General features: G+C 46.9%; 2 protein-coding genes across 2 annotated transcripts; one reads left to right on the forward strand and one right to left on the reverse strand.

Annotated features, from left to right (window-relative positions):
- Positions 1–1,557: 1,557 nt before the first annotated feature.
- Positions 1,558–2,022, forward strand: LOC116883665 (ubiquinol-cytochrome-c reductase complex assembly factor 2-like). Its single transcript, XM_032884861.1, has one exon. The coding sequence runs from the start codon at positions 1,566–1,568 to the stop codon at positions 1,974–1,976; it is 411 nt and encodes a 136-aa protein (XP_032740752.1). The 5' UTR covers positions 1,558–1,565; the 3' UTR covers positions 1,977–2,022.
- Positions 2,023–20,943: 18,921 nt separating this feature from the next.
- Sptlc1 (serine palmitoyltransferase long chain base subunit 1) lies at positions 20,944–59,932 on the reverse strand. The gene is made up of 15 exons (XM_032884491.1): positions 59,852–59,932; positions 56,813–56,920; positions 56,152–56,246; positions 50,738–50,831; positions 50,233–50,305; positions 41,538–41,670; positions 38,447–38,576; positions 35,572–35,661; positions 32,073–32,180; positions 31,048–31,143; positions 30,406–30,502; positions 29,031–29,085; positions 26,209–26,326; positions 23,638–23,711; positions 20,944–22,122 (listed from the first exon to the last, which is right to left on the reverse strand). The coding sequence occupies exons 1-15, from the start codon at positions 59,906–59,908 to the stop codon at positions 22,029–22,031; spliced, it is 1,422 nt and encodes a 473-aa protein (XP_032740382.1). The 5' UTR covers positions 59,909–59,932; the 3' UTR covers positions 20,944–22,028.
- Between the last annotated feature and the right edge of the window lie 11,810 nt (positions 59,933–71,742).

Here is a 71,742-nt window from a genome sequence, read left to right on the forward strand (position 1 = left end):
TGATATTTAATTAATATTTTTATTTAATGTGCATTGGTGTTTTACCCACATGTATGTCTGTGTGAAGGTGTCAGGACCCTGGGAACTGGAGTTACAGATGTGAGCCGATGTGTGGGTGCTGGGAATTGAACCCAGGTCCTCGGATGAGTCATCTCCAGTCCTCGAGGAGACTGTTTTAGGAAGAGCTGTGAAGATAAATTCTCTACAGGACTGGGCTCCAGTTGCCCACCCTGGAGCCTAGCCAGGCTCTCTAGGTGAGCCTCCCTTCTGGTTCCCCCCAAAGGAGTTTCCCAGTTTGATTTTCTACAAAATTCTTATTCTTGATTCTGCTTATGAGGAAGCTCAAGCCAAGGCATAGACCTTTCTTTGACTGTTTCCCTACCTTCAATGGAGTTTTGTGGGGTTTAAATGAGATGCGATTTATTTGACAGTTTGAGACATCCCCCTATGGATATGAACTCTCTATAAAATACCCATTGGTGACTTTAAGGTAAATCTGGGAGTGCAGAGGATTCTGCTCGGTCCCCTTGTCCCACATGGATGAGAATGTTCACAAGTTCCTGTCCCGACTCCCTCCCTTGACAGTTTTCGCAGCGTTCTTTACAAATAGGAAAGCCCTGTGCAAACTCTCCAGCTGTCTCTGAAATACTAATATGCCTGGAATTTTATTTCTACGTGGTCGTCGAGAGTGGTGGTTTGAATAGGTTTGGCCCCCATAGACTAGTGTGTTAGAATGCTTGGCCCACAGGGAGTAGCATTATTAGGAGGTGTGGCCTTGTTGAAGCAGGCGTGGCCTTAGGGTGGGCGTGTCCTATTGGTGTAGGCGTGGCCTTGTTGAAGGAACACTACCACTGTGTAGGCTTTGAGGTCTCATATATGTGATCAAGTTATACTTAGTATGAAACACAGCGGTCTCCTCCTGGCTGCTTTTGGATCAAGATGCAGAACTCTCGGTCCTTCCCGCACCATGTCTGCATGATGCCATACTTCCGCCATGATGATAATTAAACCGAACTTCTAAAACTGTAAGCTGGCCCCAATTAAATGTTTTCCTTTATAAGAGTTGCCTTGGTTGTGATGTCTCTTCACAGCAATCAAAACCCAAGCTCAGACATTGAGAAGCAGCCCTAAGAGATTATTTCTGAAGAAATATTTCATGAGAGAACGTTTTGCAGTCAGAAAACAGTACGTACACGAGGCTGGACCTTGTGGATGTACACAAGGCTAGACCTTGTGGATGGGCTAGCTTTACACCCTCTTGTTTGACTGCAGTTGGGGATGGATGGATGGAAAGACGCTGTGTGAATCTCTCCACCACCGGAAGAGGGAGGTCCCTAGCCATAGATGTGTAGGTGTCAGGGAAGCCTACAGTGGCAGCGGATTATTCTCCACTGGATACATTTTCGTTCACTGGATACATTTTTTTTTTTATTGAATAATCTGTTCGGTGTCATTTGTTCTCAGGGAGAAGACTGAACAAGATGCTAGAGGTATTATCTGTGTGGCAGGAAGGCCACCCCAGTAGAAGCAAGGTAAAAAAGGTGGAGTCCAAAGCAGGGCCCAAGATGGCCGCTCTCCGCTACCGGCGTTTCCTTAAGCTCTGTGAGGAATGGCCAGTGGACGAGACCAAACGGGGCCGGGACTTGGGCGCTTACCTGCGGCAGCGGGTAGCACAGGCCTTTTGGGAGGGAGAGAACACCCAGATTGCAGAACCCGAGGCCTGTGATCAGATGTACGAGAGCTTAGCACGACTGCATTCAAACTACTACAAGCACAAGTACCCTCGCCCCAGAGACACCAGCCTCAGTGGCCTGTCCGTGGAAGAGTACAAACAGATCCTGTCCACAGACACTTTGGAGGAGTTTCAAGAGATGAATAAGAGTGTGTGGAGGAAACTGCAGGAGAAGTTTGAGCCCACAAGGCCCGAGGAGAAGCACAGAGCCTGGACTCGGGTGCTGTCCCGCCCACGGACCTGACCGCGCAGTCTTCTGATGCCTGTCAATAAACTGCCCAGTTTCCCCACCAAAAAAAAAAAAAAAAAAAAAAAAAAAGGTGGAGTCCAAAGGTTCGGAACCTGGGTAGCTGACGACAAAGCCAAGACCTAAGAAGACACTTCTTAACATTTAGAACCGTACACTCTGACAATCACTTCAGGACACAAGATCTGCCACAGCAGCCCCGTCACGGCCGAGTGTGGATAACAGCGCCCACAGCCTGGCTTAAGATAATCAAGTCCAGACGCTGTTGCCCCAAAAGAGGTCGGCATCATTCACCACCGTGACCCAGATCGTATTTCAAAAGTGTCAAATCAAAGCTGCCCCACCAAAGCCCCGTTTGTAATGACTCCCTTATGCACCACCGCGTCTCAAACGCAGAAGTGGGGTGTCCTTCGGGGAGTAGGATTCAGACTCAGGAAAACAAAGCCTCGCTGGTGTGGTCCTTTGTGCAACCCACACCGAGGAGTTGGTAGTGCACCGTGAGGTTATTTACGACCTCATTTAAACATTTTTATTTAAAAAAAAAAGTTCAAGTGTGAGAGCCATCATAATATTTATTGAGCAAAGGGGAGGAGAGTTGAAAGAAATTTAGTAGGAATCTGGGTGTCTCAGTATACTAAAACCCCAATGAAGCTCTGTCACTCCAGTGCCATTAAGAACGAGAGTTAAAGGTCCCATCGTGTCTGCATGGTAGATCCTAGCGTCTTTCTCTAGGGACAGTCCAGTTAGGGGACTAATCTATCTGGCTGAGGACATCAGGTTCGTGAGTAGCAAGGAATTGTCTTCAGGATGTAGCTGCTCATTTACAGAGATCTCCTTCCATGACTACTGAACCCCACCCCATATGCTGTACCTAATAAGGTTCTGTCACAGGTCTCTAGACTTAGCAGGCCTGCAGACATCAGCACAACCAACGTGGTACCACGCAGGCCCAGCAGGTAAGCAGCAACACCTGCTAAAATGAGAGCCAAGACTTAGTCCATCAAAGCCCATGGCTCTGGGAAAGCACCTAAATGCACTGGACCTTGCTTTTTGGCTCCTGTGGTTCTGCTTCAGGCTCACTGCTCATGCTAACTGAGGTGTGTCAACTCAGGACGCAGTTTTTGTGCCTGAAAGCTCACCTGGAGAAAGGTTCGGACTACACTTGGGTCTGGAACATTCATTGCAGTCGATGGCTGACCAGTAAGGACTTTGTATTGGCTTGAACTCGTGTCTGAGCAGTCTCCTCTGGAGGACAGACTACAGCATTTCTGGGTGGTGGCCCCAGTAGGTGTCACGTCATCAGAGGGCAGAGCCCCACCCCCTCCTTTTCTGTATGAACGCCCATGTGCCTATATTTTCTTCATTCCTCACAACCCATAGACAGGGTTCTAGGACCCAAGCCAGGCAGGGTATAGTACCCGAAGGCGGGCCGGCTTGCTATTCCACACTTTTCCCTCTGACCAAGGAACTCACCTCACAGCCAAATAAATGAGGCTGGAACCATAGACGGTGTTGCTTGCTGGCTCCTGCCTGGGTAGCTTTCTTAGGTAACTCAGAATAATCTACCTAAAGGAAGGACTCTTCCCGCAGTGGGCTGCCCCGTCCCATCACTTAAGGACTAAGTCTGCCTCCTGCTAGACATGGCCCAAAGGCCAGTTTCATCTGGGCAATAACTCAACTGAGATTCTCTTCTCAGACAATTCTTGTGGCAAGTCCATATTTAAAAGTAACCAGCCCACCGAGCATCTGGGATACCGAGGCAGGAGGATCACAGTTCAGGGTCTCCCTGGCAGAACAAAAAGAAACAAATGGATGGTCTGGATAGCATTCTCTAGGCAATCATTTAAGACTGAGCCCTGAAGAAGGCTGGACAATGAGAGGGCCTAGAACACCACGTGAGACAAGGTTGCAATGTCTGGGTCCTCCTTTGCTCTTCCAGAGGACCCCAGACTGGATGACAGAGAGGTATGAAACCCCTGACAGACATAGGGGAAGAGAAGGCAACGAGTCACCTAGGAAACTCCACAACAGGGTGCCCTCCTTTATCTTCAAATGCCCGACCTCCTCTCCAGAACTGGGTAACTGACCATCGGATCAGTCATCTCTTGGACAGCATAAAACAAACCCACTGTTGCCTGGCTTAGCGTCTAATTGCCTCAGGGGATATAGGCCCAAGGTTTCATTTCCTCCCATCTGCCATGGCAGAAGGTGGCCTTGCTATAGCAGCTGGGACCGAGATGCAACTTCAGTCTGTCCAGAGAGCGACAGCAGAGACTGAGGGAGGGCCCTCGAAATGCCAGAGGAAGTGGTAGAGTGAGCAACACCCCAGGGGCCGGAAACACAACCGTATCAGAAGCCTGGTGCACAGATGCAGGCCAGAAGTCAGCCTACACTCTAGAGAGAGAATTCTAGAGGAGTCTCCGCTAAGACAGGAGACTGAAATCCCACCAAGAGTCCCAGAGTGGAAAAGCCAGGGTGTCCAGGAGACAATACCACTGGTCCTCTCAAAACTCAGAGAATCCAAACCTAAATGAGAAAACAAAACAAACAAAAAAACCAGAACAACCCACACGTGCAAGTACCGAGGAGAAATGTGTTGACATTATTTCACATGGCTTTAAAGGGTCACCGTAAGAATGCTTCGACAGACTCCCTTGAGACAAATGAAAACCAGCCTCGGCCAAGGCCTTAGCGAAGAAACAGATGCTGTAAAAATATGGAAACTGTTGGACTGAGAAACACAGCTGAAACAAAAAACCTGTTGGACAGGACAGACTCAGCGCTAAAGCAGAGACCGCAGGAGACAGAAGCCAAGAATGTAAAGACCTCAGTGGGATGTATTCGAAAACTGGAGAAAAACACAATGAAAATAAATAGAAAAGCAGGATCCCCGGCAGCCTGGGAGAGCACTCATCTGCACAGGGAGGTTATCTGACAGTCGTATCCTTAGAGTTCCAGAGGAAAATGGGAAGAAGGTGGGGCTCAAATGTCCCCAAATGTCGTCTGTCAATCTCCCGGACTTGGCCAGAGACATAAAACCTAGTCCTGAGAGTAAGTTAAGTCATAGGTTAAACCGAAACAAATCAAACCAAATACAGAGTAATTCAACTGAAAACCTAACGGTATAAAAAATAATCTTAAAACAGCCAGAGAGTGTAGAGGGCCGCAATAACATTCGCCACCGCTAGATGGCCCTGGCTTCCACTGCACCCCACGTGGAAGGCCAGGATAGCCTCCGCCATTACAAGATGGCGCCAGCCTTCGCCGCGCCAGCAGACTTCCTTTCAGGAAGTTAACTGTGTGCGCATGTGCAAGAGTGCCTTCGTGCCAGGTCTTTGCCCACTCCGGGGCGTGCCTATGAGATCATGGGTAAGCAACCAATCAGGCGTGACACGCCACATTAGGGGTGTATATAAGCAGCGCCATTCTGGGGCTCGCTCTCTCCTCTTCAAGATGTAATAAACGCTTTGCTGCAGAAGGATCCTGGTGTCCGGCGTGTTCTTGCTGGCGAGGCGATGGCGTGACATTTGGTGCCAAACCGGGACAAATGCCACACCATCGCCAAGGCGCCCGAGGAGAGCCTCCGCTCATGGAGAGGGTCCAGAACTGCAGGTCGAGAGGTAAGCTCTGAGAGGCATGTTTGGTCTTGATACAGCATGTCAGAAACAGGGGGGGATGAAAGATTAAAGAGCTCAAAGAGAAAAGGTGCACATAAGAAAAAAGGCCCTTCCAAGGACTTTAGATCCGAGGAAGCGAGAGATAGGGGAAAGGACGCCCCGGGAGAGGAACGGGGAAAGGAGGAGAAAGCCCCGAAAAGGAAAAGCCTTTATCCGGTAAAGGAGTTAGAGGCTTTGGGGCTTGATAGTTCAGAAACAGACAAGCTTAGCCCCTCTGAGGAAGAGGATTTAGAAGATGAGGCAGCTCGCTATGAAGAAGAAAGATATGGGCCTAGGTGGAGAGCCACTGTGAAGAAACCGAAAGTTATGGATCCTTCGTGGACAAGGCTGGTAATTTTGTTTATTTTTTTCTTTGTGTGGGAAGCCATTACAGCCGTTAGGACAGGTCAGAGGTCCTTACAGAACAACAAGAAAGTATGTCGGAGGGAGAAAAGGTCTCTAAAGAAAAAAAATGAAAAGAAAAGGAGATAAAAGGAACACAGTATTTTGGGAGAAAAAATTTTGTCTTTGTGCTGGTAAAAGGTGTGATCAGGCTCTATAAGATTTGCAGAGTCATACTGATCAGACTTGATAGAGGCAGACCGCCTGAAAATTTATTCAGGAGAATCAAACAAAAGGACATCTCAATGCCCATGCACAGCTTGATGGAGTTAATGTAATTGGGTTGTGAGTAAAAATATTCAGGGCTGTGTTTCACTTCCATACCATTGGCGAATGTCAGTCATTCTGCTCAGATAATATATCTCAGTATCTTACAGGAATTGGGTTTCAACACGTTGGTGGACTAGTCCAGGAATTGATACAATCCATCGCCCATATCAACTCCACTCGAGTGGATAGTCACCGTGAAAGTGGTGGGAAAGGGAAAATCCTACCTCTCTGCTGACACCATCTGTTTTTTTCCCTCTTTGTCTATTGTCTGTCCTTGGTGCACCAAGCTGTCCCTATATGTCAGTTTATGTCTGTGGTTTTTGTTTCTTGTTGCTTAAATGTTTTATGTTTCATGTTCAAAAGAAAAAATGGTAAAAACTTTATCTGTCAATCGTTCACATCTTGATTTGGTTTTAACTTCGTTTCAAAAGGACAAATGAATAAAAAAAACCAGTTTCAATCAGGCCTTTAGAGCCCTGTACCTGCAGCCAGGAGTCTAGGTTAGCTGGAGAAGCTGCCCAGAGGCTGAAGTCTGCACGAGCCGATCCTAAAGACACCAGCAGCTCCTCAGCTTCTTTGGTACAGGAGCTGATGGCTGTTTCTCTTAGAAAAATCCCTGACTTATTACTTGACTCAACAGGTGACAAGGTGCTTCTCTTAAAATCATAGCAAAAAGGTAAAAATGGTGTTTGGTCTAAATATTAAAGATAGGTGTAGCCACTTCAATTTGTTTCTTATTGCTTTTAAATGTATAAATATGTTCTACTTGCCTTGGTTATGGACTATTGGCTTTCAAGTTATTGGATATGGTTAAAAAGGTATAATATTGGTAACAGAAGGTTGACATAAAGCTGGTAATTTGGATGAAGTCATTCGACAACATGTGGCATGAGCCAACCTAGGGAAACCGGTCTAAATTGAGATAATATTTTTATGGAACTCTTATCCTAGAAACCAGGCTTCTAAAAGAATTTAGGACAATGTCTCTTTGTTGAGGTACTGGAGACTACACCATCCTGCGTTCATATATAGGAATTGGCAGTCAAACTTTGTACTAGTTTGTTGGAGGTCGAGTTTTGCTTTCCACAGTTGTGGTTTGCCCTGAAGCTATCTGTATTTTAATGCTAATCCCACTGCCCCAAGGACAGCTGCCTAATCACATACTCAGAACTCAGGTGACCTTGTGATTGTGCTCTGGTGTTACAAAGAGAACTTAAAGATTGTGATTAAGGATTGCCAGTGTTACTTTGACTAACTCAAACTTATTTTAATTAAAAGAAAAAAAAATCAAACAGGTAATGATTATTACAAGAGTTACGAAGGATTGATGAGGTTTTAGAACTTGTGAGAGCATTACAGCCAGTTTGCTTACTCCAACTGCCATTTCAAGATAGATTTAGAGGATTGTTTTTATGCAGTTTGTTTACATCCTGGCGATTGTGAGTTTTTATTTTGTGAGCTTGCTTATAATTTTAGAGAGCCCATGAAGTGATATCATTAAAAATTTTTACAAAAGAGTGGCTAATAGCCTTATTATGTAATTTTGTTGCTTCTTCAATGTAAGAAGTTAGAACTTTGAATCTTTCAGTGTGTATGGAAATTTTTACTACAAACTTTTGCTCTCAAAATGAGCTTTAATATTTGGGGAGTAGCTGTTACACTACTCCAGAAAAGAATATTTGAAACTAATTTTAAGCTTCTAAGGATATATTAATTGCCAAAGTACCTCACCTTACCAGAGGACTTAGGTCTTTGTTATCCACATTGGAGATAAAGCTTCAGTTGTGTTAATACAAAATTGTAGGCTAGAGTCATGGAAGTATTTTAAAAAAACCTGGTGAAACATATCTTATTCCAAACAACAGTTAATTGGTTATTACAAAATACTGATATTTGGCCTATCACATATACAAATTTTCAGGCAAAGTTGATTTTACTCTTTGCATGCTTTTTTATTTACTACAAATTTGTGCATGCTGAAAGAATAAAAAATGCAGCCAAAAAGTCAAAAGTTTAGGAATGCTGTCCCACCCATAAGAAGCCCTAAATACCTCCAATTCCAGACCTGCCCTCTACCTGAAAATAGAGCCTGCTCTCCCAGGAACTAGAGGAAAGGACTTAAGATAAGGCCCTTGGAAATGCGATTCCGGACCTGTTAAAGATTATAGAAAGCCTCTCCCAGGAACTAGCTGACCATAAAGTTAAATTAGAATCTTAAGAGAACAACCTTGAGAAGCTGGAAGCTTCTCCTAGGAACCAAAGGAACACAAAGTTAAGCAATCTTGAGAGACTGGAAGCTTCTTGTGATTTTCCAAAGACACCCCCCCCCCTTGGGTTGTGGTTTCTCCTTTAAATACCCTTCCTCCCAGCCTCTCAGGGTCAACACCTCTGTCTCCTGCGTGGCATAGTGTCGGCCTGGAGATCTCCATAATAGATCTCTGTAATAAACCTCACCTTTGCATATTACATCCCTGTGTCTCCCTGTGTCTGGGGTCTGTGACTTCCCAAGACTTGAGTAAGGGTCTCTTCGGGGATCTTTCAATGTAACCCATAGAAAATGTGCTTACTGTATTTATAGGTGGTTCATCTAATGAAAATGCTACATATATGATTGGACCACTTGTTTATTCTCTTGAGTTTCTATTGCTTCAACACAGATTATTAAATTACGTGCTATAGCCACTGTTTTTAAAATGTTAAAAAACCAAGCTTTCAATTCACATACTGATAGCCAATGTGTGGCTTGTGGTTTACAATTGATTTCATTTACTTAATGCTTTATTAGAGGCAGGTTTTCTACATAAAATCAGTGAGTGATTTCAGTGTGAATGTCTGACAACTCACTGTCCTTTCAGTGCTCTGGCTCAGACAACTAAACAGAACCATAGACCCAGCTCTTAGAAAATGGTAATGGAGTTGATAACACACCCTCATGAAAAGAGGAAGACTCAGTTGCTTACATTCAACGCCCAGCCTCACCCCCTGCCAACTCAGGGATTTCTAGATAAGGCTAAATCTGGACCTTGTTTACAGGATTTGGCATTTCTAATCAATGCTTATGTTTAGATAAATAAAGTTTGTGAGGTGCTAGAGAGATGACTTAGTGATTAAGAGCACTAAATACTGTTCCTTAATAGACCATTTAAGAACTTAAACTGGATTGCCTGGGCTCCTTAACAAGGGAGGACAGATACCAGACAGATTAGGCCTTACATAAGAACAATTAGTGTAAAAATCTCATTCTTTATATATCCAATACAATAATGCTAGAGACAATAATTTGATATACAAGTCAATTTATAAATACAAGTGCTCAGTGTCCTCAATTTAATCCTCGAAGACTTACCTTAATAAATAATATCTTTACTATATCTTAATAAGTAAAAAGGGGGAGTTATCCCTGTATGCTAAAATATGCTCCTTTTATTTCAATTTTAAAAATTTGGATGCCAAAGTTTATGGCACCCTACAACTAGGCATACTTCTGCCTAGGTGAGAGAGATCCACTTAGTGACATGTTCCTGTCCAGATATTTTATATGGGGAAGAGGGAATGTTTGTGTTTTTTCTACAGGATGCTACAAGAGTGTGCCAGCTGCCTGGGTGGTTGCTGAAACTTGCTGATCCTGGTTACATGAAGATTCAGCTCTCGTGGTTCGGGTCCCTAGAGTCATTCTTCTGCCCTGAAAGGAAGGCGGAAGATCCCCCCTTCACTTTTTGTCATCACAGAGATTTTGCCGTTGCTGCAGTCAGTGTCACCGCTGCGTGTGTCCCGTCCCACTATGGCCTGCTCTCTGACCCTCTGTACACTGCTGCTTGCTGGAGAAGACTGGACTCCAGCCGTTGCTGCCCCCTTCATTTCCCTGGTGACTCTTGCTGCCTTAACTGGTAACTGGTGTTGTCATTTTACAGACTATAGCTCCACAAGAAAGCCACCTGTGTAAAGCTACAGTGACTGGAGAACTCTGTCCTGGTTATACAGATCTCAGAAATGGTTCCATTGACTGCTGGTTGTTCCAGAGAAGAATGACTGATCCTGAACTGTCCTGGAAAAGACCTTGACACTTTTGCTGCTATTGTAGCAGCCATTACTGCTGCAGGCATTGTGTCTGCAGTGTCTGGAGTTATCCTCCCCCAATCTATTGTTAGACAAGTACAGTGGGTGAACTTTCTGGAGTAGTTACTAACAATTGGAAATTCTAAATTTCATTATAGGAGTGGCTTGACCATGGCCCTTGGTGGCAATAGCTGAGGAGGACCAAATGAGGTGCCCACTACTTATCGGGAGTGGCTCTGTTTGATGCAGCCCTATGCTGTGGATCAGTATTCATACCATGGTTGGTTTGCAAACTCAGATCTCAACAGTAATGTGACAAGGCCGTTATTCACTCAAGCACTTGTGGCCATTGTACAAAGGGCCTCCACTGAAATTTGGTTATCTTGCTCAGGATTTACTCTGTATCTGAGTTCTCTGCTCCTGCACCCCATGGATCTGTGGATCCATTGCACTGGGAGGAGAGAGACTCTCTCGGTATCTGAGTTCTCTGCTCTTACACCCCATGGATCTGTGGATCCATTGCACTGGGATGAGAGAGACTCAGTGATCCTTTGATCAGCCCTTGCACATCGCTGAGGTTTCCTCATTGCACGCGATAGGGTGATCATGATTTGTTATAAAATAATTAATTTGTTATAAAATAAATAAATAGGGGGAGATGTAGAGGGCCGCAATAACATTCGCCACCGCTAGATGGCCCTGGCTTCCACTGCACCCCACGTGGAAGGCCAGGATAGCCTCCGCCATTACAAGATGGCGCCAGCCTTCGCCGCGCCAGCAGACTTCCTTTCAGGAAGTTAACTGTGTGCGCATGTGCAAGAGTGCCTTCGTGCCAGGTCTTTGCCCACTCCGGGGCGTGCCTATGAGATCATGGGTAAGCAACCAATCAGGCATGGACACGCCACATTAGGGTGTATATAAGCAGCGCCATTCTGGGGCTCGCTCTCTCCTCTTCAAGATGTAATAAACGCTTTGCTGCAGAAGGATCCTGGTGTCCGCGCGTGTTCTTGCTGGCGAGACGATAGCGCGCGACAAGAGAGTAACACATGCCTGTAGAGGACCAGTTGAATGACAGAAGATACGCTGGTTTGAATAGGTATGGTCCTCCACAGACTCATGCGTCTGAATGCTTGGATATAGGGAGTGGCACTTTAAGGAGGTGTGGCCTTGTTAGAGTAGGTGTGGCCTTGTTGGAGGAAGTGTGTCATTGTGGGGGCGGGCTTTGAGGTCTCATATGCTCTAGCTATGCCCAGTGCAACACTGTTTCCTTCTGCTGCCTTCCGAGCAAGATTTAGAACTCTCAGCCGCTTCTCCAGCACCCCGTTGCCTGTATGCTGCCATGCTTCCTCCCGTAAGGAAAATGGACTAAACCTCTGAACCATACGTAAGCCAGCCCCAGTTAAGTGTTTTCCTTTATAAGAGTTGCTGTGGTCATGGTATTTCTTCACAACAATAGAAAGACTAACTAAGACATGTTCTGTCTTACCATGAACACCAGAAGTTAGCGGCACATTTTTCAAGTTATTAAAAAAAACAAAAGAACATCTCTCAGACTCTCAGCTATACACCTTATATCTGAGAAAATTATTCAAAAGTAGAGGCAGGAGAAACAAGGATGATTCTCCTGTAGTAATTGTCATCTTGGAAGCTTATTGCCTCCGTCTGCTAACCTTGGCTTAGTTCTAGAAGCTTCTAGCCTCTGTGCAATCTTATCTAGGCCTACAATGTTTTCAGCCTCTGAGACTTAACTGTTGAATAAGCTCACCCTTTCTAGTGCTTTTTTGAGCTTTGGCTGGCTGATTCCTCTCAGCTGTGTTTTGCTCAAACTCTCCTCCAAGATAACTGATTCAATCTGGCTTCTCCCGCAGCTTCTGACTGAACTGCTCTAACTAACTCTAGCAGTCTGTTCTAATTTTCTGGTTCCTTCTCATTCTCTGGCCCATCTGTCTCCACCTGTGTTTAGTTTGTTCTCTCTTCAACCTGTCTCTATACAACTGTCCTAGTAGAACGGTCCCTCTCCCTCCTGTGCATTGCTCCCTCAAGTAGCTTCTCTTTCCTGTCTCTCCTTGTGAGAGTTGGGCGTATCCTATTCTGTCAAATCTTTCTCTGATTCGTCACTTTGTCTGCCCCTCAATTAGACATCATTTTCAAACGTGGGTGCTCCCTTCTACAAACTAACTTTTCCTTCATTGTTTGAGATTAAAGGTGTGGACTAAGGGTGTGTCCAGCCAGAGGAATTAAATGTGTGTGTCAAGGGATTCACAGTGTGATGGAATATTCTGTAACAGTGCAGTAGCTTAAGGCACTTAGCCTAACCTCCTAATTTCCATCCTCAAATCCCACACAGAAAAAGGAGGACAGACTCCCAACAGCTCTGATTTCTACACCTACGGCTAATGGCTGGTAAGTGTATGTGTACATGACACACCCACTAAGTAAACCTGATAAATATAATAAAACAAAAACGAAGAGGGCCCTGGAAAGATGGATCAGTAAGCAAAACGCTCGCTATGTGCATTTAAGGATCTGAGCTCAAGTTCCTAGAACCCATGTGAACCCAGATGTGGTGACATGCACCTATCATTCCAGCGCTTCTAGAGGGGGATGGGAGATAAGAATCAGGAGAATTCTGGAAACCCGTGGGCGGGTTAGCCTGGCTTACTCAGTGCAACAGCAAAATAGTCAACAGTCTCAAACAAGATGGAAGCTGAGGGCTCCACTCGAAGATGTCCCCTCCCTTCTACATGTACATAGGAGCTGTGGATGCTCAGTCTCTCATTAGACTCAATATGGAGAGACTCAAGGCATCCACACATGAAGGAAAGCTAATCTGTTGTTTGTTCATCTCTGGGTTTAGCAGGAGAGGGAACATGGCCGACAGACACTGATTCTTAGTTCTCTAACCTGTTGGGAGTTAGAAACTTAGGAGACAGGATTTTTCCGTGTAGCCCTGGCTGTTCTCAAACTCTTTAATCCCCGAATGCTGGGATTAAAGGTCTGGACCACCATGCCCCGGGGGAAGTGAATGAAATTAGCAACATTAAGAAATATAAAGAGAAAAGGGAGGGGCGTCCATAGCGAGTGTGGTGGGCAACGTCGTGACCTGAGTGCCCCACACTAGGAGGGGGCTTTAAATAAAGCTCATAATCTCTGCACTGAGGGGGCAGACAGGAGGATCAGATTACTCTGTATGTTCATTAGATATGGTTATATAAGTTTCTGTTGAGGACAAGCCCCATGGGGTGCTGAAAGGACAGACAGACGGACAGTACCATGGTCCCCCACAACCTCTCTGGCCTAGTGGGTTAAAGGAGGTTTCTGCCCACAAAGCAAGTTGGAGAACTTTTCTCCCAGCAGCAGTGCAGGCAAGGTGGCCATGTTCGTGCAAAACCTGGGTGGGTTTAGAGTTTTTCTGGGAAAGAAACCAGTTCGGACTGAAGAATGGCCAAGGATATTTTGAAAAAGACAAAGTTAAGAGACACATTCCCCCTAGATACACACACACATTCCAGAAATTCACAGCATGAGACAGATGACCAGATAACCAGGTGACTGGGTCTTGGAACTGTGGGATGTAGCCTTTTCCTAACTCTTGTGGCAGGGTGAGTTTTTAAAAAAGACATATTTATATGTCTGAGTGTTTTGCCTGTGGGTATATACGGGTACCTTGTGCAAGCCTGGTGCACTCAGAGGTTAGAATTGGATCCACTGGATCCAGAGTTAGGGATGGTTTGTGAACCACCATGTTGGTGCTGGGAACCAAACCTGGGTCCTCTACAAGAGCAGCTGGTACTCTTTTGGGGGAGAAACTGGACAAGAGAGAGGGAGAGGGGGAGGAGAGGGAGAGAGGGAAAGGGAGGGAGAGGGGAGGGAGACAGGGAGACGGAGAGGGAAAAGAGGGGGAGGGGGGAGGGGGGAGGAGGGGCAGAGGGGAGGGGGAGGGGGAGGGAGACAGAGAAAAGGGGGGGGGGGAGAGGAGGGAGGGGAGGGAGGGAGGGGATAGAGAGAGAGAGAGAGAGAGAGACAGACAGACAGACAGACACACTGAGACTCTGACTCAATAATAGGGACAAATAACTGACGAGGAGAGAACCAGCATGTACAGTTTGTGCAGACCTGGACCGTGCATCACAGAAGTTCCTGCAGAGTTGTATAACGTTCTGAGCCCAGGGGTGTTTTCCCTTAGCTTTCTCCATAGGAGTAGAGAATTTAAAAGAAACTGAGTTATCTACAAAAGAAAAATTTGTTAAAAAAAATTTGTATTACAGCCAAACTGGCAGAATACTCTGCCAGGGTTCAGAGAGTGTGCCTTACTGGTGAGATTAAATTCCTATGTTAAGCCTGAATAACGAAACCATTCTGTGGCTGTTACTCCCAACGCCCTCTGAATTCGAGTAGAGACTCTTAGGAATAGAGAATTCATGAAAGATTCTTGGCTGATGGCCAACTCACTTTTATTCCTGGAGATGGAAAGAAAATTGGGTGGAAATCAAGTTTTCAACTTTTACTATTCATATCTTATTATTTGGGTGTTTTGTTTTTTTTTTTTAAAAAAGGTGTGTGTATGGATGGATATGTGTGGATGGATATGTGTGGATGGATATGTGTGGATGGGTATGTGTGGAGGTCAGGGGTCAACCTCAGATGTCTTTTCTCAGTTTGTATTTACCTTTGTTTTTTGAGACAGGGTGTCTCTCACTGAACTGGAAGATGGCCTATGGGATCAGACTGTTGGACCAGAGATCCCAGGGATCCCGTCTCTCCTTCCACAGTGTATATTATAGACAAATGGCACCTGCCTACCTTTATGCAGGTCTGGGGGCTAAACTTAGTTGGTCATGATTGTGCAGCTGACATTTCCCCAACTAAGCCATCTCCCAGCTCCTATTAGATTTTCGAAGGGAATACATTTGTATAATTTAAAAGCGTAAACAGTAATGAAGCCAGGAGGGCCACACGGACACCGGGTGACAAAGACGGGTGGGGAATAGGAGTTGGCACAGATGCAAGCCCTGCAACCCCAGTTGGCCTCGAGGCAGAGCGAAGGGCTCATCTTCTGTGCAACAGAAGGGACTTGAAACAGCACCCAGAGGTCCTGTATCCCGGAAGCTGGGTGGGTGAGGGGGTGAGGGTGGGGCCTGTTGTAAAGGCCACTCAGCAGTGTTCCAGCAGGCCATAGGGGACCCTCAAGGGCACCTGGCCTCAGATCTTACTGCCATGCCCTGAGCTGAGCGAGCCGTGGAACCCAGAGTTGGGGGAAGCTGGAGTAGAGCCTGCCTCCTCCTGCCTTGGGGGAGGGGAGTACCCTACAGGAGATACTCTCAGAGATTTCACACGGAGCTCCTTCTCCGGTGACCTCCTTCCCTGTGGTCCAGAATCCTCAGTCCTTCATCATATACGTCTTACAACTGTTTGACACAGATGGGAAAATGGAGGTGTGTAGTGACTGTCCAAGTTGAGGAAGGTTGGGGGGAGAGGTGCCGGGCTCTGAGGTGAGAGAGCATGCCCAGCATCTCCACACTGCCGGGCAGGATGGTCAGCTGCGTCCAGAGGACTTGCTCTGCCTGACCTTGCTCCAGCCTGACAGGACTGGGTGTGTGGATCTGAGAGGCGTGTCCCTGCTGGTGAAGTAGATGGATTGTGCTGGAAGGGACTAGGAGTTGTTCTTTTAGAAATGAGATGTTTAAAACATTCACTTTTGATGTAGTGTTTTTATATAGCAATAAGAAATCAAAACTCGATCTAAATGCTTGGCATGGCCCACAAACCTTGCATGACTTCATCTATTCTCTGTGTTTCCGCCAACCTCCCGAAGACCCTTTCTGACTTCGTGAACTGCCTCTACCTGGGACGCTCTTCCATTTGGGCACACTACAGCAGGCTTTGATCCCCCCTCAGATCCATCTCAAATATTACGCCCCTTCTCTAGAGGATACTGGGCCATCCCTGGTAAGTTGGTCACCCACCCTAGTTTTTATTTATTTTTTGCTCAATTTTTAAAAAATTGTTTACCTTCACTATCCGTGTCCTTTCAGCTTGACCTTAGCTTGCTAGTTGTCCTTTCAAAATGGAATTATGGCCTCGCCAGGAATAGCTTTAGGAGCCTTTGATTTCTGCCCCACAATCTTTGAAATGTGTTCTAACAGCTAGAGACGGCTGCTTGTGTCAGTAGCAGACGTCACAGCGATGTATGGTAACTGACGGGAAGAATCCTCAGTTAAATGCGTTTGGAACTGAGGAGTCTCACCATCCTTGTGAGATAGAAAATTGAGTGTAGACAAACCTTCCAAAGGTTCAAAATCTAAGCGGACTTGGTCTTTCTTCCCTGGTCATCCATTAACAGTTCACAGCGGAGGAGTCATGATGGTTCTGAGGAGAGGTGACTGGTTGGCTGGTCAGTTCTTGGAGGCTGGAGAGACAGCTCAGTGGAGTGCTTGCTGCTCTCGAAGAGGACCAGAGTTCATTCCCAGCTCACACTTCGGACACTCTCCCCTGGCTTCAGACACACAGACACAGACAGACACACAGATATACAAACACACAGACCAAGAGATACAAATACAGACACACACACACACACAGACTGACAAATACAAACACAGACACATGCACACACAAACACACACACTAATATATAGACACATACAAACACATACAAACACACAGACTGACAGATACAAACACAGACACATACACACACACAAAAACACACACTAATATATAGACACATACAGACTGACACACAGACACAGACACACACAGATATACACACAAAAACACACAGACACAGACATAAACACAGATACACACACACAAATCCACACACACACACAAATACACTTACACATAAACACAGGCGCACACAGACACACACATGCACACACACAATCTTAAAGACAGTTACAGCAGTATAGCTCAAGAACATGGAAAAGGGCTCTGAACCTCTCCTCAGTTGCTAATGCTACCTTCAAAGATGTGTGTACACTAGGCAAATACTAATAACTAACGGGCTCATTATAATTATGATAAAAATCGTGCAGAAAACAAAAGCCCAGATAGCTTTACTGCGCTGTGTCACAGAATACTGTTAATTTACTTTTTGGATTGAGACAGTGTCTCATGGAGCACAGCCTAGTCTAGAACTGGCTGTAGAGAGGATGACCTCGAACTGCCTTCACTTCAGAGGAGTCTGGCATTCGTCACATGCTCACTGGAGACCCCCAGACTTCTGCCTACTGTCTGACTGACCCTGAAGGACTCCCCTCAGGCAGAGCAATGATGGGAAACCTGCTTTGCCTATGCTTCAGGTGTGAGTGTATCCAGATCCCTATTGAAACTTCAACCCCAATACAATGGTATTAATAGGTGGGACCTTTAGGAGGTGATGAAGTCTTGGGGTTCATGATGATGATGGAAGGTGTTGCCTCTAGAAAAGAGCTCCGAGGATTCAGCTCCTGGGCTCAGTCCCTCCCTTGGCAGCCTTTGGGCAGCAGACTGCTGTTAGAGAGAGACGGCACCCTCCTTCTGCCCTCTTGGTACCTTGATGTTAACTGGCTGTACTGGCTGGTTTTATGTGTCAACTTGACACACTGGAGTTATCACAGAGAAGGAGCCTCAGTTGTGGAAATGACTTCATGAGACCCAGCTGTAAGGCCTTTTCTCAACTAGTGGTCAAGGCAGGAGGACCCAGCCCATTGTGGGTGGTGCCGTCCCTGGGCTGGTGGTCCTGGGTTCTGTAAGAAAGGCAAGCTGAGCAAGCCAGGGGGAGCAAGCCAGTAAGTAACATCCCTCCATGACTTCTGCATCAGCTCCTGCTTCCTGACCTGCTTTAGTGATGAACAGCAATGTGGAAGTGTAAGCTGAGTAAACCCTTTCCTCCCCAACTTGCTTCTTGGTCATGATGTTTGTGCAGGAATACAAACCCTGACTAAGACACTGGCCAAGCTTCTGTGGTACAGGAGGCTCGTTTCTGTGGTTTATAAATGATGCAACCAAGGCATTTTGTTGGAGAGCAAGAAGAAAGGGCTCCATCTCTCATGCCCACTTGAAGGACACCTCTTGTGTTTATGGGCTGTGGACTGACGGGCAGTTCTTCATCATTTTGTTATATCAAGTCGCTGGCTTTAGGAATCCCTGGCTTCTGAGGAAGGCCTGAGGGGACGTTATGATGACGCTTCTTCCTCTGAGGCCCCAGATGGTCCTCACATGTTGGAAACAGCATCTTGTTGCAGCATCTAAGTGTCTTGTGGGACCATGTTCTTTAAACCCATTGGTCTTAATTTAACATGAATCCTGGGTGTAGAGATGAGGTCTGTGAAAGCCAAATGCCATTAAAGAGTTTTAAGGTCCAGGTCCTACGGCCACTGAAGCTCCCTCACTTACTTCCTAACTAGTGAATGCCAGAGCCTATATTCCAGACAGCACCAAGCTTCCTGCGTCCCTATTACCACTGTTCCCACTGCTTTATTAAGGGGAAAGTGTCTCTGTCATGGGTTGAATGCCTTGTACTGTCTCGTGTGTCTGAAGCCTTGGTCCTTTCGGGCAGTGCTGTCTAAGCTGAGACTCATGGATGTGTGGCCTGGCTGGAGGCAGTGGGTCCTTAGGAGGCCCAGGAGATTGTCGATGCAGTGAAATCTATTGCTACACACCCTGCTTGCCAGCGTCACCTCCTTCCATGGTGTCCTTGCCCTCTGAACGCCAAGGCCAAAATAAACCCTTACTTTCTTAAGTTGCTTCCTGTCAGTTGGTTGTGACTCTGTGATTGGCCCATCTCTTACTGTATCTCACTAAGAGTCATTGTGAGGAGTTGCAGGCTTACTCATATACAGTGCTGGTTGCGTGGTGCGTGCGTGCGTGTCCTGACACTAGAGAGAAGCTGGTGTATGACTGGGGAGCAGTTACTCAGACTTCAGATCTGACAGCCATGCATGGTGTTAAATCTCTCAGAAATGGATGGGGTCTGCTTGGAGCCGATCATGGGGAGTTTGTTTCCTGGGTCCTTGGTATTGGTTTGTGGGTTTTCATTTCTATCGTGAGTTACTGTTTGGTTTGGGGTTTAATTTGTGATTTCATTTCAGTTCTTATTATCACCTGCTCTTCTGTCCGTAACTATTTATTTTCCTTTGACATTTTTACACCTCAGAGAGGTGTACTAAACATGACCACCATGACGTGAAGGAGGGAGCTATTCTGAAGCGTTTCTGTTTTACCAAAATTAGTTAATATGAATATAAAGTGGGTCAGGGAACATCATTAAAGCAACCAGGCAATGGTAATTGGAACAAGGCTCACACAGCAAACACAGGGTGTAGTATGGGAACCCACCACTGTTTCAACACTCCCTGACCCCAGGCTCTCGAGTCTGTTCATCCCGGTGCAGGCTTTATTGCCCTGCCCTTGCCTTTATCTCTTTGATTTCTTATCCGGGACCATTTCCTCCCACACAGAAAGGCTTCCTTGGGACTTACCATGAGGTGACTTGCGAGCCACAGACTCTCTGGGAATGCTCTGATGTTCACTCCATTACTGACAGTTTGGCTGGACAGAGAATTCTTGACAAAATTTTCATTTCAGTACTTTGAATATTTCATCTAAATGTCTTCTTAGCTTCCGCGGCCCCCTCCCGCCCCCTTCCCAGGGAACTTAGCCTTGACCGTTGGTCTTTGGTACGTAATGGCTTTGGTGCTCATAGCGGGCTGACTGTGCTGTATCTAGTATTCTGTTGGCTCTGCTAACTGAAGGTTGTTGAGCTTGAGGTAATCCGACGAGAACTTTTCAGTGTCAGCTCACTGGAAACTAATGTGTGCCAGCGAATGTGATGTCCCCATAAATGACGTGCTCTTTGCTCTCCTGCAGCCTGAGCAGCTGTGAATGCCACCGTGAGACCACGTAGACTTGAGCCTTTTACCAGTCTGTCATGAGGTGGGCCTGGGCTCATGAGACCCCAGTTCCCCCTAAGGATGTAGAAGCAGCTCACAGTCTCCAGGTTTGTCATGGTCGTGCAGGTAACTGCACTCCAACCACTGGTCTACCAGCTTTTCCTTTGGTGTCTTCCAGGGTCTTCCTAGGGGCCACAGCGATCCTGAGGCTTGAACTTCATGTTAGTACTGTGTGGGCCCTTGGTGAAAGCCTTGGGATGTTGTTATGTGAAGCTGGGGGTGGGAGGTGGGCACCAACAGACATGGCAGCCAGCACCTCAGCCACTCTCAGCCTTCTCTCAGCCACTAGAGGAAAGTGCCCTGCCAATCAGCCAAGCTTCTTCCCCAGCTGGTGATCAAACCCCAGACAAGACAGACAAGACAGACAAGAACTCTCCCATGGACATTTGTCTCCCGCCCCTGCTCTAGCACTGCTTATAGTCCGAAGCAGACGGTGTTCAATCAGTAGGAACCGAAGAACTGTGTGACAGTAGATAGTCTTTGGTTGAGCAGGGAGAAGGGACTAAGAAATTAAATTATGTTCTAAAACAAAAGAAAAGCACACAGAAAAAGAATACTGTCTTCGATTTGCCCAAGGTTAGAACGGAGAGAAAGCTGAGCTGAGCAAGCGGCTATCCAAACAGACCCCTCGGAGGAATGCAAGCTCTTGGAGGTTTATTTCATTAAAAACCAAACCAAAACAGACTCATCCCCGTACCCTCACAGCAGCAGCATTCACAAGGCACGTATGAAATAGACACATTAAACATGTCACAGATCATTTAGGAAGATGCCGTCCACTGTTAACACGAATGCACATCCGAAAACGACGGTTACAGGCCCCGTTCCTCTGCCTGTGCAGCGAGAGGGAGTAATGGCCTTCCACGAACACGATCACGGCACATGTCACAAGCCGTTACACCCCTCAGCACGCTCACTAAGGACAGCAGCAGTTTTCAGAGCATTCCTATTTTCTGAGGCATCTGGAATTTATAGAACGAAAGAAGAAAGTTCTCTCTTTTCTCAGCTTAGAAAAGGCCCACAGTTCTATGTTCCTGGACAAGACCACCATGAAAAAGGACACCGGACATATTAAAAAAATACCAAGGATATGATTTATATTTGGGGACCAGAATAATAACCCTCTTCCCAAAACTGACTAGAGAATATATAAAAAATATAAAGTCAATTACACAAAAATAAAATAATGTTTGATTCAGATTATTGCTTAGGGAGCGGTATGACTATTGTTAGTGAAGCTCAGATTAGACACGACAGCATCAGTAACTGGAGCACACAGAGTTCTAGGATCAACATGTTCTATGACATTTTTGACACACAGGAGTTGTCTGCACAGCAGCCACCACTGAGCTCTACCCGAAGGACCTTGGAGGCCACTGTCTATCATCCCACAGTAACTGTGGTGCGTGGAGACTTCCTCTCAGCTGCAAGTCCTTTTGTAAGGAATACGAAGGAGTGCTTATCGAATTGTTCCCACAGGCGGGAGAGGGAGAACGGAAGCTCCAGTTTTAAACAAAGGCGAGTATAAATGACAGAGTGAGGCATCCCGACAGAGCCATGGCACCGCATAAACACTAGTGTTACACTGTCGTCTGCCATCCTCTGGAAGCCTGCTGGGTAAAACCATCCATTCTGGCTGTGGACTCAAGGGCAGCCACGCCCTGGGCAGCTGGAGGTCTGAGTAGTTCCGTCTGCAGGTGACATAGTCGCAAGCACTGGGCAGGAGCCTACAAAAGCACAGCCTGGGCCGCCTCCCTGATGGTGGCTGCAGCCCTCTGCAGCTCTTCGTCTGTCTGCTCCACGGTGACCACAACCCTGATGCTGAGAAGACAAAGCACAGGGACACGGGGTCAAACGCTTGTGCAGCGGACTGTTCCGGCTCTGCAGAAAGCCCTTCTACCTGCTGCTGTTTTCTTCCAGGCGTAGAAGGGAGCAGCTATGGCAGGGATCTGCAGCCTGCAGGCCTAACACACGGTTCTCTGTGGCCATCCCAATTCCCCTTTATCAAGTGCAAGTGTTCTGTTCTAGGAAGCCACTGAGGCGGAAACCAGGCCCTCTCCTAGATCTCCTACTCTAAACAGCCCTGGGCCCAAAGTCAGCACCGCTCGGACTAGGGATCACCAGCGTGCTCCTATTAATAATTCATCTGGGAACACAGATGCCTATTTCAGAAGGTGAAGCAGATGTTTCCAAGTTCTTAGGACTCAGGCTTGATGAGGTAACCCTCCTCCTGTCCTCTGCCAACAGTGGCTTTAAGCACTAGGCATGGTCGCCAAGGACACAGTGAAGGCAGGCACTGGAAGCAGTCAGAACTCAAGGCATCTTGAGCAGCTGATTCTGTGAACTTCCCTAGTTCTGGCATGGCCGTCCGCATGTGAGACCTCAACCCAGCAGGGAGCTCTGTGCCCTAGTTCACCTGTACCTTACACTCTGTGTTCCAGACTGTCCCCGGAGGTGTTCAGCAAATTACAGTGTCTCATCTGCTGAAGATCCTGGTGTCCGCCAGGATTCTCCTGAGCAGAAGCTGCTTGGCCTAGGGTGGGAACACACCCTAACAAACCCTCTACAAATCTAACCCGCTTCGGCCAGTTTCCCACTCTACTCAGCCAGAGCACTATAACACTGGAGCTCAGGACATTAGTCTACAGTGTGGGAAAGTCACGTACAACAACCTAACTTCATACGTCATGCTACTAGACACTACTAGATGACTGTTCTTCCGGGTGTGCTTCCCCATCATGGTGAATCTGCAGGGAACCTATCAGAAGCTGGGAACTGTCTGCACTTGATTCTCCTAGTCAGGGCGTCACCTGTTCTAAGCAGTCTTAACATCATGCCCGTCTTCTCTGTGGCCTCTGACCTAGGGCTATGGTGGCTGAAGTGTTCATGTCTTCTGGTCACAGTGTAGACCCGTTGGGGTCACAGCTGAGTACTTCAACAGCCTATTTCAAGGCCACCCCTCCCCCTTGCTTTGCGGTCCCACTGTAGCTGGTGTCTGCAGGATGATGCAGACCATGAGCACCGTTGGCAAGGTGACCACACCCAGGCTGATCCCTTCTCTTGAGTGTCTCCATAGCACAAGTTACAGTTGGACTCCAGCTGTTACAGCTGCTGAAGAGTCTGTCCCCACAGTTCATTGTTGAGTCACCTAGGAGGACACCCAGTCCTGTGATGCTTCTCAGTTAAAATGGAAAACATCTAGTTGTGCAATGAACCCAGGTGTGTGCTGTACTGTAAGGAAATTCTTATCCTGCAATAACATTTCAAGTTTCCCCAACACGACATATTTAAAGAGTGTAGAGCAGGAAGGTGGCAGTGCACTCTTATCTTACCAACCTTGGAGGAGGAAGGCACTTCTCTTCCTTGTCCAAGTAGCGTGCCTGAGTCAATGCGATGCCCTTATTCATGCACTGCAGAGAGAAAGGGGCTATTAGCAAGCCACTCAGATCACGGTGGACAGATATGCTGTCCTCAAGTCTCTTCATTCATTTAGAGTTCTAGGAGACAAAGCTCATGTGTCCTACTGTACTCTCCAGGCAAACCCTTCTTTGGACTCAGACTTTCCTGTGATGGTGGCTACAGAGCCTATGAGATGTCTGACTGTGGTGGTTTGAGTGAGAACAGTCCCCATAGGCTCATATATTTGAATACTGGCCTCCAGTAGGTGGAACTGTTTGGGAAGGATTAGGAGGTGTGGTCTTCCCAGAGAAGGTATCTCACTGGGGATGGGATTCGAGGTTTCTAATCGTCCTGCTACTCCCAGTGTGCTCTCTGCCTCCTACTTGTGGATCAAGGTGAGAGTTCAGGGCTGTTGCTGCCACGGTGCCTTTTCTCCACTGTCATGGCCTCTGACTCTGAAATGGTAAGTCCAAATCAAACAAGGTTGTCTTTGTCTTGGTGTTTTATCACTGCAACAGGAGAATGGCTAAGACACTGAGCCGTCTCTCCAGCCTGTCTTCTGAGAACGCTTGTGCATGCAGTCTGCCCGCTCACGTCCACTGCTTGCATGTGAGCCCTGCGTCTCTGAACAGCAGTGTTGCTAAGGCAAAAGAGTGGGGCCAAGAGAGAGCACATGTACGGGCGTGAAGATAACTCTTCCCACAGGGCAGTGCAGACCCCCACGGGGGACACAGGCAGTAGGAGGCTCCCTCATGGGCTCCAGCTTCTGTAGAGCTTCTACTGTGCTCACTGTTGTGAGCCTACAGTCCTGTTGGAAACAGCAGACTCAACAGCTGCAGGGATACAATGCATTCAACCTAGCCGTGCTGGCTTGTCCACTGGTTGGTTCTGTGCATCTGTCTTACCTTTTCGAAAACCTCTAACCACAAACCACTTTCATGTCTGTGTATTCTAGGGTAAGACACCGAGGCAGTAAAAGGATGGAGGCTGCTGTGCCCCTTTAAGGAAGGCCGGCAGAGCTGAGCCCGAGAGGACGTGTGATATGTCCTTTTCCAGCCGGTCACGTTAGCCTGACCATCAAACGGTGATAAGGATGTACGCGTGTCTTTAATTATGAATCTTAGATTTGGTAGCCAGTGGTCCCAAGAGGTTCCGTACTGTGCGCTGTGTGCACTGTGCGCTGTGTGCTGTGTGCACTGTGTACTGTGTGCACTGTGTGCGCTGTGTGCATTGTGTACTGTGTGCACTGTGTGCTGTGTGCACTGTGTGCTGTGTACTGTGTGTGCTGTGTACTGTGTGCGCTACTGTGTGCACTGTGTGCTGTGTGCACTGTGTACTGTGTGTGTGTGTGTGTACTGTGTGCGCTGTGTGCTGTGTGCTGTGTGCTGTGTGCACTGTGTAGTGTGTGCACTGTGCGTGTGTGCTGTGTGTACTGTGTAGTGTGCTGTGTGCACTGTGTACTGTGTGCTGTGTGTGTACTGTGTGCACTGTGTGCACTGTGTACACTGTGTGCTGTGTGCTGTGTGCACTGTGTACTGTGTGCTGTGTGCGCTGTGTGTGCTGTGTGCACTGTGTACTGTGTACACTGTGTGCTGTGTGCACTGTGTACTGTGTACTGTGTGCTGTGTGCACTGTGTACACTGTGTGCTGTGTGCACTGTGTACCATGTACAGTACTCCATGCAAGTCAGACATGGCAGGATGAAGGAAACCCAGGCAGCCTATGCAACCACAAGGGGTCTTCACACTGAGTATCACCTGACCAACAGTGTTCTCCAGGCACGCCACGGGGATGAAGGGGACAGGCGCAGACTACTTCAAAGAGCCTGGTGGTACTGCTCAGGGCAGCAGGAGAGTGGAATGAAGGCACAGCGGCTTAACCCTGTGCCAGGTTCTGGGGGAAGGCTGCTAGGCCCCAGGCATGCATGTCCTCAGTGCTGCAGCACACTGCAGCGAGGACTGGGCAAGAGCCTGGAAGAACGGCAGGGTGGCTTCTGAGAGGCAGCTACTGCTGGGAGGATAGGCCAAGCAACTGGCCAGTGAGCTCAGAGTCAACAGTTTAGCAGAAATTAGTAAAATAAGTAATAGCAAAACTCATAAACAGAAATGTAGTCAGGACTAGCAGCCCAAGCCTGCAATTCCAGCACTCAGGATGCTGAGTTAGGATGGCCGTGAGTTGGAAGTCCAGCCTGGGCTAGGTGGTGAATTCCAGGCTAGCCTGGTGACAAAGACTGCAAAGGTGAGTGGGTGAGTGTTCTGCAGGGCTGTTTAGGAGAGGCTGAGCACAGCTATACCCAATGCAGTGGCCAGGGCACAACTTCAGGAGCTAGGCTGACACGGGGAGAAAAGCCCTCAGCCTGCCCTTCAGGTACCCTGTGAGCTCCCGGGGCTGGCTGGGACGGCTGCCGTGAGTGTGTTGAGCAGTAGCTCGTGGCTGCTTTTGTGGTGGGGAGGTATTGGAAAATGAGGTAAGCGAGGGTGGGGGCCAACTGCGTAACCATATACTCACTTGCTCTACGATCTCCTGAAGCAGCTTCATATCTCTCTCCCGAGAGCCCGTGCTCTCTTCCAGCTGGAGGTGAAGCGCTGGGCAAAGGGACTCCCCCACCACTTTTAAACCGGAAACCCTAGAGAGAAAGCACACATGGCATAGGTACACTGCGGGCTCACAGAGATCCCACACAGTGTAACTGTGAGGGCAGGGGCAGGAGCAGGAGCACAGGGCTCATGCTTGCCTAGCGTGCGGAGGCCCAGGGTTCAGTCCTAATGGCAGAGATAAAACACATGAACAGGTAATAGCCATGTCAAGGCCTGCTGCAGGAAAAGCAGAATTGGGGATGCAGGCAGGAACACCCATTGCATGATGGGGGATTCCATCTTGAGAAGCAATGGGCACCTTCCCATCCAGGAAATGCCTGTGAAACTGTTTCTCTGAGCACAGGGAGGAGTTCATGGGATGCTGTGGTGTCTCCTTTCCAGTGTCCCATGGGGATCTGGGCATCCTTGTTGCTTGTCCCTAATGGTCAACCCTTTCATAGCCTCCTCACCTTGGGCTCTTCACCTGGTATACACTTCTCCCGTCCCCAAGAAAGCTGTCCATTGTGAGATCCAGATCATGCAGCCTGTGTGTGTGGTCCCTTGGGACCCACTTACAGCAGGATGTGCACTGCAATTTTCTATCATTTTTCCTGTTTGCTTCCTTCACGTGTACACATGACCATGCTCACCTCCTTCCTTATTACCTGAGTTTTAGAGTGCCATGGAGACATGACATAACAACGCTATAGTCTGACCAACAACACTGTATTCTGACTATCAACAACAGGTTTAAGTGGGGGATTGCTTTGTCTGTGTGATCTACTTTAAATCTTGTGTGGATTAAGATGTTCTTCTACATTTTTTTTTTTTTTTTGGCTGGGACCGGGGCAACTTTGTGTTTCTTGAGCTAAATTGTTTTTCTACATTAACACACAAATGTGCTTTGTCAGAAGGAGACAGATTTCTCTAGGGTAAGGCCCTCTTGACTGTTAGAGACCAAGACACGGGGCAAACTTGAGTTCTTCCCAGGTTCACCTTCACCATCCATTTCAAGGATGCAATCCCCCTTATCTGAAAAAGCCTGGGCTGCCTTCTTCTTTGTTCAGCACCTCATTAAGAGCAGAATGCAAAGGAAGGCACGGTGGTCCCTGACCTGAACACTATCAGACACGCCAGCTGAGCCTGAGGCGGGTCCTGTCGGTTCTGCACCACGGTTACCACTGGCCAAGCATAGAGGGAACAATCAGCTCTCAGGTCTAGAGGAATCAGCTCTAGGGAGGTCAGCAGGAGCAGTGGAAAGGGCGTGAGCAACTCATGAGTAGACCGACTAGCAACAAAGAGCACGGAAAGGAGGGGTCACATGGACGGGATAATAAAGGCATGGAGTGGAGCTACTGTAATGTCCCGGGAAAGGGGAGGGCCAAACGAGACAGAGGACAGGCCTAAAACAGAAAAGGGCAATCAAGGACCTGAGTGTGAGTCCCCAGAACCTATGTGGAAATGCTGGGTTGTGGTGGTGCACGCTGGCCAGGATCCTGTGCTGAGGAGTCTGGAGAAAGGCACAGCCTTCAAGTTTGCCAGCCAAGCCTGCTGGGCAAGTTGGAGGCCAATGAGTCTGTTTCTCAAAACCCAAGACGATGGTAACTATGAAAGCAAGTGGTCCTCCCTATACACAAGCACATATGTGTGCTTGTAAACACACACATCTTCAGGCTGAATTCTGGTGCCACAGAAAATGATCTCACATTGTTCTAGATCTTTCCTTTAGCTCCCTAAGGAGATTCATATACAAGAATTATAAAACAATTTGAGGCTACACCCTAAAGAGTAGAGTACTGAGCAAAGCCTTCTCAGGAGACCAAGATAAAGGCATTTGAAGTCTTAAAAGGAAGTCTACAAGTTAGGAACAGCAGAATGCAAAGACACACACACACACCCCTATGTTGGCAGGAGGAACACTGGCTCAGCTGTCCATGAGAATGCAGGGAGTAACAGCATCAGCCCAGGCTATCCATTAGAGTGGGTGGACAGAGCCAGGAATAGAGGAAAGAAGTTTGGACAGGGCTGGAGACGGTAAGGTAGGACTTGGAGAAAGCTGGAGCACATGCCACCTCAGCTTGGTGCTAGTGGATGTGCAACCTTCCAGTGTGCTGTGCTGTGCTGGAAATTAATAGTACACACAGTGACCCTCCCACCACAAATCATGCAAGAGCCACTCCGCACGCAGGAGACACGGAGCAGCACAGTCTGCCTGTTCTACACAACAGCTGTGGCCACTCACTCACCCACTGTCACTTCCAGCAGTGTCTATCCCCACATCTTACAAGAGAGTCGGAACTTTCACAACTCATGAGACACACATCTCCTCAGGGAGCTAAAGGAAAGATCTAGAACAATGTGGGATCATTTCTTGTGGCACCAAAACTCAGCCTGAAGACTTTCTCTTTTTTTAAAAAAGGGAACAATCATTACTAACTTTAATCCTTTTTCTTTTCTAGGTCCCATTTACTAAGAGTAGTGTGGGAGTAGGACTGTCCTGTACACAGCACAGTGCCGTGAGCTTTCTGACGAGATGAGACTCACCACGCTCACTTGGGTCAGCACAGGGCCCACTATAAGGCCGTGACTTTAAGACATGGCGAACAGCGGGTCTGCTTGTATTCGAAGCTGCGTGCACTGAGATTTTGCTTTTGTGGTTGCTGTGCAGTTGCAGGGCCCAGAGCTCATAAACTCAGGACTGCACTGATGGAGCGTGGTGGAGACCCACGCCCTGTTGCCGAAACCCACACTTACCCTTGTAGGGACTTGTGGATGGTCTGGCACTTTTTCTTTAAAACTGCAAAAATTCCTGCATAGAAAAAGAGTTTGGTGGTGTATTTAAGACATCTGTCGGCACCAGCTTATGATTTCTCTGAGAGCCCAGATCCTAAGACTGAAACGCTGTGGATGCTCTGGGTGTGAACAGACACTCTGCTATGCCCAGCTTGAGGGCCTGGGCTTCACGATGTCACCAACTGGTCCTTCTCACTGGTGCTGCTCGCTCTCAGCAAGCCCAGGGGTGATGGCTTCGGAGACAAACATAGCCCTCGCCCTTACTGAGAGCTACCCAAGCCCAGCCACGACCACTGGGTACACACTTCCTACTCTGATCTTAACACTGGGTACACACTTCCTACTCTGATCTTAACACTGGGTACACACTTCCTACTCTGATCTTAACTTGAAACCAGTAGGCAGCAGAGTAACTTTTTGGGATGTTTTCCGTTTATTCAAGGAAAGCTGGAGACACACCTCTGACTGTGAGGGCCCTCTGCTGGGGACTCAGGAGTGCCAGCTCAGCAAGGCCACTTCTCCTCCTGTCACTTGCACTTCTTCATTACTAGTGTGTCGCGGGGAGGGAGTCACCCAGCACTGACCTTTCGTGGATTTTATGGACTCAGTTCCCTCCTGCTGTGTCTGGGCTCATACAGGCTGCCGTGGTTGCATGGCACGCACCGTAACCTGCAGAGCCATCTCGCCAGCCTCTTTATGGTTTTAAGGGCTGCACCATTACAGTCAAAGGCCATTTGCTAAATTCCCAGTTAACTTTTCACTCTGCCCAGAGTCGTTCGTTGACAAGACAGGCAAGCACTGTTAGTTGATGCCTCAAAGGCTGAAGGGAAGCCAAGGCAGAAAAGGACATCTATCAAAGTTTAGCACACTCATCGGGCTTTCCAAACCATGGCGACCATTACACTTGGGGAAGCACTGAGGCCTGGCACTGGCCCAGGCCCCACCTTTCCTAGCATTGCTACCTGGAGTAGCAGCCAGCTACTCTGGCTCTAGCCCCTAGTTTGGAGGTGAAGCCCTCCACACAGTCCTGGGCAGAGGTGGCTTCTCCACTGCCATCATCTCACGATGCCAGGCATGGGTGAGCCCGCCTATCTGAAATGCTGGGATGGGAATGGTTTGGATCTTCATGTTTCATACTATGTGGCATTTTCATAGATGATAGGTCGAATTTTAAATACTTGTACTCAACAAGTTTGGATATTGTTTTTGTATTAGGACACTTGTTTTCTAAATAACTTGATTTCTAAATACTTGTCTGGTAAATAATTTCCTTGGGCTGGTTCTTCTGGAAAGCCAGATGGTCCACAGCCAAGAGAACCAACTTTACAGACCATACCTGGGTTCTCCTCCATGATGTTGAGGGCCTCAATGGCGGCAGCGGCTAGCAGGGGGGGCAGTGAAGCTGAAAAGCAGTATCCTTGGCCAGAGAGCCGCTAAGGAGAAACAGACGGACATGTTCTCTGTGGAGAGGGACTTTTGGAAGGCACCCAGTCCCCACCGACAGGCCACACCCATTTGAACAGCAAGCAAACTGACTGAACCACCAGGGTGCACAGATAACAAAACTAAGATGCTTTCTCAAGAGTTAAGGACTTCATGTGTCTGTAAACACTTTGCGTTATCCTTTTAAGACGGGCTTTAAGGGGGCTGGAGAGGTGGCTCAGTGGTTAAGGGCACTGACTGCTCTTCCAGAGGTCCTGAGTTCAATTCCCGGCATCCACATGGTGGCTCATAACTATTTGTAATGAGAGCTGAGGCCCTCTTCTGGTGTGTCTGAAGACAGCTACAGTATGTTCATATAAATAAAACAAAACCAAACCCTTTAAAACAACAACCACCAAAAAACCAAAAATCACCCAGGCTTTTAAATAAAACCTATGTAATAAATTATGAGTTAAATCTTGTCTTAGAAGCTGCACTCTGAAGGGATGGTGGGGACGATCATCTGCAATTGTCCTTCATTTCTAAGAGGCATCACCTGATGGTCAACCACGAAAGAGCGGCCACAGCAGAAGCCCCCAACAGAAGCGAGTGCATTCTCCATGTTAGCACTGATAAGGTCGATGTCGTCAATCTGCCAGGAAAACAGAAAGCCAGTCACTCCCAGGCCCGCTCGAGGACCATGGTCTTCCTCACTAAATTTCACGCAGTTACAGCTCACCTAGGCCCCTACACATTTGCTGGTGTCAGCCATTGCTTAACTTCCTGTGGCACCGCACTCTTCTCTGGGGTAGTACGGTGCTCGGTGCACAGAGCTAAGGGGATTTTGTATTTTATCTATCCACTAGGTGACAGCCAGCAAAGCACATTTTGGAGAAAGGCTCCCTGCACCTCCCCACGGTGGCCAGCAAAGCAGCTGTCACCGGCCTGGGCACCAGGAGCACAGCCCAGGGCACTTGGCCACTCTGGCTCTACTTCCCTGAGGGCAAGGAAACGGGTCAATGTTATTCCGACTTTTGGGGCCTTTATAGTAGATTTGCTGAATCCATTCTTGGTGATGTTTTTGACAGCATGCATGTATGTGTCAAAATTATATATCAAATATGACTACACATACTGCAACTTACACAAACACACACACGGCACAACTGTATTATGTACTTCCATAAATATATGTAGAAGGTTAATACTAAAAGCATCTTCGGAAGAACTAGGGGAATCCTCTTTGTTGCTGTTTGGGTGTGGGATCATTTGGCAGCCCAGGAAGATCAGTTTCCCAACTGCTGGGATCACGGGCACCTGTCACTATGCCCTGTACCAAGGCAATTCTTCAGAATCTTAACAAATTAACACAAACCTAGCTGCACCTAGAAGAGACATGGAAAGCCAAGCTACCCTGCTCCCACCCCTGGGAAAAAGAACAAAAATGTCAGAGGGAAGACAGGGTTCCGCTTGACCTGACCAGATCTACCCAGACATCAAGGCCTCCTGAGCTGTCTGGATGGTGAAGTCTTTTCCTTGACAGGCTTCCCACAGGGGAGCTTCCCCAGCGAGAGAACTCACACTGATCCCATAGTGCTCGGTGACTCCTCGCCCATGCTCCCCAAGGACTCCGAACGACAGGCTCTCCTCCAGGAAGATCCTTGCTTTGTATTTATACTTTAACCTCACCTAGGTTTTAAGAGAGCAAACCAAACAAACAAACTTAAAGCCATCACTGTTAGCAGCGTACAGAGTGTCTTTCGGAGAAAAAAAGTTAAACTTATAAAATACTGACAGTTGACCCTCAATATCTATGAATAAAATGTACCTACTTGTACCTACTTGTTAAAATCCGTGACTCTGAGATCAATATCGGCCCTTACGTCCTTCAGAAGCTCATGTGTGTGGGTGGTGAAGGACAAGTGAGCTACCCACCAGAGTGTGCTCCCAGAGAGGAAAGGTCACTGGGTTCTAAGTGTCCTTTGTGCAGCACTACTGTGCACTGTCACGTCATTGTGCCTTTGCTAGTGACTCCATTGCTCACACTGGCCCTGCTAGTGTGCTTTCTAGTACCTTACATGCAGAAAGCTGAGAGATGCCTTCTAGGAAAATGTACATTGGAGAAATTCCCTTCAGCATCACTTGTGAGGCTGTGCGCAGGAGTGCAGTGGGAATGAATCAACGGTTTGCGCTGACAGAGTCACACGCGAGCCCCAGCAACAGCCACCCTTCCCTCTGTGCCTGTGCACAGCCCCTTTACGGGATGAAGAACAGCAAATGCTACAACTGTTCTGTTCGTCTCTGAAATGACCCAGCTTAGCAAGGACAGCACAATGCCTGGCTTTAAGAAGGGAGATGAGAAGACAAGTATGTGTAACAGACACAATGTATCTGACTACATATAAACCCCCTGGGAAATAATTCCTTATCTCATCGGTTGGTTTAATTTGGATCCACAGAATGCCTGAGTGAAAAAATGTTTTATTACATTTATTATGGCTCACTTATCTGCTTTCCTCTTACTTTATTTATGAATTTACATTTTAAGAGAGGACTCTTACTCTGTAGCCCAGGTTAGTCTAGAGCTCGCATGCAGGATAGGAGGGCCTACGACTTGTGTTGCTCCCTCTGTCTGAGTCCCTCAGCACTAGGACACAGACATGCAGATGCCCCCGACGTGTATCGCTAGGTGGTTGTTTCCTGTTGTCAGGCTTCTAAGTAAATCTTTTCCCTTCAAGTTTTTGTTGTTTTGAAACAGGGTTTCTCTGTGCAGCCATGGCTGGCCTGGAACCCACTCTGTAGACCAGGATGGCCTTAAACTCAGAGATCTGCCTGCCTCTGCCTCCCGAGTGCTGGGATTAAAGGCATGTGCCATGACCACCGGCAGAAGACATGTATGAAGTTATTAAATAAAAAGTATTCTTAAAAAATTTACCAACAATGCATTAGGAAGTGTCACGTGCAATTTCTATGTATTTCTCCAATCTGTAATTTAATTACATGCAACGTGCATGTAATCAGCTGCATAGCCACATTAAAGGACAGCGTCACGAGCTACTCAGCTTCTACTGCAATGAGGACCTGTGTGAAGCCCTTCCCCCGGTCCACACTCCAGTCCACGCCTGCACCTTTACCTATTACAGGTCCCACTTCTAAGCTCCTCCCACTGTACGCAGGGATACGCCCCCCTCCTGAGCGTCTGGTGAGTGAGCTGTCCCCGTCACCGCTGTTAGGTAGGCTGGTGACAGTGGGCATTTGGTTGGATTTTTTATCAAAAACGCTCGTTTAAGGGAAAGCTCTTCGACACCGACTCTTCCTTAACAGAGTGAGATACCAAGCTCTAAAACGTTTACAAAACAGTAACTAGAGCCCAGCACTTGGAGGGAAGCAGTGAAGAGCACAGGGTCCCAGTCAACAGAACTCCTTCTGTCGTCTCTGCACCATTAGCACTTTCACCCCTCTGCTGCCAGCTTCTCTGACTTTGTCCCACCAGGTACCTGTGCCTGGGCGCAATGCCCTGGAACTCTTACCCCACACAAAGCAGCTCTAGGGATGGCTCAGTGCATAAAGCCCACCCGAGTCCAATCCTAGGACCCACACGGTGCATTCTTCAAGCTGTCCTCCGACCTCCACACACGTGCAATGTGGCATTCATGTTCTTCCTCAACACCACATAAATAAATGTGCCAAATGCTTTGAAAACCCTGCTGTGATAAGTTCTGGCTCCCCACCCCCTCTATCCTGTCAGTCTTTGACACCCTTACAAAGCCGGGAAGATGAAGAAAAACCCGTCACTTGCATCAGGATTTACAGGGTATTTAATATCCTCAGAAGACGTATGTATGAGAAGTCTCACAAATACCCCGTGAAGCCCTTAACTCGAGTTCTTATTCAACCACCGGACTCCTGTCCAGTGGGGGGACTGGGCCACCAGCTCAGCCACAAAGCCATCGATCTATGCACTCTGTCCTGACTATAAGATGTGCTGGAGCAAAGTTGGTGCAGAACTGTGGAACTGGTGAACCAATGACAGGTTCAACTTGAGACCCATGCATGAGAGGGAGCCCACCCCTGACACTGCCTAGAGGGCCAGGAACTAGAGGTTGGAGAGTCCAGAGACCCACATGGGATAGAACCAAACACAAATGGCAAAAAAAGAGAAAAAGCCAATGAAATGGCTCCTAATGACACTCTGCTATGCTCACAGGCTGGTGTCTAACCCAGATGTCCTCTGAGAGGCTCCACCCAGCAGCTGATGGCAACGAATGCAGACCCACAGGCAAACCTCAGGCAGAGCCTGGGGAGTCCCACAGAAGAGGGGGAGGAAGGGTTGTAGCAGCCAGAGGGATCAAGGGCGCCACAAAAAGCCCCACTGAATCAATTAACCAGGGCCCAGAGGGGCTCACAGAGACTAAATTGCCAACCAGTATGGGACCGAGCTAGGCCTGCTGCACATGTTACAGCTGTGTAGCTTGGCCTTCGTGTGGGACTCCAAGCAGAGGGAGCAGGAGCTGTCTCTGACTCCGAGCCTGCCTTTCCCCTTACGGCTGCCTTGTCTAGCAACTTGTCTCACTGCAACGGATGCTCCACGGGGGTGGGGTGAGGTGGGGGTGGGGAGAGGTTGCCCTGTCCTGAGCAAACGGAGGAGGAGTGGATTGTGGGGGAGTGGAGGAAGGGGGGATAGGGAAAGGGGAGGGGAGGGACTAGGAGGCAGGAGAAAGGGAAACTGCAGATGGAATGTAAAAGTAAAAACAACCCACTGACCATGGATTCCTCTTTGAAGGCCACATCGGCCAGGAATGTTACTCTTTCCTAACGTAAGAGTGTATTTATGGCATTTCCTCATATCACGCTCTCACTTCTTACCTCTTTAAACATTTATTTATTCTTTACTTACCCGTGTGAGCCACGGCCTGAGTGTGGAGCTGGAGCACAGCTCTCAGGGTTGAGTTCCCGGGTCTCTAAACACAAGCCCCTCACCTGCAGCACAGCCCGTGGCCCAGGCTTTAAGTGCTCAGAAACCAAAGGCCTAACTGACAGGCAATCAGCACACTGATGCAGAGCCAACAGGGCTGCTCACCAGTTCTGGAAGAGGGCAGATGGTTCCAGTGTTCATATACAATCCTTCCGCGATGATGAACCGCCGAGTCACACGGGCCTTGCGAGGATTCTACAACAAAACAAACAGAACCAGACATCTTAATTGTCATAACTCCAAATGTAAAGTGCTACTCCCAAGAACTTGCACCTCATAAAGGATTTATTTAAAAAGGAAAAAAGAGGCCATGATGAATTAAAACTCATGCTTGAGATCCTTTTATTTAGACAGAAACACGAGTGAGAGAAAGCAGTGTCCGTGCTTAGGCGGTTTCCAATGAACACCATCAGCCAGGTGACCTCACACAGTGCTGGATACACCCTGTCAGTACTAAAACAGGGTCCCAGCGCAGAATAGCTGAGAGAAGACCGTTTTCAGCACTGTGGGCCTGGCCTGAGGAGCAGAATGAGCTATAAATGGTGCAAGCAGTGGGAGGTTGATGGTGTGTTATATGTCTCTGTGTATGTGTGTCTACATGCTGCTGTGTGTGTGTGTGTGTGTGTGTGTGTGTGTGTCTATATGTCTCTCTGTGTGTGTATGTACATTATATGACTTTATTTTCCTGTGTGTTGGCATTCTGTAACCTCCACCACCATTGCTGACACACCGGTTAGTCAGGTAAAATCCAGACGTGATTTATCTGATCAAGTCCAAGGTGGTAGACTAGAGCTGCTATCTCAGACAGTGTGCGTCTCTCTATACCTCATATACAGCAGGCCACTAACCTCTCACACCTAGGAACCTGGGGAGACAGATGGAAGAATATTAAGACCAGAGAGAACTCATTCCCACCTCCCTACTCAGACTTCACACTTGGGCTTAGCCATCCTCACAGCAATGCCACAGAGCACCTAAGGACCCAGCGGGCATTGTCTGCACAGACACTTCTGCTCTGTAGAAGTACACATCACAGAGGCTGCCAGGTTCCTGAAACTCACAGCTAAATGCTTTCAAGACGACAGTATAGCTCTGTCGGGGTCACCAGAGAAAACTGGAAAGCTGCAATTCCACTCACAGCATCCTGACATCTCCCTTTTAAAAACCGTCCTTTCCTTGGTTTCTGCAGGGCGTCCTTACACATATTAGTAAGTGTCCTACCACAGATTCACGTAGCTGTTTGAGATTACAAGAGTCACTGTAAGAGTCTTAGCATGAGCAAGAACACACGGAAGGATTTAAAGACGAGGTAGTCAGCCTGTGCACAGTAACTTCTGCCTTTCTTTTAGATATTTACCCAGGCATCACTTTCTCTAAAGTCCGGATTGTACTGCAGTAAATTTTAGAATCTGAATTTTCAAATATTACATTGTGGTCACTTCTAATTTTTACTTAAAACACAATTGTATTTTGTTCTCTTAAAGACTGATTTTTATGTGTATGAATGTTTTGCCTGCACATAGGCATGTGCATGCGAGCAGGGACCACAGAGGTCAGGAGGAGGAGCCGGAGTGTCGATGCTGCATAGAACCTGCTTCTGAAAGGCAGGGGGTGTTCTTAGTCACTGCGGCATCTCTACGGCGCTTGAAGACGTGGCCTTAGGAGACGTCCCACTTGCAGGCTCACGGCTACCTCAGGACTCTCGGTGCTGAAGCAAGCTGCTACCTTCACTCTGCCTTTTGTGTTGCATTGTAAGAACAGGCCAATCTTTGATATAACTTCTGCTTATCTTCTAGAGACAACATCTCAAGTGGGGAGATATTTCTAAAAATATAATGTGAAGTTATTTAGTAGCCTACTCCTGGGAAGAAAATGAAGTCTAAATTACTTACTAAAAAAGTGAAATTTAATTTCTAAGATACATTTTTTTGAAGATTCATTAAGAAGCTCCACAGATCATAAGCCTTATGAAAAATACACAAGAAATTTGAGTATCACATCTCCAAACTTTATCTATGAAAATCTCCAGCAGACTTGTTCCTTAGTCATTCTTTCCAAAACGGAATTTATTCTGGTGGTTGGGCTCTAGTACTTAGAATACAGGTCATCTTTTTAGTCTATTGAAAGAATTATTCTGTAGCACAGCCTCAATTTCAGAATTTCTTTAGCCTTCTCTTAATTGTGTAAATACACAACACTGGCTGACAACGTATTGAGCACAGACTGGTGAGTTTATGCATATTCAATGACCATGTACATACATACTCATGAAGTGTCTATTGCATGGGATGACTCCTCAACACAGATGTCAGAATTCTAAATGAATAATGCAAATATTTGGGAAAACTGAAATTAACAGAAAACCAAAGAAGGTGGTGAGTATTTCATCAGTTACTCTAGTTACGAATAAGGTTTGTGGGCAAGGTCCACTTGGAAGGATGCTTGGGATGTGACAACTGGGCTCCAAACAGACCACACGTCATGGAGTCCTGTGGCAAAGCCACCAACAGCTTGACTTTTACCATCTACACTGACCAGAAAAATAAGTCCTAATCCTCCCAATGATGCTTTAAACACATTACTCTGTGCTGCTCTCCAACGATGCCAGGGAGACATTATGTAATCACCACCTCGAGGGAGCCTCAAGGCACCAAGCACTCCCTCCTCAGGGAGCTTCAGGAGGCTAAGATGTGAGGACATAAATAAGTCTATTATGAGTTTAATCCATGCACCCCATTACAGCCTTAGTGTTTTCTGCATCTCCTGAAGGGCAGGCTGCTGCTCTCCTCTTGGCCTCCTGGACTGTCTAAACGTGACAAGGCTCTCCAAGCAGAGATACATTTAATAGGTGGGAACACCCTTACTTAATATCCAAATGTGATCTGCAGGCGAGTTTTCAATGACAAATTACCATTTCATCTATAATTTAGCTGCTTAGGAAGCACAAAGAGCTGTAGAATCTTCTTCAAAAGGATCGTACCTTTTGATCTTCAATCTCTTGTTCTTTTAGCAGTCGCTCCAGGTCAGCTACGTCATTGTGCTTGAATAACTTAATGTCACTGCGTGATGCCTGTAGTCCTTTCTGGATAGCAAAGCAGGCTGCACTGTCCCTGCAAGGAGGAGAGGCACCAAATTGGGGTTAAAGGGCCTTGTCAACATTCTCAGAAGAATGCCTGCTTGTGTGAGAGCGCCAGCCTCCAACTGCTACCCGGAACACAGCCAACAGAAAGGTCTGAGCGCTCACACACCGATGTTTGCTCTTCACTCCACACATCCTGTCCACATGGCTACTTCTTAATCTCTCCTGAGATTAAGTGATCCTGACAACTCTAAACTCAGGGCCCATGCTGTGGATGGCATCTGAGCTTACTCACGTGCTCCTCTTTCTAAGAACCTTCGCAAGCACTGGTGAGCTCACCCCCAGTGGTGGCTCTGTTACCTGATGGCACCTCACTATGTTCCACAAAGAAACACGGGCAGGCCAGCTGCAGGCAGAGCTTCTGGGTAACAAGCGCCTGAGCTCAGGCAAGCAGCACAGGGAACCTGGTCTAACCTCATTCGCCCACCCCAGCTGAGATGAGGGAAGGGCTTAGACTTCTGGCCTTTGAGGACATGAGGACGGCAGCCTGCACCTTCCCTGGGAGTGCACTCTACCCCACGTGGTAACACTGAGGCATGACATTTTGAGCTAGGGGTTGTCAGAAGTGACACCAAGGAAAATCAGAAGTCATCATCACCCAGTGGCAATGAAGAAACTCTGACCTTGGGTACCAAGCTGAAGTAGGGACAACATAGTAGCCTCCTACATTCTATTTGCCCAATATCAGTGAGGCCCAACCCAGTCAGATGGTACTGCAACACTGCATCTGCAAAGTTCATACTCCAGAAACACAACAGAGTTAGAAGGGGAAAATATCCCAGTGCTGTTAGTTGGGCCACACTTATAGCTTCCTTGGGGCACATGTAACCTGTGGGCATCAGTGAGACAAGCAGTATAGAGTGGAGTCGCCTAACAGGAGAAGGCCTAGGTTCCAAGTGAGCCTCACATCCATCATGTGTCAGCCATACCACAAGCTGACAGAGCCCAGGATGACCTAGGAGCAAACTCCAAGCAGCCGGAGAAAAATGGGTCAATCAGCAGTTACCAGCACACCTGAAACAAGTCAGCTAAAACAGAAAACCTGAGCAAACAGAAGCTCCAGGGAGAACCCTATGGAGATAGCATTCTGAAAAATAAAATAGCCGCAGAGACTACAGTGGAGCAGACAGAGGGAAAGGATCAGGGAACAGAAAGACATCACTGAAATGAGTCACTGCATGCCAGAGAGAAACAGCTGGGAAGAAGAGAGCAGAGCTCCAGGAGGCTGTGACGAGTGGGCCGACATCTGTGTCAGTCATCACAGAAGGGAACCACAGACTGACACAAAGAAGCTGGCTACAGCCCTAATACAAAGACGACTTAAACCCACAGGTGGACCGCTGGTAAACCCCAACATGCCAGCTGCACTGACCATGGGTCATGAGCCCTCTTCTGCCTTAGTCAGTCCGGAGTAGGTGTGCTCTGGTGTGTCACCAGTGATGTGCAGGTTTGGGGCCTTGTGGTATCAGAGTTTGGCAGTGTTGCCAGCACAGGTATGGCATAGGAAGCAGAGTACATCTATGCACAATGATCATGCCACATTGGACAGAATTCTGTAGTGCCTGACTGTATGCCAGTGACTTCCAGAACAAGCTTTCTGCCTATGACTGGGGCTTGTGAAAACTTACTAACCTTTCTAGGTACTTCAGATTCATGCCTACACAAACCATCTATGAATTTGACAAGAACTTGGGCTTGGATTGCCCTCTAGTGTTCAAAGACTGGCAATACAACAGATCGCTTCCAGTAAACCTGGTCTTGGGTCGATATAAAATATCTTCCCCAGGGTGTACATAGGGATTGGAGAGATGGTGCAGTGGATAGGGCTTGCTTACACGCATGAGGAGTGGAGTTTGGAGTCCCAGATCCCATGTAAGTGCCCCCTGTAAGGAGAAGAGCTCCCCAGAGTAAATCAGCTAGCCAGACTAGCTCATCAGTGAGCTAGCTTATCCGAGACCCCGTCTCACGGAGTAAGGTAGAAGATGCTGATGTTTGGCTGACTCCAAACATCAACCTCAGGCTTCCACATACATGTGCACACATGGGGATGGGAGGGAGGAATGCAGGGGCAGCATCTCCTCCCTAGCTTATCTTCTTTTGTTCTGTGCTTACGTTTATGACGTGTAAGTTGCAGTCATTGAAAACAGCTTGCTAGAGTGAAAGGATGTTTTTGTAAACTTCACAGCAAATGCAAAGACACTAGCAACTGTTGACACCAGCCCCAGCCCCAGTTTCCCCTTGCAGTACACAGCACACCATGCATTCAGGGAATACATCTGAGTTTGTAGACGTGCCGTAGGCAGTCAGGAACACCCCCACCCGGTGGCTTCTATATCCCTTTAAAGAATATTTACTTTATTTTATTTGTATGGGTGACTGCGTGATCATATATGAACGTGTGCCTGGTATCCAAGTAAGCCAGAAGAGGGCATCAGCTATCCTGGCCTGGAGTTACAGACGGTTATGAGTTGTGATATGGATGCTGAGAGCCATCTCGGGTCCTGTGCAACAGTGGCCAGGGCTCTTACGCACTGAGCCATTGCTCCTGCCCCAGCTCCTGTCCTTAATGAGCACTGAGGCAAGATCAGCAGAGACCTGCAGACTAGGAAGGGTGGGTGATGAGGGGCACAGTAAGCAAGTGAGGCTGTGATCACGACTCAGCACACGACGGGGCCACAGAGCTGACTTGGAAGGAGACGGCTCGCCTCATTTGGACAGCGACAAAAACAATCATGGTGCCGGGAGAGTGAGACCTGCACTGTCAAGCATCGTATGGGAGGGGGGTTTGGCCGGGAAAAGCAAAAACAAAATCAAGAAGCCAGAGGATTCCTTCTTTCTTTCAGCAGTTAACTTCCGACAAGGACCTGCTGACCCTGGAGCACAGTGCTGTTTCAGAGGGAGTCTGGTCAGAAGTGTAGGTGAAGGCACTTACACAAAAACAATGTCCCCTCTCTTAGAGTACGCAGGAATCGCACTGGCTATGGTGGAGAAGCCATAGGAGTAAATGATAGCTTCTTCGGTCTTCATAAACTTTGCCAGGCGCTCTTCCAAATCCAGATGGACATCTATTTTCAGAAGAAAGGTTAAACGGTTAAACTGTCCTGCGATCCCTTCTCCTTTACTGACAAATGACACGAAGTACACAGTCGTTTAATTACTGCCCCTTCCACCTTACAGACAGAGTAGAATTTTAAAAAAACATGTATTTATTTGCACGTGTGTGTGAGTGTGTGCGTGTGCGTCCATGTGTGGCAGTCAGAGGACAACCTGTGAGAATTAACTGTCTCCATCTAGTGTTTTAGTTCTGGGAGTCAAACTCATGTCTTCAGGTTTGGCGACAAGCTTATCTATGGAGCCATTTAACCAGCCCCTAAAATGGAATTAAAACAAACAAACAAACAAACAAAAAAACAATGACAGCACCCCCCCCCCCAAAAAAAAACCCTAGAAAATTAAGATAATTTGGGTCTCAAAGTTCTAGTGAGTCACAAGAACTGAAAGCAGTTCCCTATCTCTAAGCATGGCAGAGGGAGACCCCAACTTAGCCATGGACTTCTTAAAAAGTGTTCCAGAAGCTGGTGTGAGCAACTGACCCCACTGTGAAGGAGCAGGGCAGACCACGGAGCAGGGCAGGCAGCTTTGCCTCCTCACCTCTGCCACCAGGACCCCACCGACTTCCTTCCCTCACCCACTTCAACTTCCTCTGACACTTTACTGAGGCTCTGCCACTTACAGGAGCAGCCTTTACAGTTGAGCAGAAAGAGCTTGACCTACTCTGCACCAGCGTGCTAGAACTCAAGTGGCCTCCCCTCCGACAGCCCTGGTTAGCACTCAGGTGCGGCAAGTGTAGACTGGGGAAATTCACACTCACAGTTCCAACAGAAATCAGGTCCTCGCGTAGAAGTACCCTGAGAATGCTGGTATAAATCCACAGAACCGCAGAGGGGAGGTATAAAGTAAGGGACTAAGGGGCACAGGAAAGGGAAACAGACAGCTATGGATGGCCAGGGTGATGGAGGAGCTGGAACAGGAGGATTAAGTAAGGAGGAGGAGGGGAGAAGAGGATGAGGGAGGGAACACAGGGAGAAACAGCTAAAATTAAGGGCCATTTGAAGAGCAGTACGAAAACTGTATGCAGTAGATAGAAGCTTTCGAAAATGTATACATATATGAAGGTAGTACAAATGAAATCTCTAATCTCAATTGGGGGTGGGTGGGGGGAACAGAGCTCCAGCTGGCCATCTCTTGTAACCAAGTGAAGCTTCCAGGACCAGGACTGGGTTACATTTAATGGAGTTGTTGGAACCCCAAACAACTCTGGCTGTTGCCAAGACTATAGGCTGCTTTCCACCAACTGCTGCAAGGCTCCACTGCCGACAAGAACACACTGCTCACTCAATATGAGCAAGTCTAGCCGGTATCTACACGGAGCCTCCATTCCCGCGTGCTAGCATCTTTGGCATATGAACATACTCTTGCATGGTACCAAAAGAAAATGTCAACACCACGCTAGTCACAACCCTCTGACCTGCAATGCTGTCCTGCATGTAAGACGGCAGCACAGCCTGTGGGAAGAACCAAGCAATACTTAAGGCCCCTCCCGCATGATGGAACACATACACAACACTGCTTCAAGGACCAAGAGCCATACCCATACATCAATACCTTGCTCACAGCCCACAGCAGAGGGACATATATAGAGACCCATGTGATTGATGGCTCTTCTTGCTGTCTATTTGACTACATCTGGAAGGAACTGGAATCCAAAACTGGAGGGCACACCTGTGAGCTTATTTCAACTTGGTTTGAAGTGGGAGAATTCACTTCTAGTCTGGATCTTTTTTTTTTTTTTCTTTTTTTCCGGAGCTGGGGACCGAACCCAGGGCCTTGAGCTTGCTAGGCAAGCGCTCTACCACTGAGCTAAATCCCCAACCCCTAGTCTGGATCTTTGAGGTAGGGACACACATACTTTTGAACTGGATTTTGAGGGGGGAAGATGCACCTCGAATGTGGGCCACATCTTCTGCTAGAAGCCTGTATAAGGAAGGTGCTGTACAAAGGAAGGTGCTGCTCACGGCCTGCTTGCCCTGGCCTTGCTAGCACACGTTCCTCGCTGGCTTCAGACCTATTTCTTTGGGATTCCAGCATATACTGAAATGAAGACCAGCCGAGAAATCCAGCCTTGTGGACTGAGCAGTTACTGAATTTTTGGATTTTCTTTCCACAGCCAGCCACTATTGGATTAGCTGGACTCCAGCTTGTAAGTCACCCCATAAATCCTCACGATATGTAACACCCCCTACCCCCACTCTGTAAGATCTATGACTCTAGAGAACCCTGATTAATATAACCCACAGTAGACATCACAGAGAGGTGGAGTCTGATCCTCGTGCCCTTTCTTGGGCTTTCCCTGCTGTTTGTCTTCCAACTCCAATGTGTTAGTCTTTGTTTCATCTTACTCTAGTCTGTCTTATTTTAATAATATCCCTCAGAAGTCTGTGGTTTCTCATGACAGACAGAAAGGGAGTTGATCTGGATAGGGGTGGGAACTATAATCAGGATATGAAAAAAAATATATTTTCAATAAAGGTGGGAAAGGGGGATGCTGTTATAACATATATTTTAATCGTAAGCTGACATATTTAGTCACTCTAAACTCATGGTTTCTTGTAGCCTTTCAACTCAGTTTGAGCCATGAATTCATATCCAGGAGGAAGGGTAGCAGTCTCTGGGGACAGCTTACCACCAACTGGCTCATTAGAGCACAAAGTCCCTTAGGACTGAGGCACTCTGAGGGAGCACCGGATCATAAACTCTCCAGGGCTCATGCCTGAAGGAGCAGACCAGCTTCCCCACATGCTCTGTGCTGAAGGACTTCTGCTCAGGGAGGCAAAGTGGCTCTAGTCCTGACCGCTAACAGAGGCACAGAAGGCAGGGGAGTAGAGCAGATTCCAAAGCAGTGGAGGAGAGGAGTCAGGGTGTGTCAGCTGAGGAGACACTAAGTAATGGCAGGGCAAGGCTATTCCAAGGGACTATAGGGAGTGGCAATGGCCAATCCCAGATTATCTAGGTTCTTCAAAAGGTCCTAAAATTTGAAAAAAAGCAGCAGATCCCATTTTAAGAAGCAGGGACACAGCATGCCTGTCCACACTCACTGGTCACAATGTCTATGTTATGTCACGGTAAGGAACAGCATGTGCTTACCGAAAGGAATACACTGCCAATCAATGGCCAGTCAAATCACAGCTAAACTTACCTCAACAGTAGATAAATGTGGCCTCCAGACGACTAAGCTTAAGTTCCTCAGCACGTCCTACATCTATGACGTTAACACAGACAGAGCCTAAGGCAGGTGACTGCCCAGAGAAATGTCACCAAAAGGCTTCAGGTAAAATGGTCAGAAAGGAAAGCAACAAAGACTTTACAGCTGCTTCCTCCCCACGTTGCTAAGCACTGGTTAGTCTGAGGCCCATCTTCCTCCCATTCTCCACTAGGGTCTGGAGCATCATAGCTGGTGCCTCTCAGGTCCCTGCCTCTGGCCGGGAGTCTACTGTGCCCGTCAGTAGAGCTGGCAGGTGCTTAGCCCAGGCTACCAGATCAGTGAACTGCTCTCCTTTGAGAGCTCCACTTCAGAATGCTATGCCGTTTGTCACTTAGGAAGCAGATACAACACGGTTACTAACATTGAAAGGGCTTCTCAGCTCTCAACTCCTGTCACTGGTGAGAAGCTGGACATACCAGGGCTTGTCTGATGGCCTTAGAGGAAGGCCCGCACCGATAGAACCTGTGTCGAAGCATGCTCACCACTGTGTGCTCATGTCCATTCAGGTGCAGGGGAGCACGCTCACCACTGCGCTCACTGATGGACACTGAGGTGCAGGGGAGCACGCTCACCACTGCGCTCACTGATGGACACTGAGGTGCAGGGGAGCATGCTCACCACTGCGCTCACTGATGGACACTCACATACAGCTAGCTACAGTATGCTGGGCTGGAGAATCCGAGAGAGAAATCAACGACTCGCCTAGTCCTCACAGTTTCAGATGCTGTGGCCTTTCCTTCTATCTAACAACAGATTTTGGCTGGCGTCAGTCTTGCAGAACAGGTTCTGTGACGGGTCAACATGGGCAAGTGCAGAACTCGTTCCTCTGGCTGCTGGCTTGTGAGTGAGCACACTCCCATCCAAGGGAGAGGGCAGCAGGAAGAACTACCAGGTGCTGTTCTCTGCCTGCTGACGGCCCTGTCTTCTGTGTGTAGATCCACCCAGGCCAGTGAGGCTCCAACTACACACGGAGCACAACTCAAGCACTACATTTTATAACTCGAATCAGCAGAGATGAGGCCGGTCCTAGGAAGTCTGTCCCACACTCCCTAAAGCCACTGATGCTTCAGGATCCTCCAGACCTTTTCCGACCTCACTAGAACCTATGATCGGAGGCCGGCCCACTGAGATATCCAGAGCCCAGGCTGCAGCCTCCAGGAGGTTCAGGCTGGACAGCCACCACTGGGTATACACCCACACAAGTCTGAAACTCTCCCATGCCTCCCAATATCTCTTCTGACAAGCATGTAACAGCCACATCTTCCTCAAAGGGCTGCTGGGAGGACATATAATTTAACATCAATCAAACACCCAGAACAGTGCCCAGCTCTGAAAAGACTGTTCAATTAAACTAATATCCAGGAGGAAAGGTTTTACTTCAAAAAAGGAAAGTCTGGTTATCCCTTATCTTTTCATGAAGTTATGTGAATGTGGTCATTACCGTTTGTTTTCTGTGGGCCATTTGTCCGGCTTCATTTACAAGGAAGCAGGAGCAAACCCTGTCGACTGGTTTCCAAAGGAGAGCCTAGGAAACAACCAACTCCACACAGCTCTGTAGACCAGGCTGGCCCGGGATCTGCTTGCCCCTGCCTCTGCAACACTGGGATTAAAGGTGTGTTGCCACCATGACCTAGTTAATAAATACTATTGAAAGAAAACAAAAAACCCCTTAGCCACAGAGATGGCCTAGCAGGTAAAAGCACTTGCTACCAGGCCTGATGACCTGGATCTGGTTCCCAGAACCTACATGGTGGTGAGGCAGAGCTAAGTCCTGCAAACTGCCTTCTACCCTTCACAGGAACTGTGGCATATGCCCCTTCTCGTACATAAGCAAATAAGTGAAAATTTAAAGCTCCTGAGATACAGGAGACACTCGCTCAGCTACCTGGGAGGCTGAGGCAGGAAGATCCCAAGCTAAGACCATCCTGGAGAACTTGTGAGACCCTGACTCAAAACACACACCTACTCACTTTTTCCTAAAAGTGAAACCGACAGTACTTACGTATTCAACTGCCGTGATGAATGTGTGGACCCTGTGACTCTTACTGAAATGCTCTGAGCTACGTGCCTGAGGATTGCTCCCCACACCTAAAAACCATGATCTCATGACCAGAAGAAAAGCAGCAGTTGACCTAGGAGTCTGAAGAACACGTGTTATTGGCCCTCAGTGGCAGCCCAGCTTGCTACTCTCACACAAAAAGTGGGCGCTTAAAGACCACCACAGGAGGCTCACTACTGGCTCTACACCATAATAAAATGGTCAGTGAGCCCGCTATATAGTGATGTCTTTTGACTCAGAGGAAGACCAAGAAGCCAGTGAGGACTACCTGCAGTAGACCACTCCCAAGGCAGCAGAGGGTAGCATGGGTGGCTTCCATGTACCAAACAGGGAAATGTTGGAATGAACAGGCACCAACACACCCTCCCAAACATCGTGGAGGGACACAAAGCTCTGAGCCCAAACCACACACAAGTGTGCAGAAACATTCCAATCATGACTCTGTAGTGGCTTTTAAACCACAATTAACAACACATATCAGCGGTACAAATTAGTAGCTTTGCTGTGTATTGTCCACACATGACATGCATATTGTGTGCTGGCCACTATAGGAACTTGATGTTCAGTTCTCTGGCCAGACTTCTGGGAGGAAGGCCATGATACCCACACATTTTACATAGACGTTACCTTGGTCATTGCTCTACGGACTTTCTGTTACAGTAAATGGTCAAAAAGAATTCAAAACAAAACACTTAATTTGCATTCGTGCATGGGTACAGTACAGGTGTGCATGTGTCCTGATCAGAGGATGACCTAAGAGACTGAGTTCTCTCTTCCCTTTCCTGCTGAGCCATCTCATGGGCCTGGGAGGATGCTTTAACAAGGAGTTACTTCTCCTATAAGGGGTTTATGTTCATCATCTCCAAGTTAAGAGGGAGAGAACTTTGAAAACAGATGCCCAAATGTACACCAAGGAGGGAAGATCACAGGAAAAGCAACCTTTGTGGGCAGGGAGAGAAAGGCTAAGCCTTGAGCTATGGAGTTCAGGTCAACGGAGCAAGTACAGAGAAGAGGGTCCTCACCTCGGCCTCAGGGCTCGGTGCAAAGGCGTCTGCAGCTCAGGGCGACAACTCAGAGGTCTGAGACTCACCCTGAGACACTCAAGTAGTGCCTGATTTTACTGAATGCTAGAATCCCAAGGCAGGTCATTACACTTATTCAAATATCTGCTTCCAGAATAAGAGGGGAAACTCCCACCCAAACAAACAGAAACAAACCTGCTAGAAAACAGGGTAAGGACGAGTCTAGATTCCACATGCACACACAGAGGAAGCAGGCTGACAGGTGAGAAGGAAGGGACCTGCCAGTCCCATGACCCGGCTACCCTGTTGTTGCACATGAGCCTGCAGCCCTGCTCAAGTGAGCCTTTGCTCACACTTTTAGGACAGAGGGAGTGACGGGTCTATAAGGTCGATTGCATATTTCTAAACCTGTATATTCACTCTATGCTTCTGGTGGCCATTCAGACACCAATTTAAACTCCTAATATACTTAATATGTGGGGTTGGGGTACAGCTCACAGGTCAACCATATGCCCAGACCACACAGGTTATGGTTTTACCCTAGGGTCACAAAAACCCAAACACATCCATACCAACATTAAATCACAGCCTATCATCTACTAAAGCTATTTGCAATCGATACCTGCTTGGCCAAAAAAAGCCACTGTCCCCAGTGGAGTGTAACTTGTGTATCAATTACACTCCAGGGCATGGCTCATGCCCAGGTGTAGTTGGCAAACTCAAAATTGTTTTGGGGGAGTGGGATGGGCTTTTTATTTGCTTTGCTTTTTTTTTTTTTTTTTTTTTTTTTTTTTGGTCTTCCTTTTCTTCTTCTTTTTGAGAGAAAATGAACATGAAGTTGGGTGGGACCTGGGAGGAGTTGGGGGAGGGAACGTAATCAAAATATATTGTATAAAATTTTTTAAATAAAGAAATTGAATAAGAAAGTAAAGAAAAATCAGAACACAGAAATGGGAGAAGTGCAAACGCATGGACATCATCTGCATGTGCCTAAGAGGAGTTCACAGCAGAGCTAATGAGAAATGGCTTTGTTTAAGGCTGAGGTGAAGGCTTCGATAAGAAGGTTAGGTAGGGGAAGGCCTGGAGTCTGTACCTCATACTGCGTTACTCGGTGAGAAGCCTTAAGGGACCAAATTTAGTGAGTGTCGTAAGGGAGAACGGGGCCATTCTAACCACATTTTCACAGCTCTGGGGAAATCATCCTTAAAAGTCCCTCTTTTGATACAGCAATGTGTCTTATCTGTCCTCCTGGATTAACTCTAAACAATAATCAAGGCCAAGGACAAATACAAGCTATGAGAGACTCTGAAGAAACCAGTGTCTGGGCTAGGGATGGTGATGACGCACGCACACCTTAGAGACAAAGAGACAAAGAAACGAGGAGGAAGGAAAGAAGAGAGGGGGGGAGGAAGGGAGGGAGGAAGGGAGGAGGAGGAAGAGGAAGAGAAGGAAGAGTAGGAGGAGAAATAGAAAGCAGCTTCTTTACTCTGGCAAACCCACAGAGAGCCTCGTAAATCAGATGACAGCCGACTACCCCGGTAAAAATCGGCCTTTCTGTTTTCTAGTCCTATGCCAAAGAAACAATCCCCTACTAGTGAGAACTAGGCCAACCACTCTGCTAGCCTCAGACTAGTCTCCCACATCGTCTGGCAGTGGGAGCGGGTCTTAGCTCAGTTCTTTATTCCTGCCATTTGAGCAGGAGCTCACACATAGACACTGGTGACCCTCTAGCCTCATTGTAGAAAGGAAAAAAAGTCACAACCTAGTAAATGTGTTCCCATTTTCTCCACGGTACTTGCTGCTCAGGGCTCTTTGCCAGCCTTGCCTTAGGCTCAGATGTGGCCTGCTGTTAGTTCTGGCCAGTGGACGGTGGGAAAGAGAGGTGGGAACGCACTGTTGCCTGCCCTTTTGTTTCACAGCACCATGACACTAGACATGGATCCCTCATGACTACAAAGAGTGAGTCCCCAGCAGTTGGACCTTTCATCAACAACAGGCATGCACCCCCGAAAGTCTGTTCCCAGCACCACGTGTTGGGACGCCTGCAGTAGAGGCCACTGCAGCCCATCCTCTGGCTCCTACAGCTCTGCTCTCTACAGTCCCACCATGCTCTCAACAGGACTGAATGAAAAGTGCACATACACAGCTTGACTGTTCAGAATGCTTCCCAAGAGCTTCACATTCCAACAGATCCCTCAAGGGAGTCTGAGAAAAATGCACTTACCAAATGTGCCATAAAACCCTCTGGGACCACAGGTACCCACGCCGTACTTCTTTAATGATGCAAAAGCCGCAGCCTGTATGGAAGCAAACTTGCCAATGATTTCCTGTGCGCAGTGCAGATGACCTTCCCTATTCTTGGCCCCACATGGCTCCTCCTCCCTGCTCCCACTTTCCTAGGGTTTAGGAAACACGAGGAAGCCTGAAGGACCAAAGAAGTGACATTTGCCTACTTCTGAAAGCCTTCTGACTGCCAGGATTTTCTGGAGATGCCTGCTAGCCCTGATCTTAACAGGAGCTGGGACAACTTCCCGGATGTTCTCTGACTTCTACTTAGCTCTGGTGTCCTAGGTTCTCTGGTCGTCACCCACACTGAGCCCACCAGACACTTCTGTCCTGCATGGTCCAAGTCCGGATTTGATTCTGTCTGACACAGTGATATACCATCCCCCTCTGATAACCCGCCAGTCTTCGTGTCTTGACCCACTTCAGCATTACATGCTACTCACCTTAACCCGAGGGTTGGCCAGCAACCCGAGGAAATTAAAGGAGGCAAAGTTGACACACTCTTTTCCGTTCACCACGATGTTATGGGTTGGAGGGCTGGGGGAAGACAGGGAGAGTTTGTTTCAGCACCCATCTGGGCTCGTGACAGCAGGCACAGCAAGACTGTGGAGCCATCCTTCCCTATCTATTTGCTGTCCACCCCTCTCCTTTGTGCTTTCTGATGAGTTAGAGAATGGTAGTTAAGAGTCAGACACCTTCCCACTGGTTCTGTTCTTTAATACGATCCCTTACAACTACACAGAGGAAAAAAGTGGGGGACTGTGGGAAAGACAGCAGGTGACTGGGGTTTGGTTCTTGGCACAGATGTGGTTGTTCCCACTGTTTCTATTCTAGCACCAGGAGATGTGATGCCCTCTTCTGGCCCTCACGGGCACTGCACACACGTGCTGCTTATACACACCCAACACATACATACAAGTAAATTAAGAATAAATGTAAAATTTATTTTTAAAGGAGATAAATGAATGATAAATCTTTGATTTTTAAAACTTAAAAGGAGGAAGTAGCTAAATAAAATGTCTAAACCTATAATAAAACAATAATTGAAGAAATACAAAGTGATCAAGATCAAAGGCAAGAATAGGCAAAGTGAGTTAAAGTGATCTTAAAGTGTTCTAAAATGTTGTCTATAGCAGCACACTGAAAGCACAATTCATTTCTTAGTTAATGGTTAATGCTGAGATGAATGGCTCCCTTATGCCCTCTCACCCCTCAAAAAGTGGCCAGCTATACGAGAGCCAAATGTAAGCACAGCTGAGGTGGGAGACAGGATCTCAGAAAACAGATGTCAGGTCTTTTGCTGATGTAAGGAAACACACACCACACCACACCACACCACACCACACCACACCACACCACACACCACACCAGACAGATGCTATCAAACTCTTGTCCAAGTGAAGAAAAGGACTGTGCCCAGAATTGTGGCTTCAGTTACACTGCTGCCTGGCTGTCTATGGAGAGTACACTGCACTCAGGGACACTATTTTAAGCAGATCTGGCAACTCGGGAGGAAAGAGGCTCACAATTCTGGAAAGCTAGACAAGAGACAGATATGAACTAAATCATATAAAATGGAGGAAGACTGAGCATTTGGGAGACGCAGGAGGAGCGCAGTGAACTGGAGGTTAGCCTGGTCTACATTGTGATTTCCAGGCTAGCTAAGACTAAATAGAGAGACCCTGTATTAAGAAAAGAAAAGAAAAGACCCCACAAAAATATAAAAGAGCACAAAGGGACAGAGAGTAAGAGAAGAGTCAAAAGGGCGGTGAGCAGAAGTTCTGAAAGTAGAGTGGGGTAGGAAACAAATCAGACACACATGGTGGGTAGATGAGGGAGGGAGGGAGGGAGGGAGGAAGGGAGTTCTGTCTACTCTCTTCCACTCCTCAGTTGAGCAGACACAAAGTACCTGAGGTGAAATATCTGAGCAACAATGAATGCAGTGGATCCAAGTCACCGGAAATAAAGCAAATGGCTGCTTTCTTATAAAGTTTCTAGAAGATACCGTCATCACACCCAGCACTATAAAACATGACATTTTCTTTTCATTTTGGAATAGGGCCTGACTTTGTAGCTCAAGACGGTCTTAAACTTACTGTCTAGCCCAGACTGCCCTTGAGCTCCTGAGCCTCCCTGCCTTCTAGTGCTATGACTAATCATGGCTGTGCCGCCCCGCCCCGAGACACTGTGGCTTAGGATAGTCAGCGGGAGTGGGGTACTTGGAAAAATGTAAAAGCCACAAGCTCAGCAAGGACACAAGAACCCTTCAGAAAGGAACAGACTTTGCAAAAACAAGGCAATGAATCAGAAACCACTAAAAAGACAGTTCAAGGAAAGCAATGTCCTTGTTTTTAAAAAGAAAAAAAAAACATTAAAAAAAATCAATGTGAAAAGTTAGGAATGCTCAGGTATCAAAAGCAAGTATTACAGCTGGTAAGATGGCTCAGTGGTCAAGGTGCTTACCACGAAGCCTGCTGACCTGAATTCAATCCCTCGAACTCACTCCTGAAAGCTGTCCTCTGACCTCCACAGGTATGCAGCAGTCATACATGCACGAGCACAAACACACACTTAAAAAAATAAACTGCTCAAAAGTGTCAGTCTCTCTCCAGCACACATTAAAGCACAGGCTGCAGCTGGACAGAACTTAGGAAGGATGAAGCTTTCTAAAGCAATGGAACTCACGGGACAAAGCCATCCTGAGCGGAGAGGCCGCCGCAGAACTGTGCCTTTCCCACTGAGTGGTGCATTTAGTGACCGTCCCAGGCCACGCACACAGAGACCGTCCCAGGCCCCGCACACAGAGACCGTCCCAGGCCACGCACACAGAGACCGTCCCAGGCCATGCACACAGAGACCGTCCCAGGCCATGCACAACGCTCTCTTATGGAAGAAGTAAACACAGTGTCTTTCAAAACCTGCACAATTCTGAATGCCTGCTCCTAAGGTATCAGAAAAAAGACTGAATCATTATTAGAGAAACACATATAAATTGAGTGTTCAACTAAATCAGTGAATCTCAGAAAGGCACAAAGGCAAATCCCAAGTGTGACTCGATTTTAAAAACACAGAAATGGGAACGGCAGTAGACAAATCTCAGCATGGATATCTAAATTCTTAAGCCAAGATCAGGAGCTCCTCACGAAATAAGGCACTGTGGACAACTCGTAGGTAACAAGGCAGACAATGAAGGCATTCTCCTTATGAACAGAACCAAAGCTGCTTATTTCTTACCGCTCGCTTAGCTTATCACAAAAGGTCACACTGTGTGTAGTGGGACTGTGGGTAGAGGTCAGTTACATTAACAAGAGCAGTCACGCTATCACCTGCAAGGCCTGGGTCACATCACATACAGACTCTAGCCTCATGAAACTACTGAACCGATGTGGGAAGCATATGCAAAGTGTAATAAAATACGAATGTGCAACACTAAGAAAATATTAAGGAAGGAATGTATGATGTTCATCTGAAAGGACTGTTTAGTGTTTGAAAAGCAACCACAATTAGGGTTTCCAAGGAAATCTCATGTAATGACATGGAAGGGGAAGGCTACGCATGGCTCGATGGGTTTACAAATAGGCCGGAAGGTCCCTCACAGGAAGGTTAACATCTCGGGCTCAGCGCTGGGGCAGGGAGGCAGAGACCAATGGGAGTCTGGCACGGTGACAACTGTGTATCTACTCACAAGCTATCAGGTCATGTATCAGTTTTTCTATTGACAAAGTTGAGAAACCATACACAAAGGTGACTATGGAATGTAAAAGAGACAGGGGTTGGACACACTGATGGCTGTCATAGCAAAGATGGCCCCAAAGGGACCAAGCTTCATGTCACAAAACGTACGACTTTGCATGACTTCTTTCATATGAAATACCTAAAATGACCTGCTCAGTAGAGAAGGGAGATAAGCACTGTTAGGGCTGGGGAGCAGGGAGGGAGGCGGGGAGGGATGAAAGGTTCTAGAATTAAGATAGTGGTGACGGTGGCATACCTACGTTAACACAGTGAAAACTACCAATTTAATTTTAATTGAGATTTTCAAAGAATCAATTTTGTGCTCTGTGGATAGCGCAGTAAGGCATATTTTAACAGAAAAAACTAAAGTAGCACTTTCCTGTCACCTCAGTACTAAAGCAACAGGTGTTATGTGAACTGCAGTTAAGACTCAGTGTAGCAATCAAAACATCAGTCCAGGCAGGGTCCAAGTTCAGCTAGCAGACACAAGGCCTGGGCTCCATTCTTAGCACCGCAAAAGCAAGTGAACCCCATGGGTTAGGCTGGAGAGGTGGCTGAGCGGTGATGGACTTGCGGGCTCTATTGTGAAGACAGAGCTTGGACCCTAGCATCCATGCTGAATGGCTTACAAATGTCTGCAACTTTAGCTCCAAGGGGCCCAACACCCTTCTGGCCTCCAAAGGCACCCACACATGTTTGCATACACACGTTTGCATATTCTCTGTCTCTCTTACACACACACACACACACACACACACATACACACACACACACACCTAAAACAACTTAAAACCAATGTGCTGTCTCCTCCTAGTTCTCCACCGCTGAGCTACAATCCCAGCCCATTTACTATTAGCAGTGCGTTTTCAAGCTTCCTTTGAATACGGCTGCTTTGAACTCACTCTATAGCCCAGGGAGGGCTTGAGCATGAGATCCTGAAGAGCTGGGATTCCTATGCCCCCAGGCCTGACCCTGATGCTCTTGGTCTTAATAAAAATTGTTGAAAAAATGAGTGGACGGTGAGGGTCAGCAGAGTGTACATGTGTGAAATAAACACATTTAAAGATAAGCATGAGACATGTTCCAGATCCTCAGGAGTCTGTCTGCCTGTCTGTCCTCTAATAACATAGAGGAGAAGAGTAAAGAGAGGCTTACAATAGCTGTGCTGGGTTTTGCGCAGGCAGGAGAATCGCTGGTCAGGCAGCCTAGTCAAAAACCAATGACAGCTTTATACTCAGTGAGACACTGTCTTGAGGGAATAAGGCAAAGAGTGGTGGAGAAAGACATTGGACCACGGGCCTATAAACATTTGCATATGTGCCCACATTTAGATGTATGTATCTGCCTATACACTTGGGGGGGGAGACAGACAGACAGACAGAGACAGACAGGCCAATATAGAAGAGAGACCAATTTTTCAAGCCAACAGACAAGATTACAAGGAAGCTCTGAGTGGCAGGACTGGAGAAGGACGGAAGGTTCTAGAAAAAAAGAAAAGAAAACCCTACTGGCTAACACGAGTGAACAGAGGAGATGAACAGTCCTGGAGAAAGATGTGCATGAACTGCAGACTGCCACAGAGAACCAACAAGTAAACCAAGGACACTGTGCAGGAGAGAGACAACATGGCCGCACAGCACCAGCCTCTACGATGGCCAGAGTCAGAATTAGCAGGGAACAGGGGAACGGGGCTGGGCATGCAGCATCAGGGATCCTGCTGCAGGTTCCCTGGGTGCTGAGACAAAGTTGAGGGCCACCGCATGCTGTACCTGCTCTAGCCTACCTGTCCCTAATCGGTACAAAGACCTGACCTGATAGAGAATGCTGTGGTCGGGGAGAGCGAGCACTGGTGTTTTATAGCCAGTATTTAGTCCCACCATCAGTCATAAAATAAAACTCAGTACAAGGGGGAACCAAGAAACAAGAGTACAAGTTAGGGGAAGAAAAATTTGCTTTTTAAAGAAAAACAAAAAGATAAGTCCAAATTAGAGTTTAAAAGATTTCCCAGACCATCCCTGGAAAATTTTGAAAAGTATAGTGGTTACTCAAAGCAACCTGTTCATTTAACAGGGATACCACACATTTCCCAGGCTTTGCAAACAGAATGAAGCAGGCCAGTCACCCGGAGACGATGTTGTAGTTGAGAGCAGGATGGTTCCTGGAGACCGGGGGGACGAGGGGCTCTGGCTGCCATTCTTCAATCAGTTCTTCCTTTTCCTACGGAAGAACGGGCGTCAGCATGCAGCCCAGCATGGGTCACCGCACACTGCCACATTCAACAGTGCACACAAACCTCTCTGCCATCCTTCCTGGGTCCAGGGTACTTACCTCCCTCACCTTCCCTTATTATAGCTCAAATCTCATTTCCAAGCAGTCTGTGGGTCACATGACAACTTAAAAATTTTACTTCTAAGCTCAGGATTTCCTCCTCCCTGCCAAACACTTCAGACGTGGGTAGGTAAGATTATTTCCAACTCTGAACCTCCTTTCTGAGGACATATGGAGAACTCTCCTCTGGGTCTCAGGGACAACTCACATAGCCTGTGTGTGGACACTGAAGTACATACAGCAGCTGTGCCATCTGCACCTCGCACCACCCGAGCAGGCTGCTGACTTCTCCAGAATGGCTTTACCACACTTTCCTCACACTGTGTCTATTCTGATGCTTCCGACCCCCTGCTCTCCCTTTATGAGGCATTTTGACACACACTGCGGGGCCAAGTTTCATTTTGTTTTAGATGTAGCTTCCATACACCTCGAGTGAAACAAGCTTCATTTCTTACCTTGGCTGTAAGGTCAGAACGCTCCTGCAACTTGTAAGTTTTAGAGAAAACGAGTCTGATTATCCAAAGTATGAGGATTCCTTCCAGAATCAGATGGTATGCTGGAGCCTGCACGGGAGAACAAAGTAAAGAAACCAAAGGAGCCATGTCAAAGCCTGCAGGGACTAGGGCCTACCACAGTGCTGCCTCTACTGATTCTCACATTTTTACCACATAAACCTTACCACCAGGGCTTCCTCAGGGGATCTCCATGCTTTTCCCATCTTAACTGGCAATCACTCCAGCATATGAAAACCCCCTAACACGGTCAGCTTTAAAAGCTCCCATTAATGGAAACTAAAAAGGCCTGACACACAATCACCACACTTACAACAACGCTCTCTAATCTTTCAGGTAATTTAAACTTTGGCAGGAAATGACTGTAAGAGAACAGTACACACCTGAACGCACCTCTGCTACCTCAGCCTGCCCATGGACACCTGAACGCACAGCTGCACCTCAGCCCGCCTGCAGATAAGTTAACTAAGTCATAGAGAAACCAGCTTCCATAAGTCTCGGAGTTTTGCATGCCTCACTGTATTTCCCATACCCAGCTAAATCTCCTTAAATCTCAGACAATGCAGTGTGGGTGAGATGGCAGTAACAAATGCTTAAAGGAACTCAGTTCTCCGTTCTCTAAGTTGCTCAAAGAATGCCAACCTGTTCCATTCCGAGAGGCATGAAGATAGCTTTATTTTCATTTGAAGTTATTAATGTATTTTTTAGGTGTATGGCATTCTGTCTGTCTGTCTGTCTGTCTGTCTGTCTGTCTGTCTGTGTACCTATGGGTGCCTCATACCTGCAGAGAACTGAATAAGATTCCCCTGGAAATCGTTACAAATGGCTGTGAGCTACCATGTGGGTGCTGGGAATTGAATCCAGACCCTCTCTGATGGAGCTGTAAGCGCTTTTACCTGCTGAGATGGTCTCTTAGTTGTTCTAGCATCTTGTCTCCTACACATTTTCAGGGTAGAGGCCTGGCTGGGTTTACACAGTAGAACCTCGATACCAACTGACACTTCAGTCAGTTAGTGCTAGATACTCTATCCCGGTGGGTTATCAGCAGAAAAATCCTTTAAAACAGCTATGTCAAGCTGGATATGGTGGTACATCCCTTTAATTGCGTATCCCTTTAATCTCTTGGGAAACACAGGGAGGCCGATCTTTTGAGTTTAAGGCCAGGATGGCTGCCGTATTTGGACCCTATCTCTATCAAACAGCAACAAAGGAAACAAAATACAAACCTAGGCCTTTGTTGGTTTGTTTTGTTTTTGAGACAGGTCTCACTATGCAGTCCTGGCTGGCCTGGAACTCACTCTGCAGATCAGGAGTGCTGGGACTAAAGGAATGAGCCACCATACCCAGCAAGCCCAGGCATTTAAAAGTTAGGCATGGTGGGGTGTGCCTGAAACTCCAGGGGCATTTTGAGTTCGAGGAGAGCCCAGGCTACACTGTGAGATTTTATCTCAAAATGTAGACGTGTACTTACAAACTGAGAAACAGAACCAGATTAACAATGAAGCACGAATGATGGTATTTCATCACAGCTTAAACCAAACAAACAGAAACATACATAGGGTGTAGAGACCCGGAAACTGCTGACAAATTCACAGATGAACCTCCAAGTCAGTGTGAAAATACCTCTAAAACTATATAGATCGCACATGCGCACACAGATCTTTACTTTTCGGGGCTACTATATAAACATCAAATTGTACAAGATACACAGAGGCTGAGCACAGGAACAGAAATCTCTCTTTAATATGACTTAAAATTTTTCCTGCCCCCCCCCTCTTAAAATGAGCTTAGAAATAACTCCAGCTAATCTTGATCTTCTCAGTAACTGCATGATTTCATCTGTTCAGCCCCACAAAGAAATTACCCTTAGATGAAAAAACTGCCAGTCTGGGGAATAACCATCAGAAACAGCATTGGGTTTGGTTTTGTTTCTTGTTTGTTTGTTTTTTTTTTTTTTCTTGCTTTCTCTCCTCAGGAAATGTGATGCACCAAGAATTCTCCCAAGTCTGTGTTGGTCTCTCTTGGGGATTAAGAAGTCACATTGTCCAACAAAAAGCTACTAACTTCTTTAAAAAAAAAAAAACAATCAATTTGAGTAACTTAGTAGCTATAACTAGTGCGATATTGGACCTCAGATTAGAATAGGAAAATCAAGTGTGCTCTCTCTCGAATGTTCTTCATGAAGAAATTTCAGGTAGCCTCTATAACGGAACATTATCATTAACAGTTCCAGTAAGCAACAATTTTTCGAATGTTAGCAAGAGAACTGAAATTCACTTTCAATTAACGTGACTTCTCTATGCACTGTGATCAATCGGCTCACTTACAGTATGGTCTCCAGGTTTTGGATCTGTGTGGTCCAATACGAACGACATTTACATTAAAGTGCAATTACAAATTCATTACCACACGTGGCGACTGCTGAACTGAACAGCCCCTGAGACAGATGACACAGATACGTTTTATAGGATACAGCAAGAAACCTCAGTTGTCCAATAAACCAGCACTCCCCCAAGACCGGCATTTGGATTTCATATTGTCTTACATAGCTGAATAAAACCAACCAAACCCTTCAACTGTTCTTTAAAGGCCGTTCAAAAAGTTACATGTTTATAACACAGAAATTGTGGGCAGAGGATAGATAGGCTACTCCATATTCACCAACTCCCAATTACTCTGCTTTTCTAAACTACTCTCTCCGTGCCCTGGGTAAAGTTCATAAAAGATAAGACATTCTCACACCTAAGATTTCCCACTCCCATTAACTCCGTCTCGCCATCAGTTCCAACTGTGGTTATGAGGTTTGTCCTCGGCACCCCTCCCAAGAGTTGCTTTCCCGAGACCCTGCCGGGCTCCAGGAGGCAGGTACAGCCAAGGCCCGGTCCGCTGTGCTCCGGGGGAGGAGAAAGCACCGCGGATCCCTGGAGCAGGTCTCTAGACCTCGGCCCGCAGGCTCACGGGAGGCTCCGGTGGCGAACGCACCTCGTACAGCGCCTGCACCATCTCCACCAGCACCCACTGCTCCGCCACCGTCGCCATGGTCAGCCACCCGACTTCCGGCAGGCGGGTCACAGCGCGTCAAATATTGCGCGGCGCGGACTAATGACGCCTTGAGACTCGGGGGGCGGTACTGCCGGAAGTAGGGCCGGGCCTCCTCGCGCTTGTTCGTTGCGCGTGGACCGGCTCGTGAAGACCGAAGTTCGGAACACTTGAGGTTTGTGTAGCGACACCCGATGGACTTTGTATTGAGGGAAGTAACCCGCACCCTTTGTCCTGGGCAGTCAGCCGGGCCCAGGGTCATTAAGATGAACGAAATTAGGCCGGGCATGGTGTTACAGGCCTTAAGGCCTATTTGGGGGCAGAAGAAGGCGGATCTCCTGAGTTCTGTCTAGGCTAGCCTCCTCCACATAGCCAATTACAAACCAGCCAGGGCTACACGGAGAGAGACCCTGTCAAAACACAAACACATACAAACTGAAAACATAAAACATGAAGGAAATTCATCTTTCCCTTTTAAATAACAAGCAATCTAGTCAGGCAGCCTTATAAAAAAAAAAATAGCCACAGAAATTTATGAAGTTTGCTCCTCAGATAGACCAGTCAGGGAGTGTTATTTAAATAGTGTATGTCTGGTTTTTCTCATGGCGAAGTATGGTCAAGAAACTGCTACAAGCATTTAGGTAACAAATTTTATGTGCACACCAATTTGCGTTACCTGAGACTTGTCCAGAAGTACCATTGGCTTAGCAATTTTACTTTTTAAAGGGAGTAGGGAAAGAAGTAAACTGGGTCTGGAGAGAGAGTTCAGTCAGTAACGAGGGCCAGAGCTCAATCCCTAGCAACCATGCATGTAGTACTGGGGAGGTGGGGAAAACAAATCCCTGGGGTTCTCTGGACCACCTACTCTAGCCCACTTGAGTTTCAGGCCAGTGATAGCCCCTGTCTCAACAAACAAGGTGCATGGCTCTTGAAGAAGTACATCTAAGACTGTCCTCAGGTCTCCATATGTACACACACACACACACACACACACACTCATACACATCTGTACACACCCACACAAATATTCCATCTGTCTCCCACAATGACTCTACCAGTTTTGTATTTAGCAACAACACTCAATTTCTCTCCACCCTCACCAGGATTTATCACTTTTAAAAACGTTGACCATTCTTACAAGTGTGTGTTTATATCTCATTTTGGTTAAATTTGTTAGTTTTTAATTAGTGATTAAAAACTAACAAATTTAACCCAACTGAGAACTGAAACTTTTTTATACGTTTATTTGACATCAAATAAAGCTTTTGGTTTTTTTTCCCTTTTCTGTTCCTTTCCTTCCTTCCTTCCTTCCTTTCTTTTTTTCTTTTTTTAAAAAAAATTGTATGTGTGCAAGTGGTTTGCCTGAATGTATGTGTGGGTACCACTGGTGCCTGGTACACGTGGAATCCAGAAGAGGGCGTCAGACTCCCTGGAACTGAAGCTCCACAGGGCTATGAGCTGTGTAGGTACTGGGAATTCAACCTTCATCTCCTCTGTAATAACCCCAGCCACCAAGTAAAGCTCTTTGGTGAAAAGTGTATTCGTCTTTTTCTCCATTGGAGAAATTGGATTATTTCTGTTTCGGCTGCTCCATTTTGAGACTCCCTTATAATGTTCTAGATGCCAGGCTTCGGTTCGATATGCAGGAGAGTAAACATTTGTATCTCCTGAAGCTCTTACGTTGAAAACCCGATGTCAGCGCATCGAGGCTATTGCTTGAATGTCCCCTCCAAAATCACAACTGACATTGTTAAGATATTAGGAGTTAGGGCCTTTATGACAGTGTTATGCAAGAAGGCTCGGTCCTCATGAGTGAATTAGTACAATTGCTGTGAGAGCAGGTTAGCTATCACAGTGTGGCTTTGTTCTGTTCGCCAGTTCTTCTGTGCTCTCACTTGTCATGTGATGGCCTCTGGCACAGTAGGAGGACACAGTTGGAAGGCTCTCACCAGGTCCTACCACCAAACTGGACTTTCTAGTTCCTTGAATTATGGAAGTTCAATTTCCTAGCTTTATAAATTAGCCTGTGGGGAGCGAATGGAGGAGGGAGGGCAGGTAATGTTAGGAGTTTGGGGCTTTGGGAGGTGAACAGATCCTGAGGGTACAACACTCTTTTAGAAAAGAGACCCAGAGAGGCCCCTTCCTCCTGGTCCCAGGCAGCCACCACCCTGCTTTATTCTCTTAAGAATTTAGTTAGCCATCTCATACCTGGGATTGCGTAGTATCTTTGTCTTATAACTGTCTTATTACACTTAGAATAATGTCAATTTCAACTATACTAGAGAATGTGACAGGATCCCTTATTTTTATAGGCCGGGGTCCTTACCTATACACCATGTTTTCTTTCTTTGGTCATGTTTTTATGAGCAAAAGCTAGATGGCTTTCATCTCTTTGCTCTTATGTGCATGTAACCAAGGATGACCTTAGATCCCCACACTTTCCGTCTCTGCCTCTTCAGTGCTGGAACCCACCTGCCTGGATCAAACCCAGGGCTTTGTGAATGCTAGGCAAGCACTCTACCTACCAAATTGTACCACAGCCCACTAGATGTTTTGAATTTTTAAAACACCCCCCAGCGGGCTGGAGAGATGGCTCAGTGGTTAAGAGCACTGACTGCTCTGCCAGAGGTCCTGAGTTCAAATCCCAGCAACCACATGGTGACTCACAACCATCTGTAATGAGATCTGGTGTCCTCTTCTGGTGTGTCTGAAGACAGCTACAGACAGTGTACTTATATATAATAAATAAATAAATAAATCTTAAAAAAACCAACAAAAACAAAAAAATCCCCAGCCTGTCTTGTGTGTGCGTGAGTGCGTGTATGTGTGAGCGTGCATGCGTGTGTCATGTGTTCATTCAGCTTTCTGTTTTTTCCTACTATGTGGGACCCAAGAATTCACTGCTGGTCTTTAGGCTTATCCACCAAGCCATGTTGGTGACCCACAAACGTGGCTATTCATCCATCTGTGTACTGTCTTTCTTTGTCTTCTCCTGTGGGAAAACTGCTAATTCAGGTTGCAGTCTACCATTGACCAGAGAGCCTTCTAGGGCTTGGTGCACAATGGAGGACTCCCTCTGTTAGCAGACTTTCTCTTTCTCTGACCTTCTCTGGGGTTTTCTAAGCCCCCACGCTCGCCTCTACCTAAGGAATGTCAGGTAGCCTCAGTTAGTTCATAGAATCAATTTCCTTTCTCCTCACAAAACCTGTTCAGCCAGCACCTGAGATTCCTGAAATGCTTCCCCATGCTAATGAGGCAGTCCAGGCACCCCAACCCCCCAGCCAGTCAACTTTGTTCATCCTGCCTTCAGTCTCCCCAAACTTTATAAGCCTTCGATCACCCTAAGTAAAGTTGATCTGCCTCCTGACAAGAGGTCTGGGTGTGGTCATTCACCATGCATACTCACACATGTACTCACAGGGCTTTCAGAGCCCCTGTTCGATGTCTCTACTCCCACTGCCCTTGTGGACCGCATTGGCCAACAATCCACAAGAGTGAGAGACCCACATTCTCCAGTGCTAGAGATCCGGTCAGACTCACATTGATAGGGAAACACCTTAGGATGGAGCAAACCATATTATTCACTGTGCCTTAGTACAAAGGTATTTCTTCCTTAGTAGATATGCTAGTTACTTTCAACATGCTGTGCCCAAGTACCTGGCAGAAGCAGTTTGAGGAGGGGTGGGTTTATCTTGGCTCACAGCTCCACATGGAGGGGAGGGAGAGCATGGCAGCCAAGGGGGCGGGTAACATTGTGTTCACAGTCAGGAAGCAGAGATAAAAGCTGCTTTCTCCTCTGTCTCTTTCTATTCAGTTCAGGATCCTAGCTCACAGAATGGTGTTGCCAGCACTCATGGTGGCTCCTCCTGTCTCACATAAACTCCTCTGGAAATGACCTCTTATCCACTCCCACCCAGGTATGTGTCCTAGGTGATTCTAAGTCCACTGCGGTTGACAATGTACATTAACCACCACAAGCTCACTCCTCGTCAACTAGACAACTCAACATGTGGTAGCATCCCATCCTGGTTCTCAAAGAACCGTTTCTGTCTTATAAGGCAAAGTCCATTCATTGCAAATGTTGTAGAAGTAAAATCAGTGGTTCGTGTGGAAACTCTGTATTTGCATTCTAATGAAATGCAAACTTTTTTAAAGTTACTGGACCATTTTTCATCCCCCCAGCATTTGCAGCATTTGAGGTGCATGTGTGTTACATATGCCATGTGTTTCTTCTCAGATCTAATGTATGTATTTGACTCACTTATTGAAATACTGCTTTTTACAACTAAACCTATCTAAAGCCTGTGGCAAGAAATAAGTTGAAAACAGTATGCTTAAACACTTTATCAAATGGTTGATAGTTTGTGAAATGCTGAAACTCACTGACATCTCTTACGTGAGTTCTTAGAATAGCTCAGCATCTACAGCACACGCCCATGTGTCAACAGACATTGCTTTCTGACACTGTACTGAGTCTCTTGCTGGTGGCAGGCATCCTGGTGGACTGTACATGGTTGGTCATGGCTGTGATTGCATTTCCATAATTACTACTGACGTTGATCATCTTTTCCTGTGCATTTTCGCTGAAGGAATCTCTATTAAAATTCTTTATTCAATTTAAAACTACACCATGTATGTTTTTTGAATTGTGTCTTGTTTGAATGTTCATAGTGAGTAGATATGCAGCTTTCTTCAGCTCTGTTGAATTACTCTTTTTTAAAAAATATTTATTTACTATATTTATGTATACACCATATAGCTTTCTGCCTGCATGTATGCCTGAAGGCCAGAAGAGGGCATCAGATCTCATGGCTGTGAGCCACCATGTGGTTGCTGGGAATTGAACTCAGGACCTCTGGAAGAGCAGTCAGTGCTCTTAACCACTGAGCCATCTCTCCAGCCCCGTTGAATCACTTTTAATACATCCTAGACATGGTTTACCTTTTGTTCTTCGGTTTCAAAATAGCTATTAAAATATTTTAGATCTTCTAAGTTTATCTTATATGTTTCTCAAGTTTACACTGTACCTCAGTTCCCATGTCTCTTTCTTCTGTACCACACACGATTGGGTTGAGTCTCCAATTTATCTTTTAGTCAGTTTTTTTTGTTATGATACTCAACCATCAAATAGTTTTCAAAAGCTTAAGATATATTTTTGTTGTTGTTGAAAGATCATGGTGTCTCTTATTTAATAGCACTCCATTTCTTAGGAAGGCTAAGACGACTTCCCCCTCTTCCTTTGCCACCCAACTGTCTTAGTCAGGGTTTGTGTTCCTGCACAAAACATCATGGCCAAGAAGCAAGTTGGGGAGGAAAGGGTTTACACTTCCATATTGCTGTTCATCACCAAAGGAAGTCAGAACTGGAACTCAAGCAGGTCAGGAAGCAGGAGCTGATGCAGAGGCTATGGAGGGATGTTTCTTATTGGCTTGCTTCCCCTGGCTTGCTCAGCTTGCTCTCTTGTAGAACCCAGAACCACCAGCCCAGGGATGGCCCCATCCACAATGGGCTGGGCCCTCCCCCCTTGATCACTAGTTGAGAAAATGCCTTACAGCTGGGACTCATCGAAGCATTTCCTCAAGGGAGACTCCTTTCTCTGTGATAACTCCAGTTTGTGTCAAGTTGACACACAAAACCAGCCATTCACCCACCAATATCCTGAGCACCATGGTAAGTCTGCCCAAGAAAAAAGGAGGGGAAAATAAAACAATGAATCAAGCATCTCGCCCTTCCTGAACAGTGTACTCTCCCAGAGGACCTGGATACAAACATGATAGAATATATTTAGTCACAGGAAATGCTAGAGTGAAAACCACAAAGCACTAATGAGGAATTGCAGTCATTGTGGTGGTTTGAATAAGAAAGGACCCAATAGGTTCATATGTTTGAATACTTAGTCCTTAGGGAGTGGTGCTATTTTAGAAGGATTAGGGGGTGTGGCCTCGATGAAGTTGGTGAGACCTTGTTGGAGGAAGTGTGTTACTGAGGATGGGCTTCAGAAAGCCTACACTAAGTCCAGCCTCTCTCTCTCTGCTGCTGGATCAGGATGGAAAGGTCTCAGATAGTGCTCCAGCATCTGTTTTTAATGCTGCTGTGCCCCCTGCCATGAGGATAATGGACTAAGTCCCTGAAACGATAAGCAAACCCCCTAACTAAACGCTTTCTCTTCCAAGCGTTGCCTTGGTCACGGTGTCTCTTCAAAGCAATAGAACAGTAACTAAGAGGCATTATAGGGCACATGATTTTAGACAGGATGATCAAGAAGTCCTTTCTGGGAAGCTGAGAGATGGAAGCGATCAAGCTAGCCCTAGAGATATCTAGTGGACCTTCCAGCCATTTTTACACCACAAGCCTCAAAGACTTGTTAGTTTCTCTGTGGACTTTGCAGGTAGGAAAGGGAGTGGTAGAGAAGACCAAGGTGGGAGCTTTCCTTGAGTGTCCGAGGAAGTGAGGAGAGTTGGCAGTCACATGACGAGGATGAAGCAGGGCAGGTGAAGGAGGCAATAAACACAGAGGAACAAACAGGGAAGCTGGGCTGCGGGGCTTTTGGGTCCTCTTGAGAACTCTGATTTTTCTCAGCACGTGGTGAGAGCAGCTGAGGTTTCTAAAGAGCCCTGTGAAATGCTCTGACATGTACTTTCCCCCAATGCCTTGCTTATTGGATACAAAATCTACCAAAGGGTGCAGTGTTAGAAGCAATGTTTAAATCTAGAAATGTAACCACTTTATAGTTAATGTAGTATTAAGTCAAGAAATTTGATTAACCAGTATGCTTGTCCCAAGGAGTGGCACAATTAGAAGGTGTGGCCCTGTTGGAGTGGGTGTGGCCTTGTTGGAGAAGGTGTGGCCTTGTTGAAGTAGGTGTGTCATTGTGGGTGTGGGCTTTAAAACCCTCATCCTAGCTGCCTGGAAGTCAGTATTCTGCTAGCAGCCTCCTGCACCATGCCTGTCTGGATGCTGCCATGTTCCTGCCTTAATGATAATGGACTGAACCTCTGATCCTTAAGCCAGCCCCAATTAACTATTGTTCTTATAAGAGTTGTCTTGGTTATGGTGTCTGCTCACAGCAGTAAACCCTAACTGAGACAACCAGGATCCATCTAGAAAGTGAGAACCTCTTTTGAACACGGAGAGCACAGTGTTATTGTTCACCACCCACCTTTGTAGTGGGCCCGCTTTTGAGGCCTGACCCAATTAAAAAAAAATTAAAGCACTCTGAATATTAGCAATACCATGGGTAAGCAGGTCTACTTCTAAGTAGCCTTATGGTGCCATGTGAACCACCATGCACGACTCATTTGACCTATTGGTAAGTATACCCTGTGATAGAGGGGAGAGACTGGTATGTATCCATCCAAAGCAAAGGTACATCTAGAAGAGATTCCCAGAGAGGACACCCTCTCCTGTCTTCCAACCTAGAAGAAAACCGGACTCTCGTACGGTGAGTGCTTCTCGCATCTTTCCACGGGGACTGTGGCTGGGAGCACACCATACCGCAAACCCAGATGGGTATGGCTATATCTCTCTATCGTGTCCAAATTGGTCGAATGAGAATGAATCCATAAGCTCCCACGGTTTCAATGGCAGCATTTTGACGACTTTAGTAATCAGGCAGAGGCGAATTTAGATTCGTTTACTCTAATCTTTACTACTAATAATGGCTCTCCTATCACACAGCACACAGGAAGTTTGTCTACGTATTCATAAAAGCTGTTTACAGAACACATATAAACCAGAGACCCCAACAGAGCTCAAGAGGCTTCAGAAGTGAACCGCGTCGCTGGAGATGGCTCAGTGGTTTAGAGTACGTGCTGCTCTTGCAGAGGACCTGGGTTTGATTCCCAGCATCCACGTGGCAGCCTTCAATTGTTTGTAACTCCAGTTCCAGGGTATCAGATGCCCTTTTCTGGCTTCCCCAGGTACAGACATGCACTTACTTGTACACAGAGTACTTGCTTTGATAATCATGGTGGTGATGGTGGTGGTGGTGGTGGTGGTGGTGGTGGTGGTGGTGGTGGTGGTGGTGGTGGTGGTGGTGATAGTGTGGTGGTAGTAATAAATAAACTTAAAAACATTTGTAAAAGAAGCAGGTTGAGAGAAATGCAAGTAGTCTGTGCTAACAAGATAATGGACCCAGGTATACGAGTGGCAGGAGCGAGGCTGATGCTGTAGAGATCAGGCCAACGGAGAGTCAGGGTCTAAGAAAAACAATGTAGTCAGCTTCGGAGATGAGAGAGAAGCCCAGTTAGAGCAGGAAACCGTAGGTTTGGGTCCAGATGGACAAGCTGCTGGACAGCAGATGGCAATCAAGAAGCCATGTCAACAGTGGGAATCTGACCCAAGATGAAGCCCTAGGGACAGTTGACATTTCGTCACCTGTCGGTCCTTGGTGCACACACCAAGTATCAGATTATAGGTTGTGTGTGGCCAACATTAGGTGTCAACTACTTTATAGGATCCGGGTGAAGGCGTTACCCTTCCCTAAGTCTGGCATGTATGAAGAGTTCTTTGGATTAGCTCCTCTGATATGATTTTAATATGTCCACAGATCCCTGCAGTCTCAATTCATCCCAATAATTTGATAGGATGGTGTCTCTTGTACTTTCAGGAATAAGTCTTTGGTCAGCCATGTGAGCGGTGCTGAACAAATGCCCTTGTTTAGTTGTCTGCCCCGGGGTACAATCATTCTCTACTCTCAAAATGGAGCTGCTTATGAAACCGTCTTCCAGGACAATATGTAGGAGTCCCCGCAGATGTCTTGGCTGACAGGGAAAAGCTCCACGAACGGGTAAGAATTGCACCTTTGTTTGGTTTGACTCAGACAGGCTGGCTCAAACATCAGGAGTCTGATGCCAGGTGCTTTACTGTCAGCGCATCTAAACACATTGCAATTGGGAATAGGGTTTCTAGGCAACACTCATTTCAATTCAAGGACACGGTAAAGCTTAAAGTGGGACTGCATAGAAGCTCCTTTGCAAACTACAGGTGACATGAAGACGGGTTCTGTAGCTTAAAGACTTAGATCCAGTGTGGTCCCTGACAGAGGTGGCATAGAGGTCAGTAGGGTATGAAACACATGTGACATCTCCCCCCACTCCCCAAGGATGGGTTCCATTAAATGGGCACTAAAGATAAAGTTATGGAGAGGAAGAGTCTGGAATAATCGTTCTGGGGGATTTGGGTGAGGTCACCCTGTTACTAACAGCGGCCACACTCAGCTTTCTGGATGGAATGCAGCTGTTTTATTTTCCCCAGTGAGAAGATACCTCTGCGTGTTGTTTAACATCTCTGATTTCCCCAGGGATTATCTGCGAATTCAAGGATCTCGTGCCCTCCACAGCAAGGCACAGGGTGGAATAGCTGTTCACAGAAGGTGAACAAGCCGTTGGAACTGAACTTGTACAGAGAGGGTTTCAAGCACATGGGGAAAGTGCATGCCAGTTACTGCATACACTCTACCATTTTCTGCAGGGGATTTGAGCATCTCTGAGGATGGGTGATATCCTATACAGACCCAAATCTAAACATTGGGAAGTAAAGCCCTTCATATAGAATGGCAGAGTTTTGTAGCTAACCCATGCGCATGTGACCCATACTTCCAACCACTTCGGATGACTTCTAAGACAGTGTAAGTGCTGTATGCATAGTTGCTAGACTGTATTATTTATTGGATATTTGTAGGGGAAAAGTTTGTACATGTTTAATACAGATGCAAATTGTCTTATTAATAGTTTTGTTCTGAGACTGGTTGAATTCACGGACCTACAGGAGCCCAGGACAGATTGTGTATATATCCAGGTACACACACTAGGTGTACATCTAGGTACACACACTAGGTGTACATCTATGTTCACACACTAGGTGTACATCTATGTTCACACACTTAGCATTGTGTTTATTTCTCTCCATATTCTATTGATAGTCTAATATGAATATCTTCAGGTAATAAAAAAACCTTAATGTGGAAGATTTGCTTTAGCATTTTCCCCTTTATTTCTTGTGGTTTGTGTACTGCTCCATGCTTCTCTCCTAGGTTCTTTCTGACCCAGGTGGTCACTCTCACTAGTTCTGGCTCCGTCGGGCTATAGGAACTAGTGCTAATTTATCTCAGCAGCTCCAGGTTGGGCCCCAAGGTACTCTCTGACCCAGGCGGTGGCACTCTGGTCCCTGGAGTTAGTTTCAGCACCCGTGGGGCCATATGGAACTAACCATAATTTATCTCTGGTTAGTATCTCTCCCGGAGGCTGTCTGCTAGCTGTGAACTCTCTGGTTCCAGCTACCTGGTAAAATCAGGGCTCTAGAAGTCCAGCATGGGCTGGCCTATCCTGGCTCCCTGTCACAGACTCTGCTCACAAGGACTCAATAAACTGTAATTCATTAATCAGATTTATATGTTAAATTCTCAATCCACAATACATCCTCATAATGAACTCACAACCAATTGATAAGGATATAAATTGCATAACTAGATAAGATAAATTTGCCTACAGAAATCCATCCCAACTACTGTGACAATTCAAGACCACCCAGATCTGGGTCATCCTTCTCTGTGTCCATTTTGATTCTCCTTCTCCTTCTCCTTCTCTCCAGCCTTACCAAAGCTTTGTCCCCGCCTTGTTTTCTTTTCTATTCAATCATGGCCTTGATCTAATTTGTGCCGGTCCTCACCTGTATATAGACATCAACATACAGTTTGAATAGGTATGACCTCCATAGACTGATGTGTATGAATGCTTGGCCATAAGGAGTAGGACTATTAGGAGGTGTGTCCTTGTTGGAATAGGTGTGGCCTTGTTGAAGGAAGTGTGTCACTATGGGGTCCAGCTTAGAAATCTCTTAATCAAGCTTTGTCAGTGTGGAACACAGTCTCCTGCTGCCCATGGAACTCTCAGCTCCATCTTTAACTGAGAGTCTGTCTGGACGTCACCATGCTTCTCACCATGATGATAATGGATTAAATCTCTGAAACTGTTTGTTAACCCCAATTAAAAATTTCCTTTATAAGAAGAGTTGCCTTGGTCATGGTGGTTCTTCACAGCAATAAAACCCTAACTCAAACATCTCTCTTTGATATTCTCTCTCTCTCTCTCTCTCTCTCTCTCTCTCTCTCTCTCTCTCTCTCTCTCTCTCATCTACTATGGTACTTGCCTAGAGTAGACACAAGAAAATAATTGAGTTAACCCTCCCTTGGGTTGCCAAAGACTCTGGATCCAGCTAGAGGCACCGTTGTGCTAAGTGCATGCTCTTCTCAGGGTACTGGACCAGGGAGAGGGAGAACTAAGTTAGCCAGGCCCTCCTCCAAGGTTCTGTCTTCAAAGTTTACTTTAAACCCCTCTGCACATTAAACAGGGAGCCTGCTGGGTTTTGCTTTTTCCTCTTGTGCAACAGAGCTGACAAATTGTGAATTGTTGAACCTACAGGAAGCAGCCAGCAGCTGCCAGTAGTAACCAACAGCAGCTACCATCGGCAGGAAATCTCTGTTGAATGGGAACAGAAAGGCTGGGAGCCTTAAAACACCTCAGAGCATGAGCCCAGAACTGTCTCCGAGAATATGCCTTCCTGGTGACACAACACAACCCACAGTAGTGATGGCTCATGCTTGCCTTAGATGACTTTGTTTGAGTCACTGAAGATGGGGAAAGCACTCAGGCTTAGCCTGAGCAAACATGCCCACTACTGATAAGACAAAAGGACTCCAATATAAGCTGAGGATTTCAGCTCCCTTCTTCCGCCATGACAACAGCCCACATTTAATGAAAAGATTGCAAACCTTGGCACATTTCACCTTGGCACAATGAATGTTCCTCGGCTGAACCCTTTGGGCTTGACCTCCC

This window comes from Rattus rattus, chromosome 14 (genome assembly GCF_011064425.1).
Source record: "Rattus rattus isolate New Zealand chromosome 14, Rrattus_CSIRO_v1, whole genome shotgun sequence".
NCBI classification, from domain to species: domain Eukaryota; kingdom Metazoa; phylum Chordata; class Mammalia; order Rodentia; family Muridae; genus Rattus; species Rattus rattus.

Bases quoted from the DNA above. Each gene is read 5' to 3' on its own strand.
- Sptlc1 (XM_032884491.1), bottom strand. From the start codon at position 59,908: ATGGCGACGGTGGCGGAGCAGTGGGTGCTGGTGGAGATGGTGCAGGCG. The intron at 50,832-56,151 runs GTGACTGGCCTG...GTCTTCCCCCAG, and splicing joins AACTACAACATCGTCTCCGG to CCCTCCAACCCATAACATCG. The intron at 30,503-31,047 runs GTGATGCCTCTT...GTTTCTCCTTAG, and splicing joins CTTTCGTGGTTGACCATCAG to CGGCTCTCTGGCCAAGGATA.
- LOC116883665 (XM_032884861.1), top strand. From the start codon at position 1,566: ATGGCCGCTCTCCGCTACCGGCGTTTCCTTAAGCTCTGTGAGGAATGG.